The sequence below is a fragment of the Vitis riparia genome, chromosome 10 (assembly GCF_004353265.1).
Source record: "Vitis riparia cultivar Riparia Gloire de Montpellier isolate 1030 chromosome 10, EGFV_Vit.rip_1.0, whole genome shotgun sequence".
NCBI lineage: Eukaryota > Viridiplantae > Streptophyta > Magnoliopsida > Vitales > Vitaceae > Vitis > Vitis riparia.
In genome coordinates, this window is record NC_048440.1 from 6058628 (window position 1) to 6110295 (window position 51668).

At 34.1% G+C, this 51668-nt stretch overlaps 1 protein-coding gene across 1 annotated transcript; it reads left to right on the plus strand.

Moving 5' to 3' along the window:
* Positions 1-16587: 16587 nt before the first annotated feature.
* LOC117923034 (probable LRR receptor-like serine/threonine-protein kinase At1g56130) lies at positions 16588-46306 on the plus strand. Its single transcript, XM_034841293.1, has 8 exons — positions 16588-16857; positions 21120-21303; positions 36572-36643; positions 36843-36914; positions 41643-41714; positions 44614-44685; positions 45620-45713; positions 46070-46306. Exons 1-8 carry the CDS (start codon positions 16731-16733, stop codon positions 46304-46306), a joined length of 930 nt encoding a protein of 309 aa, XP_034697184.1. The 5' UTR covers positions 16588-16730.
* Positions 46307-51668: the final 5362 nt, after the last annotated feature.

The following is a 51668-nucleotide window of genomic DNA, read 5'->3' on the forward strand; positions in this document are numbered from 1 at the left end:
TCAAGCTTGACACAACAAGGCTGTAGAAGAGCATTCCCTAGCATCAACTTTCATTTGTGCAGACCCCTATGAGGACAATCTCAACTGGTACAGATAATTCTGAATTTCCTCTCCAGATCTGATGAGAATTGGTGGCTTAAAGCATGCTGACTATGAGCACCCTAAGAGCAAGGCTCTAGGAGATGCTGAAATTTCTTCATATTTCAGTGTCAGGTACCAATAAAAGGTAACTGGGATCATTGGATACAGGCAGTTGAACATACTCTGATCCCCTCACATGGACACTGAAGCCAGCATTTTCTACTTTCATAATGCTTTGTAGCACCTTTTGAATTATCACTTGCTTTCCTGCCATTAATGAGTTCAAAAGGAGCCATCCCGAAGCTGTAAATATGTCTTAATGTCAACTGACCTATCATTGTGTAGCCTGGTGCACAGTACCTGCATGGCCATCAAACTCAGAGAACATTAAAAGCATGCAGCTTCCAGTTCAGATTTTGAGTGATAACTACATTAGTCAAGCAAACATTACCATGAATTCGCTTACAGTCCTCATTCAAAAAGCTCACAGCTTTAGCTATCTGGTGTAGTCCCCATGCATAATACTCATCCCAACTAGCAGATCTGGAAGATTCCTCTGGCTACCTTGTCCAAGTTCAAAGAATACTTCTCGAAAGTGCCTAGCAACACCTTTAAATGTCCTCTCTATTGAATCATCCCTCAGTTGATCCAGAACTGATATAAGTTCTCTAATATTCTCATTACCTGCATTTGATTCTGCTTGCCTTTTCTGGAATTCTTTTTATTTATTCTGTTCTTTGTTTGTGTCTTTTGGGCTAGTCTTTTGTTTCCATACCCTTAAATCCAACATTCTTCCCATTGCTTCTGAAGTTGCCATGGGGGATGACTGTGTGTCTGAGGGTGGCATTTCTTCTTGCAGCGGTACTGTTGAGGGGGATTTTGAAAGTGACTTGTGGAACTGATCAAGACAATTGGAGTGGCGATAACTAGCCTCACACATGTAAGGTCTACAGCCCTTCTCATATCTCTTTGAGGCTCTTGCATATTCATCAGCCTTGAATGGTGCATTGCCTTCTTCATTCTTTTGCCAGCAGCCTCAATCTTCTCTTCCATGTTCATATTCCAAGGTTCCTTATCCTTAACAAAGGACTCAAGCTACACTTCATAGTAGACTAGAGTTGAGAGGAACCACAGCCAATTCTTGTGGTGACTCAGATGTGCCAAATGCATAATCTGAATGGAAAGTGAGAAGGGCTACCTCACCCTTCTTCATTGTCATTACAGCCCAATCAAGCCCATCAATAAAGAGATCCTCTCCTTCACCACATATTTATATCGCAGCAATCAGTTTCATATCTTCTGCTGCTGACCATAGTTTTCGTTTCTTTCGATCTGGAAGACTGCCACTTGCTGATCCATTTGCATCAAGTCCTTAAGATTCTTGAACAAAAACTGGAATTGTGATGCTTGTCCCTTGCATGGAACCAGACAGCCTTGAATTTTCTGAATGAGCTTTGGATGAATGGCCACTGGTTATATTTATGGTCAATGGAATCTCAACCATTGAGTTGTTTGGGAGACTGGAATCACTGGGTAAACTGGAAGCAATCAGTACCTACGCCGCACTCTCCAGTATGCTGACTCCAAAGCAAGGGAGAAGTTTGGTCTTTGCCAACTTTCAACAGTTCTTGAATGGGGCACAAATTGTTGCCTCTCAACCAGGTTCAAATATCCAGCTGTAGTCCCATCTCCAGCATTCTTTTGTTAACTGCCCAGTCATTCCATCATACTTATCCAATAGGAGCAGTCATATCTTCAACAGAAAGAAAAATACAACAGGCATTGGCTCGGGCAGCTCATATTCCTTTATAACAACAAATTCCACTATCCCTCACAGTAGCTGCAAAAGGCAATGCAGGCATTTTTGACTGCATGTGCTCCAATGCTGGGGCCACGTCCATTCTATTGATGAACATAAGAATCAACCCTCTTGAAATCTACATGTCACTGATCTAGGGTTCTGGACAGATCATTGAGAAGCTTCATAGAATCCTCGAAGAAGAGAAACACCACCTGAACCATAAAATCAGGGCTACTCTCATTTTGCAGCTGCTGAGGTTGTGTGAACTGACCGTACAAGGACCCCTCACCGAACAAGGATGTCGCGACTTAAACCATCTCTGCAACTAAAACACCTGCACGCTTCTGCCTTTGTCTCATGGAGCAACCCATCCAGCAGGCCACTATCACTTGGTGAAAGGTATTCTAACTGAACTACACCGGATGGTGGAGACTGAATAAAAGTATCGACAGACCCAAGTGAAGATGTAGGTGAAAAGGATGGCCTCAGTCACCTAAAACAGTTTTTCCAGGTATTGAAGTGAAGGGAGCTCCAGCTTCACGGACCCAGAAATGGGCTCAGAAGCAGAGAAGTTGCAAAAGAGAACAATAACATTAACTGAGTAAGAATAAACAAACCAAAGGATCCATTAAACGCAGCCCCATTTCATGGGTTGTCAATGGGCTTGCAAATCAAGTGAGAGAGATCATAGGTTCACATAAGAACCAGGGATATGGTTCTCAGATGTTTCACAGCAGAAATGAAACAGAGTCAGGTTGCTCTCTAGCAAACTCAAGAAGAATAGAAGATAGGACAATAACAAGAAATCTATGCAATCCCAAAGATCAACAAAAATCAAACATGCAGTGATGCAGGATATCCACTTCCAGACCATAGAAGCAATACCCATAAATGGCAAAAGAAAAGGAAGAACTACATAATAATGAAGAATAACAGTGAATCCATGGCAATCATTGCTGAGTGTGCTCCCCTCCAGCCTGATCAGCTGAGTTTCCAGCTATCCCGTGCCTCATCTACCAGCCAGAGAACCCTCCTTACCTTCACACTCAAACCAGAGGATTCCGTTCCCGAGTTAGCTTCTCTTGAGTTTTGGGTCAAAATGGCCCATTGAAAAAAAAAAAAAAAAAATTCTAACCACTTTATGCAACTTAGGATCAAATTGAGAGTTTTGGGTCAAAATCATTTTTTTTTTTTAAATTCTAACATATTATCACTTTTTGAAACTTATGTTCAAATTGACTTCTTTGGTACCATGTAAGTGTCATGTCATTAAAAAATATTTTTTTTTCATTATTTTAGTTAAAGTTGCAGTTGGCAACTACGGCTTTATTTTTGAACTAAAGTCGCAATTGTCAACTAAGACTTTAGTTACTTTTTTAAAAAATTTAAAATTTAATTAAAAACTATTAAATTATAATTTGTGATTGAAATTTAAAAAATATACTTAAATAATAAATTATTTATATTTAAACTTAAAAATCTAGTATTACTTCAACAAACATAAATTGATAAATAGAAGATATTATAAATGAATATTTTATTTATTAATAAATTAATAATATTAAAATAATAAATTTATATAACATATAAATAATATATAAAATTGTATAATTTATTAATTTAAATTATTTAATTTGTTGTTTTTTAAGATATTAATTTATTTGTATTATGACAAATTTATCTTTATCGAAATAATAGTATACTCTTAAGTCGTCATATATAGATTTTTTTACAAAATTAGTTAATGAAATTAATTACAAAAAGTCTACTACAAAATGTAATTTTTAATAGTTTAATTAAAGTCACAAAAAATATCCACTAAACATTAATATAGTGGAAAATAAAAAACATATATAATCTCACATGTCTCCACAAGGAGAGAACCTATGAGTAACTGGTACTCTCTTCCTTTTTGGACGCTCCTCTCTAACTGTAGTAGGTACTGCATGTGACACATGAAGAACATTTGTCTGTGATAGGGCTGGAGCTGGAAATAGAGGTGGTGGTGGAGGTAGCAATCTAGGCCGACGTAGGCCCTGCCTACCCCTCGGAATGGCTGACGGTAAATCTAGCTGAGTAGATGTGTCAATCTATACTGATGGTGGGTATGAAGAGGTAGGAGGTTGTAATGGAGGTAGGTCTAAAGAGATAGGGGGTTGTACTGATGGTGGGTCTGAAGAAGTAGGAGCCTGAACTGGAGACAAGTCTAAAGAAATAGGAAGCTGTATTGATGGTGGGTCTAAAGAGGTAAAGGGTTGCACTGATAGTAGGTATGAATAAGTAGGGTGCTGCATTGATGGTACGTCTGAAGAGATGGGTGACTATACTAATCGTGAGGATAAAAAGGTAGGGGGTTGTAATGATGCTGATACTGACGATGTGATGGGCTGACAACTACTATATCTACTTCTCCCTCGAGATGTCGACCGACCTCGAACAAGTGGTGGTCGAGCAACTATCGACTGAGCTGGTGACCTACCTCCTACATGCTCTACATATGGGTTACGATAATCCTCCCGAATAATGCACATAACATTAGTGGTCATACGAATAATATCAATAATACCAGTGCAATAAGCATCACTATCAAAGTCCTCCAATGCATGACCTCCTCGAGATATGATAGATGTCATAGTCTCAATCTATCACATAAAATGATATATAATTATTTGTTGGAATAAATATTATACACAATATGTACATAATATTCAAGTGATACAAACCAATAAGTGGGCAAATAAGGTAATAGCCTGGTATCGCATAGGTCCAAAATCATCCATAGGTGTAATAAAACGACGTGTAATACGACGATACCATGTCATGTATGGAGCATGGTAGTCCATATGAGGCCCTATAGGCTCCGCAGTGACAATGTGGTCCCCCTTAGCCCCAATAATGCCACGTAGTGCTCATGATACAACCTCCAATCAAACTGAGGTCGACCACGTTTTAAATTCCAAAGTTTCAAATTTCAATTCCAACCAACTATTCCAATTCCAAAGTTTCAAATTTCAAACCAACTAACTTCCCTTTTGATTCGAATAATTAACAATTAGTGGGGTGGGGCCCCTTGTCTTATTCAAAAGCCAACAATTATCTAATGGAAAGTTGATAATTGATTAATGAACATCACACATAACTGTGGTATTGTGTTGACTTGTCATAAAATTAAATAATATTATTTTTTTTAAAACAAGATATTATTTTTAAAAATTTTTTTCTGAAAACCGAGATTCTGAGATGGGAAAAAAAAAAGAGAAAGTGCCAAAAACTTTACATAAAATAAGTCAAAAAGAAGATTAGGACTAACCTGATACTTTGTAGCTCAAACGTCTCTCTCAGTGGCCCACTGGTGGGGCTAGGGTTTTGAAGGAAAAAATCACACAGAGAATAGCACGGGGATGGGAAAAGAGAACAACACGGGATGAAAGTTGGTAAAGTAAAAATAAATAGTATAAAAAATTGGTTTTTATGCTGATGTGGATTCAAGGGGGCTATTTTGAACATCACTTTGGGAAGTAACCCACTTTTAATATTATGTTTCAGCAGAAGCCCATTTTGACCCAAAAGTCTCAAATTGACCTCTTTATTGCTAGGAGTCATGTCATAAATATATATATATATATATATATATATATATATTCATAATTTTAGTTAAAACCTCAATTGACAACTGAGAGTTTATTTTTGAACTAAAACCACATTTGCCAACTAAGGCTTAAGTTTTTGAACTAAAGTCGCAATTATCAATTAAGACTTCATTTTTGAACTGAAACCTCAATTGGCAATTGAGACTTTATTTTTGAACTAAAGTCGTAGTTGCCAATTGAGGTTTCATTTTTTAATTGAAGTCTCAATTAGCAACTAAGACTTCATTTTTGAACTAAAGCCTCAATTGCCAATTGAGGTTTCAATTTTATTTTTTTTAATTTAAAATTTAATTAAAAACTATTAAATTATAATTTATTATTGAAATTAAAAATATATACTTTAATAATAAATTATTTATATTTAAATTTAAGAATCTAGTATTACTTCAACAAACATAAATTGATAAATAGAAGAAATTATAAATGAATATTTTATTTATTAATAATTTATATAACATATAAATGATATATAAAATTGTATAATTTATTAATTTAAGATATTTGATTTGTTGTTTTTTAAGATATTAATTTATTTGTATTATGACAAATTTATCTTTAAAGAAATAATAGTATACTCTTAGGCCGCAGTTGCCATATATAGATTTAATGAAAAAATTAGTTAATGAAATTAATTAGCTACAAAATGTAATTTTTAATAGTTTCATCAAAGTCACAAAAAATACCCAATAAACATTTATATAATGGAAAAAAACATATATAATCTCGCATGCCTTCACAATGAGAGAACCTATGTGTAATTGGTACTCTCTTACTTTTTGGTCGCTTCTCTCTAATTGTAGCAAGTACTACATGTGACACATGAAGAATATTTGTTTGTGATGGAGCTGGATTTGGAAATAGAGGTGGTGGTGGATGTAGCAATCTAGGTCGACATAGGCCTCGCCTACCCCTCGGAATGGCTGGGGGTAAATCTAGTTGAGTAAATATGTCAATCTACATAGACATAAGGATAAATATAGATGACTCTGGTGATGGTAGAACTGATATCCTAAACTCAGGTCTTAGTGGGTTAGCTAAGGAAAAATCTAGGTGTAATGAAAATAGATTAACATATGGGGTAGTAGGCATTGAAAGTGGGTTTGAAGAGGTAGGTGGTTGTGCTAATAGTGGATCTGAATAGGTAGGGGGTTGCATTGATGGTGGGTCTGAAGAGGTAGAGGGTTGTAATGGAGGTACGTCTAAAAAGGTAGGAGGTTGTATTGATGGTGGGTCTAAAAAGGTGGGAGGCTAAACTGAAGATAGGTCTAAATAAATAAGGGGTAGTACTAATGGTGGGTTTGAAGAGGTAGGGGGCTACATTGATGGTAGGTTTGAAGAAATGGGTGACTGTACTAATCGTGGGGATAAAAAGGTAGGGGGTTTAATGATATTGACACTGATGAGGTGATGAGTTGACGACTAATATATCTACCTCTCCCTTGAGATGTTGATCTACCTCGAACAAGTGGTAGTCGAGCAACTGTCGACTAAAATGGTGACCTATAGGTGGGATACGATAATCCTCCTGAATTATGCACATAACATCAATAGCAATATGAATAATATCAACAATACCAGTGCGACAAACATCAATATCAGAGTCCTCCAATGCATGACCTCCTTGAGATATGATTGATGTCATGATCTCAATCTATCACATAAAATGATATGTAATTATTTGTTGGAATAAATGCTATACACAATATGTACATAATATTAAAGTGATAAAACTAATAGGTGGGCAGATAAGGCAGTAGTCTGGTACTACATAGGTCCAAAATCATCCATAGGTGTAATAAAACGACTTGTAATACGATGGTACCATGTCATGTACGGAGCATGGTAGTCCATATGAGGCACTATGGGCTCCGTAGTGACAATGTGGTCCTCCTTAGCCTCCTATAATGCCACATAGCTCTCATGATACAACCTCCAATCAAATGGAGCTTGACTGCGCCAATCTATGGAGTGAAGGTTAGAATCTATATAGGATGTCGAAGGAATACCCTGTATGAGTCGAAATTGTCGCAACACACCCTCAAGGACAATGCCACTCAACAATATCAAAAAATATAAGTGGTGACACCATCCGCTAAATATCCTGATCAGCTAAACAAATGTTTGGAAACAATGCTAGTGTATCATATGTGTAAGGCTGCCATAATACTTGACATATTCAAATTTTAATATGTGTTTAATAAAGTTTAAATTATAATATTAATATTAATAATCTTGTTAAAGAATACCAGTATTTAGCTCAAACCTGATCAGATCGTTGTTTATCAAACTCATCTTTATATGTGACCAATACATGATGAGGAGTGTCTATATGAGATAAGGGAACTTTCCACCTACTCCCTAGTGCATCTGGTGGGAGTCTCTTATCTATAGGCACTGGTGCATGGGGAAGTGATTTATTAGGACGACCCATGTGTAATCTCTCCCATGACTATAATTAAAAATGAAACAAAATTATGTTTAAATGCACATAATTATGACAAAATTACATAATTAATAAGACTTGTAGTTATACTCGCAACAACTGTAATGGACCTGTAATAGTTTTTGCACCATCTAAGGTAGCTCGACATGACTTTATAAAGATGTGCTAGTATTGCACTCCCCCAATTATATTGTGTAGCCTCATCAAAATCTCTTAACATGGGTGGAATTGGTAATTGGAGGTAGGTTTCCTTCTTATCTGGTATATAAGTATACTCAAGTTGATGAAAATTTGAAGGATTGAATTTCTATTATATTTATGTTGTATGTATACAAGAACTTTAAATAGACTTTGAATAGAACAGATATGTAACTGTTATCCTACTTAGTTTCCTATACAACGTATGCATTCAAAATTGAAAAGTTGCTGGCTATACTCCTAAACAAGTGAAGTTTGCCGAGATGCTTTGAACTGCTGAAATAAAGGAGTCTTCTATGGATGAATTGGTCTCATTAACCTGTTCTTCCACATGCCCCTTCAATCAAAAGGGTAAGGAATGAACCTTGAGATTGCCATGCAGAAGAAAAAATCTACTAGAAAGCAACGACTTCATAAGTGCATCTACATATTGATCCTTGGTAGAAACAAATTGAACATGAAGTTGACCACGAATAACTTGATCACGAACATAGTGAAAGTCAATTTCAATATGTTTCGTGCGAGCATGAAATAAAGGATTACTTGTCAAATAAATAGCTTCTATGTTGTCGCACCAGAGAATCGAGAATGGACAATTGGAACACGAAGATCGGTTAACAAAGACTTTATCCACTGAATTTGTGCAACAGCATTGGCAAGAGCTTTATATTCGGTTTCTGTGCTACTATGAGCAACAATTTTCTATTGTTTGCAGCTCCACGAAATGAGATTGTTGCCTAAATAAACACAATAAGCACCAACTGAGCTTCTGTCGTCACGATCGGATGCCCAATTTGCATCGCTGAATGTTTGAAGCTTAAGATCAGTAGTTAGTTGGATCAGTAAAGCATGAGAAATGGTGTTCTTCAAATAACGCAATATGCGTTTCATGGCTACCCAATGTGGCTCAATTGGATTTTGCATATACTTGCTAACTTTATAGACTACAACAATAAGGTCAGGCCGAGTAAAAGAAAGATATTGTAGCCCTCCAACTACACTTCGATACAAATGAGGGTCATGAAAAGGTATGCCATCAGATTTTATTACGGGCTATGAAATTGACATTGGTGTAACACAAGGCTTTGCTTTGTCCATTTTACTGCGTATAAGGAGATTAAGAATGTAGCGACATTGAGATAAATACAGACCATGATCACTTTAGATGGCCTCAATGCCAAGGAAGAAACTAAGTTCACCAGTGTCTTTTACTGCAAAGTTGTCTTGCAGCAAGCTTATCACTTTGTTAATGGCATGTATATCTGCACCAGTTATAATTATGTCATTGACATAAATTAAAAAATAAATAAGAGCATGTATATCTGCACCAGTTATAATTATGTCATCAACATAAATTAAAAAATAAATAAGAGTGGAGCCATGGTGATAAACATAGAGTGAATGATCTGCCTAACTTTCTATAAAACCAAGGGCTTGTAGCCGATTAGTCAAGTGAGAAAACCATGCTCATGGTGCTTGAAGAAGACTATAGAGTGACTTTTACAGCTTAAAAACATGTTGCAAAAATTGAGGATAAACAAACCCTGGAGGCTGAGTCATATAAACATCTTCTTGCAAGATGCCATGTAAGAAAGCATTTTGGACATCAATTTGTTGAAGATGCAAACCACGAGAGACTGCTAGTGATAGAACCAACCTTATAGTGGTAGGTTTCACTACAGGGCTGAATGTCTTGCCAAAATCAACACCCTCTTGTTGATGGAATCCTTTGGCGACTAGGCGTGCTTTAAATCGTTCAATACCACCATCTGTTTTTTTTTTTTTTTTTTTTTTTGTACACACATTTGCAGCCAACAAGATTGGCATTAGGAGGTTTATGAAGCAAAATCCAGGTTCCATTAGCTAACAAGGCATCGAACTATTTATTCATAGTTGCCTGCCAATTGTGATGTTCAGCTGCAGTTGAATAGTAGGTTGGTTCTTTTTCTTGTGGTTGGATTGTGGCCATAAGTGCTTTTAGAATGGGATATCGAATATGGGAGTCAGATGCTAATTTTGGCTTGTGAATGTTGTTTTTGCTTCTTGTAATCATGGAGTGTATATTCTAATGCTGCGAGCGAGGTGGAGAAGGTAAGGGAGAAGGTGCTTGACAGTCTTCATGCCGAGGTAGAGTAGCATCCCTAGCAAGAGAACCCAAAACAATATGAAGATCGATGTGAGGACTAGATGTCGAGGCCATATGTAGAGGGCTTGGTGCAGCAAACTGAACATTTGTACTTGTAGAAACAGAGGAGTTAGAAGGTGATAGATTGAGATTTAGTGGGAGGACAACACGAGCATGTTTTGGAGTATGCTCGATAGACTCAGGGATTGTATATGAATAAAGAGATTCGTCAAAAACATGACGCGATACGAAGATTTTTCCTATAGATACATCTAAACACTTGTAACCTCGATGAGCAACACTATACCTAATAAATATGCAGTTTTTGGAACGAAAGTCCATCTTATGTCGATTATATGGACGTAAATAAGGCTAGCAAGCGCAACCAAAGGCACGTAAAAAATTATAATCGGTTTGTGATGATGGACCATTTCATATGGTGATCGATGTTGTAAAATTGGAGTTAACAATCTATTGATAATGAAAACTGTAGTTAAGAAAACATCTTCCCAAAATATTTTTGGTAAATTAGAGTGAGCAAGTAATGCCAAACCAACTTCAACAATTTGTCTGTGACGCCTTTCAATGGAACCAGCTTACTGATGGGTATATGGATAGGTTATTTGATGACTAATTCCCTGATTTTGTAAATGTTTAGTTAGGCTACTATATTCACCACCCCAATCGGATTGGAGAGCCTTAATTTTTTTATCAAATTGGCATTCTACAGTAGCTTGAAAATATATAAAGGTTTGACATGCATCAGATTTGAGTTTCAAGGGAAAAAAACATAAGAATTTAGTAGCATCATCCAGAAAACTTATGTAAAAATGTGCACTAGAGGTTGATAAAATACGAGTTGGACCCCAAACATCTGAATATATTAACTCCAATGGTTTCAAAACAAAAACATGCACATTTTTAAAGGGCATAACATAGCTCTTAGCTAGCTGACATTCATAACAAATAGAAGTATTTTTATTTTGGACTGGTAATAAAATAGCCTTATTGAGAACTAGAAGGGAAGCATGACCGAGACAACAATGCCAGATATTAGTAGACACACAAACACTAGATAGAGCTTATGGCTGAAGACGAGCAAGAGAAGCCGAGAAGTTGTAAAGACCATTACTGAGTGGTCCTCGATGCAAGATCTTCCCCAAGTAATCCTTCATAAGGAAGAAAGAAGCATGAAATTCAAAGAAAACATTATTGTCTATACAAAAACGCTAAATAGAGAAGATTTTTCTGAATATCCAGAACAAGTAAAACTTGATGAAGTACAAAAGACTTGGAAGGAGATGAGAGAGTGGAAGTTCCACTTCGGACTATTTTCAGACCTACATCGTTAGCCACCTGGATATGATCTTGACTGCCATAGTCTTCATTTTGAAGATGAATATTATTTGCATTATTGGTGAGATGATGGGTAACTCCTGTGTCAAGATGCCACTCATTATCAATATGTAAATACTGCTCAACAACCATGGTTTGTGGCTGATTTTTGGGAGTTTGTTGGTCGTGATAAGAAATATTAAAACGGTGATAGCATTTTCTGGCAGTATGTCCTCGTTTGAAGCATACTGACATATAACTGAGTTTGATAGACCCTAATCATGGGAGGTGAAACGACCACAACGTCCTTTGCCATGGTAGCCACCGTGACCACGGTTGGATTGCTGAAAATTTACAGTCATGTGAAAAATAGATTGATTTTGCTGCTGAGATTGCTTGGTGGCAAAGTTTACTGAAGTAGTAGCTTGAAGGGACTGATTATTGTGATTAATTCATGACTCATAGATTAGAAGGAGTGAGTAAAGTTCCTTCAAGGTGGCAGGATCAAATTGAGAAGTAATATTTGAAGCTAAGGAATCATATTCCTGGCTAAGACCCGTAAGCACATAGGTGATTATGTCATAAGGTTTAAGTGGTTGTCCATCAAGAGCAAGTTCATCAGCCATTCACTTGATAGAGGTAAAATATGCATTAGCGGACATAGCGTCTTTTCGAGCATTTGCCAATTGAGTGCGAATCTGAATTGCTTTAGCATGGGAAATTGAAGAAAAGGTTTGCTCCAATGTAAGCCAGACCTCTTGAGAGGTTGTATAAGACATGACTTGAGTAAGAACATCTTCAGTGAGCGAAGCATTAATGGTGGCGAGGATTAAAGAATCCTGACGAAGCCATTGAAGATATTGAGGATTGGGAATTTTAATATTAACACCTATGCTGGGATGAGGAGCATCAATTTCTTGGGGTGGGATTGGGATTGTGCCATCAAGGTAGCCAAAAACAGCTTGACTTGTGAAGTAGAGTAGGGCTTGAGCTTTCCATACAGGATAGTTGGAGGAGTTGAGTTTGATGCTAATAGTAAATGGAAGATTGGATAGGGATATGACAATAGTAGTAGGATCAGTAGAATGATTTGAGGTTGTAGAGGATGAGGAGGCCATTGAGGATTAGAAAGGAGTAGACGTTGGTCTTTTAGTGGCTCTGATACCATACAAAATTATACTCAAGTTGATGAAAATCAGAAGGATTGAATTTCTATTATATTTCTATTATATGTATACAAGAACTTTAAATTGACTTTGAATAGAACAAATCTATAACTGTTATCCTACTTAGTTGCCAATACAACATATGCATTCAAAATTGAAAAGTTGTTAGCTATACTCCTAAACAAGTGGAGTTTGTTGAGGTGCTTTGAACTCCTGAAATAGAGGAGTCTGTTATGGATGAATTGGTCTAATTGACTTGTTCTTCTACATTTGTAAATAATGAACCACCAACTAACAATAAAATATATGCTCTAGCATAGCGCTGTAACGTGACCTCATCCAAAACCTCTGGTGGTAAGTGAGAGAAACGGGTAGTAATAAAACAAACTCTAAGGGATGTTCCACGGATATTAGTCTCTATCAATTGAATACCCAATAACTCCTCACAAAGTGCATGCCAATCGATTTAGCTTTGAACTTCATTTTCCTTAGTTTCCTTCCTTTCAAGAGTAGCTCTAAATTTTTGAAAAAAAAAAAAAATTAGTGTTCTTTCAATTATTACACATTTAAGACTACCCATTAAAAATATGTCCAAACTAGCAACTTACTCATCTTTAGTTGTGGTTGCATGCCATACAACTAGTCATACTAAGAGCTTGGTTGATAATGATTCTAAGAAGTGTTTCTAATTTCTAACACTTAATTTTTTTTTTTTATTATTTAAGTGTTAAAAATGCTAGAAATATTTCATAAAATCACTACCAAACACACTCTACGTATCTCTAAATTGCCCTCTCCTTATACATGTTCTAGTCTCTATTTTAATTGATCTTGAGATGACAAATGACTTTTGGAATTGTCAAGTAAAATAGAAAAAGTTAATTGAATTTAAACCACACAGAATTAAGAAAACAACTAAGTTACCAACTTGATTTTGAAGAAAAATTCTACTATTGTTAACCACCTTTTAAGCTACTTTTTAAATAGTTTAACACACTAATTACCCAACTAATCATGTCCCTTAATTAACTAATCAATTCCCTAATTGAGGGATTGATGTTCATTAATAAGCTAAGCAAACCAATATTAGACTTTTAATTTTATTCAGCATATTACATAAACAATTGTTTCAAGGGCTTTATAATTTCTAATATTTTATATATCGATTTTATATTTTCTATGGCATAATTTTTTATATTAATTTTATAACTTTATACTAACTATTGTATAATTTGAAATTTTCATATATTAATTTATACTTTTGTTAAACATTGAATGGGCTTTAATATTAAATTTATAATTTAATCTTAAAAGTAAAATTAAATAATACATACTAGAATCTCAGTTATGTTTGGTTCCTAAAAAGTATTAAGGAAAGAAAAAATATTAAAAAAAATAATTTTCTCATATTTAATTGTAATATGAAAAATATAAAAAAAAATCAATTATAATTAAAATTATGTAAAATATTTTATTTATTTTTTCATTCCTTTCTATTTTTTCTTCTCAAAATTTTTTTGAAAACCAAACATAGCCGATCAAGAAGACAAAGTGGAAAACGTTATAATTGTTCAATATAGAAAATCTTTTATAAATTAACCAATGTTTGAAATGAAGATATTAATCAATGTCGTAATTACTTTTATTGATTAGTAAAATTATGGTTGATTAATCGAAGATTATGATAGACCATTTGAATGAAGCAAAATCCCAACTCCAACTCCAACTCCAACTCCAAGTAGGAGTATAGAAAATTACAGAATCAATCAAAATTATAGTTAAATGAATTTTATAAGTACCATGAATGAATGAGTGGTTTGAACCAACAAATCACCTAATTTAATAAAGAGGTGGCTGAAAAGTGATTGACCCAATCCAAATGGGTGGCTATGGAAAGTATTGTTATAATAACAATAACAATAATTATGAGAAATTATATTGAAATGGTAGACCACGTAACCATCTTTTTAAGACAAAGAGGCCCACTTCTTGGTTTATATAATCATAATCATTTCATAAATGCAATTATGCAATCATAATCACATCAAAGATTATGATTTGCTCCCTTTTATTGATTCCTCGGCCCCATAGACAAAATTGAAACCCACATTTAAAGTGGCAGTTAATGGATATCCACATTTAAGGAGTATTAATACGTATATAATAAATACCCATATTAAATGTAAACCAAAAAAGTGTCCAAATTTAATATATTTTATATGACAAAATAATTATTTATGAAAAAAAAACTTATTAATTGTTAATTCAATAATTATTTTTGTATGAAATAAAAAATTTATTATGAGAATTTGTTGACATATGAATTGGGTCGTCATGGGAGCGACTTGAGCAATCTATCGATAGTTGACGAGTTCGTGACTAGGACCCTCGTGCCTAGCCCTTTCTTTTTTAGGTTATGGATCCATTTTGACAACTTCTCTTGTCTATATTGTTTCATGGAATAAATGTTGTTGACTTTAGTGACATGATGCGGTTATGAGCTTTCGTAAAGACAATTACTTTTTTATTCTTTGATGTTGACTCTTTCTATCATTATGAAATAGAATTTACCAAGTGTTGAATTCAAATGTTAATATAAATGGATTTTTATAAAAGAAATACCTATTAATGAAATAAGAGATTATTTTTAGTAAGCATTCTTTTTTTTAAAAAAAAAAAAATTCTTGCTTTTTAATTCATTTTTATTCCATAAAAATTTTAAGTGATTTAAATTTGTTTTAATTTCTTGCTTTTTTAAAAATAAAAAATGTTTTTCAACATGAGAAGGTTTATCTTGAACATTATAATTTATTGTATAACAAAATAATAAATTTTTAAAAGAAACATCTGTGGAATTTTAGTCCAATAATCAATTCAAGTAATTATTCATAATTTTTAAAAACTTTAACAAGCATTTAATTTTCGTAAAAAAACAAGAGAAAAAAAAAATCCTTCAGGCAGGAAATCAATTCTAACGTCTCCTTGCATGGTCAAAATAGTAGGCATTATCCATGGACTTTCTTATGATCTTATCTTAGAGGGAAGAACTGATGTGTTTCCTTTCTCCTATAGTTTTTGTCTTTGACAATTAAATAAAAGTCAACTCAACCGTTTGAGATACCACCGGCTCTTTTTGCCCCTGTTTCAATTTTTATAGTAAAAACCTTATCCTAAAATTGTTCTTCTTAGATACTGCGTGACAGCTGGACACGTCACAGTATGAACATCTCGTTGAAAGTGACGCTCACGCGGCCTCAGTTGAAAGTGACGCTCACGCTGCACTTTAAAATCACATGGCGTGGCATTTTAGAAACCAAAACCTTTATTATTTTATTGTAAACATATTCATGATTTGAAATCCTTTTAGTCATCCTGCCTAACATGCCATCATTTTTGTGCGTAACTTTGACCAAAAAATATATATATAGGTGGGATTTGGGTATATTTTTATTTTTATTAAAAAATTAAAATATAATTAATTTTCTAATTTTCTGTTTATGATAAAATATTAAATATCTTATTTTTAAAAATAAAAATAATATAAGCCACCATTGATGCTCAAATGGTGAATCAGCTCATAATTTCACGATCGGAATATATATTTTTTTAATATCTCAGATTTTTAAGAATGATTTCCAGTTGCTGTTATTTTGAAAAGTAAGAAGCAGGAAGGAATCAACGTGTACACTCATCAGCCCTATGTGTCTCTTTCTGTTATAACCTTTTTCTTTTTTACGTCAACTTGCGTCGGTATCTTTAAAAGATACCAAAAAGTCCCAATCTGGTAAGACGACAGTTTCACACTCCTTGCCATAAATCGTTGTCAGTCGGTCATAGCAGTATCTTCTTGAAGTTCTATCTTCAACGTTTCTGTCTGTAATTGACTTAAATCCAATTGAGATAGAGAGAAGAGAGACGCAAATCGTAGAAGATGAATTTCAGGATCCAAAGGGCATCCGCTTCACTTGTTCCTCGCTTCTGCTGCGCCATCTTCCTCTTCATGTCGCTCTTATTTCAGAAATCCACAGCTCAAAATGCTACTCTGGACCCATCTGAAGGTATATCTCTGTCTTCTTCTCCCACACTCTATTTGTTAGCACTTTGATCTTTCAGATCGCCTCCATTTATTTTTTCTTCTGTTTTTATCGAATTTTTGTTGCATTTACCTGGAAATAAACAACCAAGCGGGCACACACCAATTGTTCGATAAAATCGCACAGAGCAAAAAATAAAAAAAATAAAAAAATAGTAATGGGCAGTACAAAACTCACGGCTGAACCATTTCTAGGAACTCAAGAATATAATACACTAACAGATAATAAATTTAATGCAATTTCAATACGTGAAACAAATTATAGTAAATGGAAATGACCATAACAATTGTGTTATATATATATATATATATATATTGCTGCCTTATTTATGTGATAGATGATAAACTAGTAATATATTATTTCATTACTTTATTTTTAGGGAAAGTTGTACTTACAGGCTTTCATATGAAAAATATATGGTTTTGAAAACCATATAACTGAAATATGGGTTTTGGTTGGTAATAAGAAAAATATTATAGGATTCATTCACTATTTACTGTTTATATTTTAATTTCCGAAATTACCCTTAAAGTCTCCTACCGGAAAATTTTTTTTTTTCTCTTGGGGGCGCACAGCAGATCCAAAAAACACGGGGAGCAAAAAAAAAAACAATTTTTTTTGGTTTTCCTTGGGGTTTTGCATGAATTTTCTCGGAAAGCAAACGAGGATGAATTTTCCCTGAGAACGAAGGGGGGTGGGGCGGGGCGGCGGCAGAAAACGATTGCAGGGGGTGGGGGACGGCGGCAGATCCAGAAAACACGGGAGCAAAAAAAAAAAGCAATTTTTTTGGTTTGCAACCATCCCGGAAAACGAATGCCAGGGGGAAGAGGGTGGAGGCGGCGGCAGTTGAAAACACGGGAGCAAAAAAAAAAGCATTTTTTTTTTGTTTGCATGGCTCCCGGAAAACGAATGCGGGGGGGGGGGGGGGGGGGGGGGGGGCGGCGGCGGCGACTGTTGAAAACACGGGAGCAGGCGGCGACGACAAATCCAGAGAACTCATGGAGAAAAAAATGCAATTTTTTTGGTTTTCCTTGGGGGTTTATGTATGGATTTTCTCGGAAATCAAATGAGGGTGAAAAAGAATGCGGGGGGAGATCCAGAAAACACGAGAGCCAAAAAAAAAACGCAATTTTTTTGGTTTGCATGGTTCCCGGAAAATGAACGGGGGAGCGGCGGCGGCGGCAGATACTAAAACTCAGGGAGGAAAAAAAAAAAAGCAAAAAATAATAATAATAATAATATTTCGAGGGTAATTTCGGAAATTAAAATGTGAACAATAAATAATGCATGAAATCTATAATATTTTTTTTATTACTAGACAAAACCCATATTTGAGTTATGTGGGTTTCAAAAATCATATATTTTTCATATGGAAGCATATAAACATAACTTTCCCTTTTTTTTTTTATGTTTTATGTAGTTACAAATATGAAATAGTTAATATTGCCTTATAATAGGCATTTAGGCTATATTTGGTTCCCATAAAATTTGATGGTGTTGGAGTTGGGTGGGTGCCAAGTTAGGGCTGACCAAACCCGATTTAACCAAATAAGAGAGATTAGGGGGAGCAATTTTTGGGAGATGGAACTGTCAGAAATTGCCCAAAAACCACCCCAATAAAAAAAAGAAGCAAGATTCCTCTCTCTCTCTCTCTCATTTTTTATTTTTCTCTGAGAAAAGAAAGACCAAGAGAACTTGGGAAGAAAAGTTGTACGGAAAAGAAGGTGAAAGGCTTTTGTGCAGTGAAACAGAGTGATTCTCAATTTTAGTGTGGTTCCATTCATGATTTGGGGTGAAAAATTGAATGGTGAAACAACTACTTTTTGGATCTTGGGAATTTTAAAAAGGTAATCCAAAGTTTTCCTTATAGAGGGAAAATGTAAGGGAAAAAAAATATAAAGAAAAAGTAGAAGGAAAATAAAAAATAGGTTAAAAGTTAATAAATTATTTTTTTTAACTACTTTGAACTCGTTTTACTTATTTTAACTCATCAATATAAATATTAAATAATTTGAAAATGTATAAGTTTTTAACTAATTTTAATTATATTTAATTTTCTTTGGTACTTTCCATAGAACAACCATAACATGAGAAAATCATTTTTCTTATTTTTTTTTTCTTTTTCTAGTATTTTACGGGAACCAAATATAACCTTAATGTTGTACTTATGTATATTAGAATATTTGGGTATTTTGCAGTATAGTTACAAGTTAGCTAAATAACTGTTAGCTTTTTCTATTTCCGTTTTGTTTGCAAGTAGGTTGTTACAACTTTGTTACCAGCCTTTATTTTAAAAACTTTCTCTATATTACTAAAACATTTTAAGTGAGAATATTCCAAACTTATCAAAGAAATCCTTCTCTTTTCCTTTCTTCTCTCTAGTCAATTTTATGATAATGTATAATATTTCTTCCCCTGTATAATGCATCTATAACTTGACAAAAGCAGATTCTTTCATTTGATGAAAATTCATTCACTTGAAAAATAGTTTGACATATGTCACTTGAAAAACCGCATCATCACCTTATCTCATGCCATTAGAATTCAATGAAAACTCTATTAACTATCGTTAAATAAAAAATAAAATTAAATTAAAAGATAGAATCAAAATTAAAAATAAAAATAAATTTCTTTTCTCATATCTTCATTTTCTTTTTCATGAAAATATTATTTTAGCGTTGTTATTCTTCTAATATTTGTTTATTATTTTTAAGAATTAATTCATTTTTATATTATTTTTAACTTAACTTTCTTTCTTTTGGTTTTCTATAAATTTTAACATTTTTAATTTCTACATTGATATTTAAAAAAAAAATATATTTTAGTGATAAGGTCTTTTTAACTTCAATATGTTTTTTCTAAATATTTTATTTTGTGTAATGATAATGATGAGTTCTATCAATATTCACTTCTAACTCTCATTAAGGTACTCAATTACATTAATAAAAGTTTACTATTTTAATGTAAAAAATTTAGAATCGTATATGTAACATATGTTTTCACTACTAATATGACATGAGATAATAAAAAATAGGCATATTGAAACTTGCATGGTTTAAAGTAGTAGAACTTGAGAGAAAATAAATCAATAGAATTGCAATCTGAAAGAAAAAAATTGAGGAAAAAGAAAAAAAAAAGAATCTTTTTATTAAAAAAAGGTCTTAAAAGAATTAAAATGACATTTATCATTGAATTGCAACCTATGCTCCTCTCAATATCACCTTTCTTAACTAAAAGAATCATGAAACAATTGAATACAAAACAAATATGTATAAAGAAAAAGAAAAAATTGTATGTATATTTAGAATGGTGGATTTTGAGCAAAGACCAATATTTCTTATTATTTTAATTGATTTCTATTTTTTTTTTTTTAATTTGATCCTTGTATTTTCCTATTTCTGTTTTATTTTCATATTTTACTATTAACAAAATGATGGATCTTGAGTAGAAGTAAATATTTTCTACAATTTTATTTTATTTTTATTTTCCCCATTTTTATTTTATTTTCATATTTTATTATTGACATAATGATTCATCTTAGGGAGAAACCAATATATTCTACCATTTTAATTTTATTTTAGTTTTTCTTATTTTTATTTTATTTTTATACCTTACTATTATTAATCTTAATTTTCACATTTATTTATATCATTGATGATAGTTAACCTAATTTTTATGGAATTCTAGTATCAAAAGATAAAGAAATGAGATGTTTTAATATAGGCATTTGGATTATCACTTATCAAATAAAAAAAGAAAAAAAAGAAATATAGGCATTTGGATTATGAGCGGGGTTAGTGTCAAACTATTATTAAACACTTGAGAATTCACAAGGATTTTTTCACTTGAGGCAATATGGACCTTATATCTTATTTAACCAAATGCAGTTTTACTCAAAATAATAATAATAAAAAGCATAATAAACTAAATCACATCAAACAATTAATTGAGATCAAACCCATTGCTTTGAATTTTAAGTAAGAAAATATTAATAATGTATTTTATGCGAGGAAGCAAAATTTAAATTCTAATCTAGACTCTAAAAAGGGAAAAATTTAGATGTAATTTACTTGTATTTAATTTTTTTTTAAATGCAAGGATAAAAAAATGGCACGCAAACTAAATCTAATTATAAAGAAAAAAAAAATTCAAATATGAGCTTATTGAATTTGAATTTTAACAAAGTATTGGATCTTAGATCATGAGTGTTATGATTGGTGAGACAGTGGAAGTGTTGAACTCTTTATTCAAACAATGGAACATGCAATCAACGACCTTCTGGAACATGAGTGGGGAGCCATGTCGTGGATCGGCCATTAACGAGACCCAATTCTATGACGAGGTGAATAAACAAGCTATCATGTGTAATTGTACTTACAATGATAACACCACCTGCCATATCACTCATTTGTACGTATCCATTCTCCTATATCTCTCACTTGGTTTTTAGATCCATATTTTCTCCTTTTTAAGAGATTGATTAGATATTTATCAAATTTATCTAATGAAAATTCGCTTGTTGGTATTGGATCAAAGAGTTGAAATGGTCAAGTCTCATAGGTAATATTATCTTTTAGGAAATGAGCTTCCTATCTATTTCACCCTCATTTTTGTGATGTGGTAGGTGGTGATTGGAGAAAGAAATCTATTTATATTCATTTTATTTTTCTCACCATTTTGTACCTCCCACCCCTACCTATCTAGAGGTAAAAAAAGTGATAAGGAGGAGGAAAACATAGCATTACTTTTCTTTCTTTAGGAAGAAGGTGTTATTCATACAACCTTTTTCACTTCTACATTTACTACCTAATAATGTGACAAATGTTGATTGAAGGTAGAAAAATGTGTTAATTACAATGAAGATAAATATTTTTCAATCTTTAATAACTATATACCAAATAAGTAGGTGGTGACATAAGTAAAACTTTTCCTTTTATAATACTTTTAGTGTTTATGAATTTTATCAAACTCAAATTGTTATATGTATTTTTCATCTATATAATTTTATTATAATTTTTGTATCGTGTTTCTTTACATCTATTGCTTTTGCTCTTTTGCTTAGTGTTTAAGATTTGAACATTAACAAGAATGGTTCGTATATAAATCTTGGGTGATGTTATACATACATCATGAATGTAGATGCTTGTTTGCTCTCCTAGTAGGCTAATGACATAAATATCCTTGATTTTTTTTACAAATATTTAAATAATATGTTGAAAGTTGGAAATCGGAATTTCTTATCATTTGAGAAGAAAGATGAGTACAAACTTATAGATAGAGTACCTTCTAAACTAAAAACAGGAAACTAGAGAATACAATAAAAAAAAGAAAAAAAAAAAACTAACTCCTATAATTCTGCACTAAGGAAAAACACCAACTATAATATTCTACAGCTGTACAGTTGATACATATGATTTGGAAGGGAGTAAATTCCCCGATTTCTTGTTCCTAAATTGATGTAGAACACAATCATCATTAGTTTCTATTTTAAGTTCATCATTAATTTCCTACATCATTAGTTTCTATTTTAGGTTCATCATTAGTTTCCTACATCATTAATTTTTATTGTAAGTTTATCATTAGTTTCCTATATCATTAGTTTCTATTTTAGGTTCATCATTGGTTTCTTATTTTCAGTTTCCTATTTCAGTTATTTCCTTTATTTTTGCATTACAAACATTATTTAAAGACTTAATGTAATTGTTAGAAAGGAGTTCAATATAATTTTTCAGAATTATTCCCTAATTTTGAGATCTATTGTGATCTTTGTGTTTGTTCTTGAGTGTTTTTTTGTTTCGTTTCGAAACAAACCTTTCGTTGCACCATAAATGGAAGGGAATAAATTCCTTGATTTCTTGTTCCTAAAAGTCCACAATTTCTAACACTCTCCTTCAAGCCGGTGTATACATGTTATGCATTCCTAGCTTCCTCACCATGAAATCAAATGTGGTACATGACAACCCCTTTGTGATAACATCTGTATTGCCTTGTAAGTTATTGTCATAGTGAATCCTTGTTGGTTCATTGAGTTCTAATCAAAGTTCTTTGAGTAGACCTCAAATTTATAGAACTTCACAAATCCCTAGTGCCATAGCTCTATATTTTGTCTCCACACTTGATCTATCCACAACATTTTGCTTCTTGCTTCTCCATGTGACTAGATTGCCTCCAATAAACGTGCAGTAACCTATGGTTGATCTTCAATCCTTGATTGACCTAGCCCAGTCAGCATTCATGTAGGCCTTTACATGTAGCTCACCATTCTTCTTGAAGATTGGGCCTTTTTCTAGGGTAGCCTTCAAGTATCTTAATATTCGTAGTACTACTTCTATGTGACATTTTAGGGTTGTGTGCATGAATTGACTTATAATGCTAATAGCATAAGTATCAGGTTAAGTGTAGGAAAGATATAGCAATCTTCCAATCAACCGTTGATATCTTCCTTTGTCAACTGGAACACCTTCTAGCTCCTAATTTATGTCTTGGATCCATAGGAGTCTTGGTTGATTTGCAACCTATTGTGCCGGTTTCCTTAAAGTAATCAAGTGTATACTTTGAGTAACCCAAGATGCTCTCTTTTGACCTTGCCACCTCCATTCCAAGGAAGTACTGAAGATCGCTAAGATCTTTAATTTCAAATTCCTTGACAAGAAGTGATTTCAACCTGTATATTTCTTCTTGATATCACCTTAGACAATTATGTCATCAACATAAACAATAAACAGTTAGTTTCATTAGTGAGGATGGTTTGTAAAATAATATGTGGTCTCCTTGACTTTGACAAAACCTAAGAAGTTTTAGAGATTTGGTAAACCTCTCGAACCAAGCTCTAGGTAATTTTTGAAACCATGTAAGGATTTTTTCAATTTACAAACTTTCTTAAAACCATTGAGCTCCTCAAAACTTGGTGGCAATTTCATGTACACCTCTTCTTCAAGATTCCCATGTAAAAAAGCATTCTTTACATCAAATTGATGTAGATTCCAATCACGATTTGGAGCTTTAGAGAAAAGGACTCTTATGGAGTTCATCTTTACGATCGGCACAAAAGTTTCTTGGTAATCATTATCAAAAGTTTGCATGCATATACCTCTCTATCAATCCATATGCTTGGTACTTAATAGTAAAGACCCATTTACATCCAATGGGTTTCTTGCCACTAGGCAATTCTACAACTTCCTAAGTGTCATTTATATGCAATGCACTCATTTCTTCAAAGTAACTTCTGTCCACCTAAGATCTAATAAAGCTTTGATAGTGTTTGGGATAGATTCTATGGATAGGTTTGTGGTGAAGGCCTTATAAGTTGATTCTAACTAATGTTGGGAAATAAAGTTGGCTAATGGATGTTGGGTGTAAGTTTTAACGCCTTTCCTAATGGCAATGGGAATATCTAGATTGATGTCCAACAAGGAACAAGGTTGTTTAGAGTTTAGAGGAAAAGTTGAAGATGATGAAGCAGAAGAAGAAGAAGGAGAAGAGATATTTTCCATACCTTTCTCTGAAGTTGAAGATTGACCACATGAAAGAGAATTTGGGACTATAATGGGAGGATGATTGTTTCTTTTCCTTCTTGTATAGACCACAACTGTTTTTTCCATATTTTATTACCTTTTTTAGATCTTGGGGTGGTGTCCATCTACTGTTCATGAGTTTTTTCTCCCCTTGATTGGTTATCTTCGTCTTCCCTGGATTTTCATTCTTAATCTGTTCTCTAAAGTTAGTCAATATAGTGGTTGTAGATTCATTCTGGTTAAGACATGGTAGGTTTTCTACTCTCCCTTCCTTCCCCTAAAAACCTGTCTGAGAGTAATAAGATAAACTCTATGAATTTTACATCCTGGTTACAAAGGTTTTCCTAGTGGGAAGGTGAAAACACTTATATCTTTTTTGAGTGGATGAATATCCAACAAAGCCACATTTAAGGGCCCTTGGTTCAAGCTTAAACCAATTTTTCTCATGAACATGGATAAACGTTGCACACCCAAATACTCGAGGAACTAGAGACCCAAAGAGATTGACACTAGGAAAGGCTTGTTTCAAAAGGTTAATGGGAACTTTAAGGTTAAGTGGTTTTGATGGCATATGGTTTATGAAATATGTTGCTGTAAGAATTGCCTCTCCCATAAAACTTAGGAACTTCCTAGAAAACATCAATGCTCTCCCTACTTCTAGAAAGTGTATTTTTTCTCTCAGCCACTCCATTTTGTTGAGGGATGTCTATGCTCGTGGAGAAGTGTACAATCCTATTCTCCACCAAGTAAGGACTTAGGGTAGAATTGAAATAGTCTTTTGTGTTGTCTATCCTAAGAATTTGAATTTGTCTATGGAATTGGGTTTGGATCATATTATGGAAGGCTTTGAAGGTTTGGTTAGTTCCATATTTAGTTTTTAGGAGATATATCCATGTTGGTCGGCTAAAATGATCAATGAAAGTAATGAACCATTTAAAACCATTATAAGTGTTTACTCTTGAAGGACCCTAAATATCACTAGCAAATGGAATTTAAGACTTTTTATTGCTCAATGGGAAAGATACATGACGACTTTTAGCTAACTCACAAACTTGACATTGAAACTTTAAGATGTCGACATTGACAAAGAAATCCATATACAAATTTTTAAGAGATAAGAAACTTGGGTGACCTAATTGGTAGTGTAACAACCAGATCTGCGTCTCATATTCTTCCGATAGCTAGAGACATATCCTAGAGCATTCTCCTTGGTCTTGGAATTGAGATAATGTAGTCCCTCCTCTTCAACATTGCCAATCCTCTTCCCCATAGTCAGGTCTTGAAAAATGCAATGAGAAAGATAAAAAATCATGCGATAGTTTAGAGACTTTGTAAGTTTGCTAATGGAGAAGATTGCAAGACAATTTAGGAACATGAAGTACAAAATCAAGAGTAAGTCCTAGTGTCACTGAAATTGAACCTTTTCTGATAATAGTTGTGAAGGACTCATCAACAACAATAACTTTTCCAAGGTTAGAATTGGATTTATAAGAATGAAAAAAAGTTTTCTCACTTGTCATATGATTTGAAGCCCTTGAATCGATGATCCAAGGTTTGAGCAAAGAAAGATGAAGAATTGGAATTGTTAGACAAGTTTAGAGTTTTCCCTAACATTTGAAAAGAAGTTTCATTTGATCTTTGGTGAAAAAATTCTTGTCAAGTTCAACTGGTAGTTCGGGTTCAAGTGTCTTTGAGGCAATGCCTATGTCTTCTTGTATGGGGCCTTAGTGCTTTGGTCTTTGAGGGGGTTTTTCCATCCAATCTCCAACATGTATCCTTTGTGTGTCTCACCCTATTGTAATAATCACACCATTGGGTATCTTTCTCACTAGTTTTCTTCTATTACCACACCTTTTGATTATCTTGATATTTGATCTTAAGGGTTAAGACATCTTGAGAACCATTGTCCATCATAACATTTTTCCGCCCTTCTTCAACTATCACATAAGTAAAAACATCATTGAGACAAGGAATGGGTTCTATACCCAAGACTCTACCCCGTACCTTATCAAAATTTGATCATAGACCAACCAGGAAGTCAAATACCTGGCCCGTTCCAGCATCTCCACCATAATTGCAGCATCTTCGGGTGCCACTGTCTCAAAATGTTGGAGGAGATCTAATTCCTGACATAACATGATCAGATTGTTGTGGTAGACAATTACAGATTAATCTTGCTGCTTAGTATTGTGAATGGTCATTTTCAATTCTAAGATTTGTGCTGCATTCCCTTTCTTGAAGTAGGTTTTTGTCATGGCATCCCTCACATTTTTAGCTGTTGAAAGGTACAGAAAGGGTTGACCAATCTCAGGTTTCATGGAGTTTAGCAATCAGGAAATTACCATGGAATTTTTGGAGTCCCAAATTTCAAATTTGGATTTGTTTCCTTTGGCCCTTTGACAATCCCAGATCATACTTCATCTTTCCTTGACTCTTTAAAGATACTTTGGCTGATTGAGATCATCCTAGAACATACTTATCTTTCCTCGACTCTTTAAAGATAGTTTGGCTGATTAAGACCAGGAGAAGAAATTTTCTCCATTCAACTTTTCAATGGTAATTTGAAGGGGGATTTTCAAGGCTAGGATTAATTTTGATAGAGGTTTGAGTAAGGGTTGAATTGGACTACTCAGAAACTTCAGACATGTTTGATAAAGAAAAGAGTAAATGGCAATTAAGGCTAAGAAAAAAAAAATCCAAAGAAAACTAGGAAGAATGAATTCCTAAGAAAAAAAAAACAACAATTAAGGTTGTCAAAGAAAGATATCACTAGAAAAAGATTCCAGCTCTGATACCATGAAAGTTGGAAATTAGAATTTTTTATTATTTGAGAAGAAAAATGAGTACAATTTATAGACTACCTTCTAAAATAAAACAGGAAACTCGAGAATATAATCAGGAAATACAATTAGAAAATAGGAAACTAACTCCTATAATTCTTCGCTAAGTTAGGAAAAACATTTACTATAATATTCTATAGTTGTACAGTTGATATATATGATTTGGAAGGGAATAAGTTCCCTGATTTCTTATTCCTAAAAGTCCACATTTTCTAACATATGTCATTTGGTAATGTCATTAGGAAAGATTATAGTTGTATGATTTTGTAATTAAGGAGAGAATCGGGACAATCCTGTAATCAAGGGGATTTGATATAACTAGGTTAGGAAGGTTTCTATTTTTTGTGATAAGAGTTTTTGTATAAATATGTGGGTCTGTTTTGCATAGATTGAAATCAAGGAAGAAATTTATTCTTTTTAACCTTCCAATTCTTTGTATTCTACATGGTATATGAAGCACATGATATTCGGCTTTTGCACTAGACAATGAGACCACATTTTGTTTCTTACTCCTCCAAGTTATCAAATTTCCTCCTACAAATGACACATACCGTCCTTGGCAATTCCTTTCCATTGTCTTGGAATTTTAATTTTCGTTGTAATCTTACTGATACAGAAATTGATCTGCTTCAGAGAATCATGTCCTTCCTTAGTTCAGTGCTTTTCTCTCCTTCTTTGGCAGATTCAAGAGCTTGGTCTTTGTCATCATCAGGCTTGTTTTCAGTGAGATTTTTTTTCTTGGCCTTGTCAAAAGTCTTAAATCCTATCTTGTTCCTTTCCGGCCAAGTTTTTGTGGAGTTCAAAAGCCCCCTCAAATGTTAAGGCCCTCGCTTGGTTAGTAGTACATGAGAAGGTAAACACCAATGACAAGTTGCAATTGAGAAGACCCTGCAAATCCCTTTGTCCTCAATGGTGCATTCTTTGCAAAGGAAATGGAGAATCGATCGACCACCTTTTTTTTCATTGTCCTGTTACCTTTGGACTTTGGCACAAGCTGTTCAATCTAGCAGGGTTGACTTAAAACCCTCCAAGGAGTATTGTGGACATGATGGTTATTGCTTTTAAAGGTTTGGGGAATTCATTAAGAGGCAAGACACTTTGGCAAATCACTCGCCTCACTTTGTTATGGATGGTGTGGCAAGAGAGAAACAATAGGATTTTTGAGGATAAGGGGAGAACGGAAGAGATGTTATGAGACTTGCTTTTTTTCTATTCCTCCCTTTTGGCCTCTTGTACTGTAGCTTTTAGCGGAATTCCTTTTAGTGTTTTGCAACTCAACTGGACTGCGGTTTGAGTTTCAAAAGTTTGAGAGTGTTGGGGTTTTTCTTTGTATTTAGTTTTTGAAAGTTGAGTGTTTTCTTTTTTGTTCAGTTTTTTTTTTTGTGGGAAGGACCTCTCATCCTTCTCTTGTTTCTTATCTTTCGCTTGTATCTCTTCCTTCTTTTATATCTTTTCTTCTTTTAATATATTTTTCTTCGTTTTTGATAAAAAAAAAACAAAAACAAAAAATGACACATACCTTGAGGTAGATTTTCCATCCAATCTGGATCCGACAAAGTCAGAGTTTATGTAACCCTCAATATCTAGATGCCCATGTCTGGAGAACATAATACCTTTGCTTGGAGAGGACTTCAAATAGGCTAGGATACGATTTATTGCACTCACGTGTTGGTCACTTGAATTTTGCATGGATTGACTTACAACACTAACTGCTTATGACAAGTCAGGTTTAGTGTGGGTCTTATATATTAATTTCCCCACTAGTCTCTAATATCTTTCCTTGTTTGTTGGAATCCAATCAGCGTAGATGGATAAACCATAATTTATCTCAATAGGAGTCTTTATAGGTTCGCAAGCGGAGTTACTGGTTTTAGCTAAAAGATCTAATATAGACTTCCATGGTGAGAGGAACAGTCCTTGCTTGGACTGAGAAACCTTAATACCTAAGAAGTATTTTAGAGCACCCAAGTCCTTCATTTAAAATTCCTTGGCCAGATAGCTTTGAAGCTTCTTTATTTTTGTAGAGTTGCTACCTGTAACAATCATGTCATCGACATAAACAATAAGTCAAGTAATGTCATCACCATCTTTCTTATAGAACAGTGTGTGATTTGCCATCGCTTGTTTAAAACCATACTCCATTGAGTAGCTCAACTTGCCAAACCATGCTCATGGTGACCGTTTCAATCCATACAAAAGCCTTTTTTAGTTTGCATACTTTGCCTCCTTTTGGTGTAAACCACGAAGGGTAGTCCATGTACACCTCCTCTAACATATCACGATGGAGAAATGTATTCTTTACATTAAACTGTCTCAATGACCAATCTAGATTGACTGCAAGAGAGAGTATGACTCTAACAATGTTCATCTTGGCCATAAGGGCAAAGGTCTCTTGATAGTCAATTCCGTAAGTTTAGGTGTATCCCTTGGCAAACAGTCTAGCTTTGTACTTGTCAATTATCACATCTTATACTTTATTGAAAACACCCATTTACATCCGACTGTTTTTTTTCCTGAGAAAGCTCGATCATCTCCCAAGTAGAATTCTTCTAGAGAGCCTTCATTTCTTCTCCCATAGCAGACTTCCACTTAGGATCTTCAAGGGCTTCCTGAAAATGACTAGGAATAGACATAGAGGATAACTGGAGAGCAAAAGCAAGGTGAGTTTTAGATAGGTGATAAGAAGAGATAAAATCAGAAATGGGATATACAACATTAGCGGATGATTTTGAGAAACCCAACCTATTAGGTTCTTTACGATCACGAAGAGGATATCTCCTACCTTGTTCACCATCTTGTGGAGTCAAGGTAGCGATTTTAGAAGTTAAATGTGAACATATACCTTAAGATTAGTCTTGGAAGAGTCATCCGATGACATGGAAGTATCGTCAAGAGGAGTATTGAAGCTTGGAGAGGGTATGATAGTAGCATTTTTTTCTTCCTTGTATAACCTCGTTGAAATAGTTTGGTTGGTCTTTCATCCCTTCTTTCCTCAAATGCAAACTCAACAACCATAGGGTTGGGAGTATCAAAAGACTCCCCCTTTCCCAAATTAGTTGAATCCTCCCCTTAACTTGAAATCCATAACCTCTTCTCTTCTAACTATAACCTTTCCTCTTCCTTACTACTAATCTCCCCTTGAAGAGGAACTAGAGACACATTCCTAGAAAAATAAGACCTCCCTTCACAGAATTGAACATTCATGGAGACATAGTATTTGCTTGTAGGAGGATGAAAACATTTATAACCCTTTTGGGAATTAGAGTAACCAAGAAAGACACATTTAAGAGCACGAGGATCAAGCTTATCCCTTTGATGAGAGTGTATATGAACCTAACATACACAACAAAAAATTTTAGGACAAAGATTCAAAGCAGAAGGAATTAAATGAAATCGTGATAACATTCATAAAGGAGTTTGATAATCAATGGCATGAGTAAACATTCAGTTGATGAGAAAGACAATAGTTATGATAGCTTCGCCCCAAAAACGTTTTGGAACACGCATAATAAAGCATAAAGCCTGAGCCACTTCTAGAATGTGGCGGTTTTTACGCTTTGCTATGTCGTTTTGTTATGGTGTGTATGTACACACTGTCTGGTGGAGGATTCCATTTTCTTTGAATAAATTAGTAAGGGATTGATTCACAAACTCACAACCATTGTTAGAGTAAAAAACCTTAACTTGAGTATTAAATTGTGTGGCAATCATTTTGGAAAATTGAGAAATAACATGTAGAACATCATTTCTAGACGTAAGTAAATATACCCAGCTCACCCTAGTGCAATCATTAATAAAAGACACAAACTATTTATGATTCGAAGCGAAAGAAGTAGAAAAAAGACCCAAACATATGTAAAAACACAGGTAAAAAGAATCAAACTTTTATTGAGAAATATTTTGAAAGACACACGGTGATTTTAGCATAAATGCATTGTTCACACCTTAAACTAGAAACTGAAATATTTCAAAACTACTGAGGAAATAAATGTTCCAAATGAGAAAAAGATGGGTGACCTAATCGGCAATGCCATAAAAGAATCTTTTCTCTATTAGACGTGTCTCTTGCTACTTGAAAGACACAATCAGATTTAGATTGTAACTCCTTTGCCCCTTCCAAGTATTGAAGATGATGCGAACCTCAATCGACACACTTTGAAACCCAACAAACAGTATTGGAATAATTGCCCAAGAAAGCTAAAATACAGATTTTTGATAGAACCCTGACCCAACGTTTATAAGTGAAACGCGAACCAAAAAGTATAAGTAACCGACCTTGACCCAATGATTACAATGGAATCACGAGCTGAAGGTATAAATTTTGAACACCACAAGGAAGAATCCCTGATAAGTTCACAGTTCTTGAAGAACCAAAAGAAGAGCAAGGCCTCACATTTTCTGATTGTTTTATTCAATAAAAATTATCCCCTATTACAATGAGTGCATGCTATTTATATGTCATGAAAAAAACTTACTAAATATTAAAACCCTAAATAAAAGTTGATTTAGTCTGAAATTAGCAGATCCAAAATAGGAAAATAGCTAAAAAACGTACTAAATATTAAAACCCTAAATAAAGGTTGATTTGGTCTAAAATTAGTAGATCCAAAATAGGAAAATAGAAAAGAAACGTTCTAAATAATAAAGGCCTAAAATTAAGGTAGATTTGGCCTGAATTTAGAAGCTCTAGAATAGGAAATAATTGATATGCAGCTGGAAAGTCAATTAGTCATTAATCCACGCCATAAATCACGCCCAAGCAAGCCAAATTAGCCCTTAATAGCTTTGATTAAATTTATTACACCTTCATCTCCCTTTGGGCCAAGCTTGGAATGTCCTGTGTTAGAATCAACCAAAATATCTTGAATTAGCCCATTAAGTGCTTATTTGATCTTCTTAGATCTTGCTTTAGTAATAGGCCCAACTGGAACATGCAATGGATCCTTGAATGCTTGTTGATTCTCATCAGAAGACCTCCTTTCTCTTTACCAATGCCAATCGTTATCTTCGTAAGATGGTCTTGAAACACACAGTGAGAGTAGAATGGAAGGTTATAGAACAATTAAGATGTTTGGTAATCTTGCTAATAGAAAGAAGACCATTAAAGAAACTAGACGCAAGTAAAACAAAGGTCATGGAGAGTGTGGGGGAAAGTGAGACATTCCTAGATCTTGAAATTAGTATAGGAGTCCCATTAGCAACTTGAACAAACTTAATAGGTGAGGGCATTAGAGAATCAAGTAAGGAAGAATGACTAGTCATATGATCAGTAGATCTTAAATCAATAACCCAAGTGTTAGACGTAGTAGAATTTAATGTCAAACTAGAATTACTTTCTTGAGTAGATAATCGAGAGATCTAAGAAGCAGAAGCTGGAGGAGTAGCATCGGTAAGAGCAACTTGAGCTGATTTCTTGTTCTTCCTTTCAGCTTATTTAAGCTTGTATCACTTTGGATAACCATGCTTCTTCCAACAAACATCTACTATATGTTTAGTACTATTGTAGTAAGTGTAGAAGCGAGAAGAAGAGTCGGTAGAAGGAGTCAAAGGCGTTGGTCATGTGTTATTCTTATGGACAACCATTGTGGAAGCCTTGCGGTGATCTTTTGTTCCCATGGTGACCTGCCTCTATACTTCACGACAAACTAGTGAATAAGCTTCCTTTAGACTTGATAAAGAAGAGGTAGCCAAAACACAACCGCTAACCTAATCCAAATTGTGATCATGACCTGCAAGAAATATATAAACCCAATCCTCAGTAGTATGCATCCTTTATTTCTCAATATTAGCTACACACATTATATAATTAGGTCTTCGATAATCAAGCTCCATGAATATTGAGTTTAACTCATTATAGTATTCTGCAAGAGGGTGACCACCTTGGTGTGATTGAAAGTATTTCTTCATCAATTCATATACTAGAGATGTGTTAGAGACATCAAGATAGCTCCTCTTGACTGAATCCTATACCTCCTTAGCTGTTCCACACTGCGCAAAGTGTGACATCAGCTAGTCAGTCATGGAATTGATGAGCCAAGAATTGATTAGAGCGTCTTTGGCCATTGCAGGTGCAACCTTCCTTCTTGTGATATATCCCTTCTTCTTTCTACCAACAATATGCATTTCCAAAATTTGAGACCAAACACGATAATTAACACCATCCAACTTAATAAAAATTGTTGGAGAGGTAGTCTTGTGCATGGTCACCATGGATGACTTTTTGCTATTAGAAATACTCATATTTGTTTTTGCAGACATGATATGGTAAAGAAGTGAGTGAAAAAGAATGGAAGAAGTGTCGGTTAGGCAGTAGCAGAAATTCTCTACTTTAGTTTTGATACCAACTTGGTAAATTGTTGAATGAATATTCTCATATATCACAAGGGTATTTATTTAGAGTACACAACTATTTTATGATAGCCAACCATACAAAATAATTGACAACTATACAACATAAATCACTACTCACAATCGGTTTGTACACAGCTATACATTATAGCTGTATGTATAGTTGTACACACGACTGTACATAGTTGTGTAGACAACTTGTACCTAGTTGACTATTTGAAAAACCCATAGATTAGAATCTCGGTATTGCGATTAGAAAGGGAATGAGGGAATGCACTAAATGTCATTTGTATCCACTTTCTCATGTTGTGTCATTCGAAAAGTTGTCTTCGTCCCATGAGAGTTTTCTTGCAAGTTTGAACAATATTCATATTCCTACCACTCTATCCAAGGCTTTATCTAATGAAAATTGGAAACAAACCATGAATACAGAAATTGAAGTCTTCGAGAAGAATAAAATTTGAGAGTTAGTACATTTGCCTGCAGGAAAAAAACCAGTGGGATATAAGTGGGTTTATATTGTTAAGTATAGAATGGATGGGTTATTGGATATGTACAAAGCGAGATTGGTGGATAAAAGGATACACTTTATGGCATGGATTATCTAGAGACATTTGCCTTAGTTGCCAAGATGAACATGCTCAGAATTTTGTTATCATTGAGTGAGATCTACAATGGTTTGACATCAACAATGCATTTTTGAATGGAGACCCGAAAGAAGATATTTATATGGAAGTGACCTAGCCATTAAAAAGGTGTGTAAATTGAAAAAAACTCTATACAAGCAGAAACAATCTCCAAGGGCGTGGTTTGGAAGGCTTGCCAAAGTGATGAAAAACATGGGATACAAACAAAGTCAAGGAGATTATATGTTGTTCATTAAACATTTAGATTTAAGGGGAGTTACAACTCTTTTTGTGTATATAGATGACATCATCATGATGAGAAATGATGAAAAGGAGAGACAAACTTTGAGGCAATGCTTGACCAAGGAAGTTGAAATTAAAGAGTTAGGAAGGTTGAAATACTTCATAGGAATCAAAGTTGCACACTTTATGTAGGGTATTTTTATTTCTTAGTAGAAATATGTAATGGACCTTCTCAAGGAAATAAGGAAGTTGGTGTGTGGGCTGGTAAACAGACCAATAAATCCTAATTGTAAGCTTGGAAAGACTAAGGAAGATGTTGTGGATAGAGATATGTACCAATGTTTGGTAGGGAGACTCGCTTATCTCTGCCACACAAGACCAAATATAACATATGCTGTGAGTGTGGTTAGCCAGTTCATGGACAGTCTAAAAGAGGTTCATCTGCAAGCTGCTAATTGAGTACTATAGTATCTTAATGGGTCTTGAGGAAAGGACATTCTATTTAAACAAACTTCGAGGCTAATACTTGAAACATATATAGACACAAATTATGTTGGAGTTGTGGTTGACAGAAGATCAATCACCTAGTATTGCACCTCTCTTAGTGGGAATCTGGTGACATAGAGAAGTAAAAAACAAAGTTTGGTAGCTAGATCTAGTGTAGAAACCCAATTTCATACAATGGCTCAAGGATTTTGTGAACTACTATGGTTGAAGATCATTTTAGAAGATTTGAAGATTAAATGGGATGACCCGATAAGACTTTACTACGACAACAAGTCTGCAATCAATATTGCACATAATCCAGTGCAACATGATTGAACAAAGCACATAGAGATAAATAAACATTTTATTAAGGAGGAACTAGGTAGTGGATTGATTTATACTTCTTATAAATCAATTTATAGATATAATCACCAAAGGTTTAAGCAGTACAATGTTTCAAGCAAGTGTATCCAACCTAGGAATGGAAAACATCTATTTACTAACTAAAGGGGTTTGGAAAAATGCAATTAGTAAAGATTATAGTTGTATAATTTTGTAATTAAGGAAAAAATTAGGACAATCCTCTAATCAAGGGGATCTGATATAACTAGGCTAAGAAGGTTTCTATTTTTTGTGCTAAGAATTTTTATATAAACATATGGGTCTATACAGATTGAAATCAATGAAAAAATTTATTCTTTTTTACTTTCCAATTCTTTGTATTCGATAGGAATTATGAAAGGGTTTAGTGCTACACTTTATAATGTAAACCATTTTCCATAAATTTTGGAATTTTTTATTTTCTTTTCTTAAATTCATGGATCAAAACATGTAGTTAAACTCTTGACACATTAAAAGAAAAAATTCAAATTATAATCATGTTCTCCATGTGATGACATCTTGGGTGAAAATTTGATAACACAATTGAGTTAAATACTGAAAGTTTTTGTAATGAGTGTGTTCAATAGCATGTTATACAAATGACTGAAAATAGGATGGAAAAATTAAGCTAGGGCTTATTAACCTATTACACTTAATGGGTCTTCTTCATATGAGTTTAGACTATTAAATCAAAGTCACAAACTTGCTTCTATTTCATTGACATAATAATAAATTTATATTTTTTTTAAGTTTCTTTAAATACAATTAAGGAATAAAACATATTCATTACTAATGAATTTACCTTTTTAAAGTTTATTTAAGTACAAATTAAGGACTAAAATATTGTCATGGCTAAACTAAACTTATATTTCTTTGTTTTGTCTTTTAAATCAAAGTTTTGATTTTTCATTTTAGAAACAAAAAGCAAAAAAAAGTTAAGTTTCTTATTTTATTGTGGACAACTTCGTTAAGTTTACTATTTCATTGCAACATTATATTTTGAATCAATTTAAAATGTATTGCATGCACCCTAATATTTGAAAGATTTATTGATCGAGATTGGATGGCAAAAATCATTTAGTCAAGTTTATCTTGTTAGCACACTTGTCTAGGATTCTAGCAGAGAAACTCTAAGGTCCTTAAAAGGATTAGAAAACCTTTAGTTGGGAGAAGTTTGAAATACAAATCTGCACTCTAATTTCTAATTGTGACTATGATATTATTTTCTTCTTTTTTTTAGGAAAGTACTATCTCTAAACAAAACGGGAGAAATTCCAGAGGAGCTCACTACTTTGACTTATCTCATGGTTTTGTAAGAATTTTTCTTTGTCTTGCTTTGTGCTTAGGCTTTTCTACTTAATGTGCAAAAAGTTTCAAATGAAACACATTTCCCATTTGAACATGTGAAATGGATAATTTTAGATAATAAATATTCAAAAAAAATTATTTATTTATTTATTTCATTAAGATGAATATATTTTTTTTGTTAATTTCTTTTGAACTCTTTGCAGGAGACTTGATAAAAATTACTTCACAGGTCCTTTGCCTTCATTTATTGCAAATTTATCTCAGATGCAATACTTGTAAGTGTTCTTACATGGTTGTTTATTCTTTTTTCCATTTTTGTGATGGATTTCTTATTAAAAAGGAAACTTGGCCCTGTAAAGTTTAAACTTGGATAAAATTTGTAGGATCCTTCAATTAAGGAGCAAAAGTTGGGGGTTGGTTAACTATAACATTTAAAATTATGGTTTTTTTTATTGAAACATATCTAATGCAGTTTAGCATACACTAATTATTTTTATTTCTTATCCTAACATAGATGGGCATTTATGTGTGTGGACATCATGTTTTCTAATCTTTTCCATAACTTGTTTCTTTTCTTCTTATTTCCAATGGCTATTTTTGAAGCCCATTTTCATAATAGTTTCATGTTATTTTGGTTTCCTATCAATGAACCCAATTTTACCATATGAAGCACGTACTTCATTTCTTAAAAGTGTTATTGTTTTTCACTCAATATTTCTCCTTCACAAGTTCTAAATAGGGAGAGTTCCTTGGTTGGAGAAATCTTAGTAGAGAATGAGATGGGTGAATGTGAGGACCTTGGGAACAAAAAGAAAATCATAATTTTTCCTCTTTGGGAGGTCCTGTGTTAACTTAGAAGATTATTTTTCACTTAAAATCCCATTATTCCCATAACATTACAATTTTAAAGCTTATTCAAAAGGTTAATGGCACCAACTGAATTCCAATAGAATAAAATCCTTTGTCTATATTACAATTTTGTTTCTCAGTTTCCATAAGTTCTAGTGGCAAAAAGTGTTGCAATGAAATATTCTTTCCCAGGCACAAATTGCTTAGTCAGAAAAAATTGTTCCCTTTATATTGAGAGAATTTGCTACCTTAAAATAACAACCCATTAATGAACAAAGATGACTTTGTAGACAGTTAGCTCATGTTCAATTTGGGTCCTAGGAATTTTGCTTGGCAACAAGAAGCCTTTTTGCAAAATAGAGATTGAAAAGGCATACAACCATATAAACCAAAGACTTTTCGTTATCAATTTTGGATAAAATGGGATTTGGTCACAAATGGGTAAGGTGGATCAGATGGTGCATTTCTACTATGAAATTCTCCGTTCTAGTAAACGGGATCTTGTTTGGTTTCTTTGAGAGCTCAATAGGTTTGAGAGGCAAGGAGACCCTCTCTCTTTTACCTTTTCATATTGGCAAATGGAGGCTTTTAGTTAGATTATGAGGAGAGCTAGAGAAGGGGGCTACATCTCAAGATTCAAAGTGGGAGGAAGAGGTGGGGAGGGGGAGGGGAGGGGGATGGAATATCATATTTTTGTTTGTCGACAATACCCTTGTTCTTTGTGACAATGATCAAGAGCATTTGGAGCATCTAAGTTGACCTTCATGTGGTTCGAGGCAATATCTAGTTTAAAAATAAACATGGTGAAAGGTGAGTTGAGTCATATAAAAGAAGGTACAAATGTGGGGGGTTTAGCTTTAGTGTTGGGTTGGAAGGTAGGGAATTTACCCACCGAATATTTAGGCCTTCTTTTGGTAGCTCCCCATAAATTTGGGAGGGCATAGGAATCGGTGGAGAAGAAATTTCAGAGAAAGCTCACCTTGTGGAAGAGGCAATACCTTCCAAAAGGAGGGAGATTCATATTGATCAAGAACATGTTGTTAAACTTGCCTATTTATTTTGTGTCTTTTTGCCATTCCCAAAAAGGTGAGCTTTATGTTCGAGCAAATCTTGAGAAATTTCCTTTGAGGTAGAGGAGTGTTTAAGCAAAAAGCCTTATTTGGTTAACTGGTTTACTATTTGCTTGGATAAAATGAATTGAGGTCTTGGCATTAGAAATTTTCATATCCTTAACAAAGTTTTACTTAGCAAATGAAGTTGAGATTCACTACTAAAAGGGAGACCCTTTGGAAATAGGTCATAACTAGAAAGTTTGCAGCTAATGAGGGGCGTTAATGTTCATGTGTGATTAGGGAAGGTTATTGGGTGAGTTTTTGAAAGGTTGTTAGATTTAGGTGGGAGGCCTTTAAAAGCAGAACTTGTTTCCCTTAATAGTAGAAGGGTAAAATTCTAGAAAGATGGTGTGTTGAAAGTTCCTTGGAGGAGTTTTTTCCATATATTTTCTATAGCTGTTATGAAAGACTTTTAGTTGGTAGAGATGTGGGGGTAGGTTAGGGAGTGGGGTAGTGGAGTCTTCACTTTTGTAAATAGTTCCATGATTGGGAATTTGAAGGAGTGGATGCCTTTTTTTACGAACTATAAACAAACTTAATTAGAAGGCTGAGAAGGATAGCTTTGGATGAAAGAAATTCAAGAGTGGTATGCTTCCTTAACCCAGGTAAGTAGTGAGCCTTTCTCCTTAAGAATAGTTTAGAATCCATGGATGCTAATGAAAGTGGGTTCTTTACTTAGGAAGTTGTCTATGGAATGATCTTAATGCTTGATCAACTTAGAAGGAGGCATTGGCGCATTTCGATTAGATGTTACATGTCTTAAAGGGAAGAAAAGTTGGCTAATCATATGCTCCTTTATTGTTCCAAAGAGAGAATATTGTGGCAGTTGTTTTCTTCTTTGTTTGGAGTGGCATGAGTGTTGCACTCTTCTGTAAGAGCTCTTCTAAGTTGGCATGAATCTTTTGTGGAAAAGTGGATAAAAGCTTGGAGAGCTACTCTTTTGTTTGTTTTGGATGTTATGGAATGAAAGAAACCTGAGGGCTTTTAGAGATATGGAACAATTGGAACAAATTATCAAATCTTCCTATATGTGTATCTTCTTGGATTGAGCTAGAGTATACATAGATGATCCTTCTATGGCTATGATAGGCCTTATGGATTGGTTTAAGTTCAATTAATAAAAGGGTGGTTGTGTTTCGTTTCCTCTCTTCCTTTTTGCTTGCATGCTGACACATTTTGCTTGCATTATGTGTACTTTGATGCGTCATTTTTCAACTGCTTTTTGTACATCTCTTCACTTTTTCCTATTGAAATATAAAGAAGAAGAAACCATACTTTTCCTCAAGGTGAAACCTTGAAAATTCTCTTGCGACTTCTTTAGCACCTCCTAGTTATTAAGAGATGGGAATACATGGAAGTTTTGAATCTACTGATATGGAAATTAAGCGATTTTCTCTATTTCCTACTGCTAACTAGAAGGTTGGGAAGATTGGGGTTGCTCCTAGATGACATATGAACAAAATAATTTGAGTTCGCTGCTTGAAACTCCTTGATTATTCTATAGATTTCATGTACCATGCAATGTTGTTCCGTTTTTTTTCTTGTTTGTGGTTATGGCTCCATTTACTTCATCCTATTTTACAACATAGATTTGTATCCAAAAACATAGTAAATAAGAAACTAATGGTAATGGAAATGATTTAATTTTAAGGCAATATCAAAACAAGCTTCTACATTTGGGATGTCCTTGGAAATTGGTAAAAGGAAAAAGAGCAAGATTCTTAACCTCTTGTTTGGGTATGCTAGAAAATACAAGTCATTAAGTACATACCCTAGATAGTTGTCTAGAAACATTTAAGACTGTTTAAGTGCTTAGGAAATTCATGTTGCAATAAACCAGTTGGCTTACTTTCATCCATCCACTCAAATCACTAACAAACACATGAACTTTTTTTTTCAACCATGGACCAACCTTCCTTTTTAACCTAAGACACACTCACATGCAAAGACCTTTTTTTATTTATTTATTTCTTTTTGATAATTACCTCTACACTAAAGTACAAATGCCATGTTGCAAGTGTTATGTCAGTGGAAGCTTTAATATCATGTATTCCCATAATAACAAAAAGATAGAAAATAGTTCACACACAAATGTATAGTGTTTTAACATTGTTTGACCAACTATGCTTATATCTAATCCATTATGTTGTATGGAAATCACAAGACAAAGAAAAAGAACATACAACTTTTGAGCTTGAAATGATCTCATGTTTCTCTACTCTTAATATCTATATCTCGAACGACATGCTTTATCGGGTGTTTCCTACTCTTCCTTACATTTCTATCCACCTTTTATAGTCTTTTCAAGACTATCACTATTTGTGGATATATTTTTTCGGATGAGAAACAACAATGTGATATATTAAATAAGGATTAAAAGGTACAAATGAAGGATGAGAAATCCTCCCAAAACAAAGAACTAAACAATTAGGACCCCTAAGATACTAAATAAACCTATATACCCTAAGGAAAGTACACAACCTCTCCTTACTAACTCACACCTTTGGACTTACGCATTGACAACCAATCAAGTTGAATCACATTAAGGGGAATGCTCTTAAAAGTTGTGTTGCAAGAGGCCCAAAATGAAGTAAGGAAATGAATGGTATCCCAAAGTACCTCTGAAGAACTCGTTGTATCCTAAAAAACTCTGGCATTTCTTTCTTGCTACACAATCCAAATCAAAGCCAGTTCCTTATTCTATAAGGAAATCTACTTAGGGAAATATCAACGTATGAAATATTCTATACAATATTCTTTTACCCAAAGGAATATGTACTAAATAGGAATTTGAAACACTTTCTAACAACTAGTTTTTCCTATCCCTATGACAAGAATTCTCCTATTTTAGTATTTTTGTTACTATGTACATGTTGAACATATTGACACCTTGATGTTTCCACTTGATATATAATTCTAACACTTCGTATTTTTCTTATAGTATGCTTTTTAAATTAATAATTAAGGCTTCCCAAATATTGATACAATGTTCTAATATTTGTTTCTTGGTTCTTTGGACGGTTTTTGTTCTTATATGAATAGGTCATTGGGCCATAATGGGTTATCTGGGAGCATTCCAAAGGAGCTTGGAAATCTTAAAGATCTAATAATGTTGTAAGTTATGTTTTTTTTCATATATATTTCTATTTTTATTATCTTTTAATGAAATTTAATTACTTTGTGTAACTAAAAGAAGAATTATTGAAGAAAATTGTGAGAATTTTCTTTCATATTATTTACTCTACAGAAATATACATTTATAGGGAAATAGGAGATTACCAACAGCCTGGTAGTTCCTTAAAAAACTCTGTCAGATCCCACAAGAGAGGAAACTATCTTCTATTTATAGAAAATAGTCTACAACTATTTACAGCTAGCAGATCTCTAATTACAGTCTGTAATATCTTCTAATTTCATCCTACAATCATCCATAAACCCGGAATTCCACACTCCCCCTCAAGCTGGGCAATGAATGTTAATCATTCCCAGCTTGGAGAGAAGTATGTCAAATTGGGTTCTAGGAACAACCTTTGTCATTATATCTGCAATCTGTTGTCGTGCAGGGATGTTGTCCACTTCTATGATCTTTTGCTCTATCTTCTCTTTGATGAAGTGACGATCAATCTTAACATGTTTGGTTCGATCGTGATGGACTGGATTTTTTGCGATGCTGATTGCTGCTTGATTGTCACACATCAACTTCATAGGTTTGTGAGGAGCAAGCTGGAGTTCTTCAAGCAGCCTTTTTAACCATATCCCTTCACAAATTCCATGGGCCATGGCACAAACTTCTGCTTCTGCACTGCTCTGTGCCATAACCGATTGCTTCTTACTCCTCCAAGTAACTAGATTGCCCCAGACATAGGTACAATAATCTGAAGTAGACCTTCTATCTGTTAAGAAACCAGCCCAGTCTGCATCTAAGAAGATCTCCATGTCACAACTTGCCACTCTTTTGAAGAATAATCCTTTACCTAGAGTCATCTTTAAGTAGCGTAGTATCCTATATATGGCTTTTTGATGTTCTTCGGTGGGATTGTTCATAAATTGACTAACCATACTTACTGCAAAGCTGATGTCAGGTCTTGTGTGTGATAAGTAGATTAACCTTCCAACTAGTCTTTGATATCTTCCCTTGTCAATAGCAGCCATATCTTCTTTTGAGCCTATTTTGTTGAATGGATCCATAGGAGTATTAGAGGGTTTGCATCCAAGCATTCCTGTTTCCTTTAACAAGTCAAGAGTATACTTTCGTTGTGATACAAAGATAACCTTGCTTGACCTTGCTACCTCCATGCTAAGAAAATACCTCAAAGTTCCTAGATCTTTAATCTCAAATTCTTTACTTAGAACTGTTTTAAGTTGGGAAATTTCCTCTTCGTCATTCCCGATAACAATTATATCATCAACATAGACTATAAGAACTGTAATCTTACCACCAGGCGATCTCTTAATGAAAAGAGTGTGATCAGATTTCCCTTGTGAAAATTCCTCTCCTTTTATCACCTTAGTAAACCTCTCGAACCAAGCTCTTGGGGATTGCTTAAGCCCATAGAGTGATTTCTGAAGTTTGCAGACTAGGTCGTTGCTACTGGAGAGTTTTAAGCCTGGAGGAATCTCCATGTAGACTTCTTCTTCAAGATCGCCATTGAGAAATGCGTTTTTTACGTCTAGTTGATGCAAATTCCAATCAAGGTTGGCTGCTAAGGATAGCAAGACTCGGATTGTATTTAACTTTGCAACTGGTGCAAAAGTTTCTTGAAAATCAATCCCATAGGTTTGTGTAAATCCTTTGGCTACCAACCTTGCCTTGTACCGGTCTATCCTCCCATCTGTCCTGTATTTGACATTGAAGACCCACTTACAACCCACGGGGCGTTTTCCTTGTGGTAATTTCGTAATCTTCCAAGTGTCATTCTTCTGCAGTGCTTGTATTTCTTCATTCACTGCCTTTCTCCACTCAGGATGCTGTAAGGCCTCTTGTATGCAGTTTGGGAGAGCAATACTCTCCAGATTTGTGATGAGAGCTCGAAGATTAGGAGATAGCTTCTCATAGGACACAAATTTTGAGATGGGATGTTGAGTACAAGATCTTACTCCCTTTCTATGGGCCACGGGCCTATTGAGATCATCCATAGAGTCAATGTCATCAGTAATAACAGGAGAATCAATATTACCTTGAATGACTCCGGTGGGATTTGATTTTGGGTCATCAATTTGATAAGGCACAGGAGGAAGCTTAGGATGTAGGTCCACCGGTTTAGGGTTCTTCTGACGCCTTGAGTAAACTTGAAGTTCTTTGCCAATGAACTCCTTGTCTCCTTGAATCTAACATGACTCTGATGGTGGTCCATTCGGTGCCATAGATGGTTCACTGGAAAAATTAGGTTTTGGCACCCCAAAGTCAGGCACGGGCACATCCCAAAACTGATATTCTGCTTGCTAATTGACTGGATTCCCCCCCTGAATATGAGTTTTGGTGTAAAAAGGTGCATTCTCAAGAAAGGTCACATCCATAGTGTTATAGGTTTTCCGAGTGGAAGGACAATAGCACTTATACCCCTTTTGATAAGAGGAATAACCAATAAAGATACACTTGACAGACTTGGGATCATGTTTACTTCACTGATGCAGAGGGAGATGAACATATGCAGAACATCCAAAGACCTTGAGAGGTATATCAGTTATAATCCGATTTAGAGGAAAGTTTTTGGAAAGGGTTTGGCATGGAGTATCAAATTTCAAGACTCTAGAAGGCATCCTATTTATTAGGTATGTAGCATTTAAAACAGCCTCTCCCCAGAATTGTTTTGGGATATGAGTGGTAAACCTAATAGATCAGGCTACCTCTAGAAGGTGTCGATTTTTTCTCTCGGCTATCCCATTCTGTTGTGGGGTATCAATGCAGGAACTTTGGTGAATAATCCCATTTTCTAGAAGATAATTTCCGAGTATAACATTAAAGTACTCCCTAGCATTGTCTGTTCTAAATACTTGGATCTTATATGAATAGGTCATTGGGCCATAATGGGTTATCTGGGAGCATTCCAAAGGAGCTTGGAAATCTTAAAGATCTAATAATGTTGTAAGTTATGTTTTTTTTCATATATATTTCTATTTTTATTATCTTTTAATGAAATTTAATTACTTTGTGTAACTAAAAGAAGAATTATTGAAGAAAATTGTGAGAATTTTCTTTCATATTATTTACTCTGCAGAAATATATATATTTATAGGGAAATAGGAGATTACCAACAGCCTGGTAATTCCTTAAAAAACTCTGTCAGATCCCACAAGAGAGGAAACTATCTTCTATCTATAGAAAATAATTTACAACTATTTACAGCTAGCAAATCTCTAATTACAGCCTGTAATATCTTCTAATTTCATCTTACAATCATCCATAAACCCGGAATTCCACAATTATATTCAAGAAAATGAACATGCAATATTCAAAAGTTAGGGTCTAATGCATTCAAATTCTAATGGGCATTAGTGAGTTGAGATAAGCCCTAGTAGAATTTACTCATATATTTTTGTTGGGTGGTAGGGGTTGGAAACAAGCGAAAAGAACCCATGAAAGAAAGAGAAAATAAGAATATTTTATTGCAACTAAACTCGACTTTTGGGATATAGTAAACTTATTAAAAGTTTTATGGTCAAATTGTAGTTATTATATTCTCATAATATGTCCTACATATTTTTTCTTTCTTCTTTGTGCTACTTATTTATTGTATTCTAGGAGAAATCCCATGTATAAGAAAAGCTGAAGACTAGACTTTGTTATTGTTAGAGGTAGTTGAGAGTTGTAGTTATTGCATAGTTGCAGGATGAAGATAGTAAACATCTCATGGATACTATATAAAGTTCATGTTGACCAGGAAGACAACCAATGGGATCTCTTGTGGAGACTATAAAAGGTTCACCGAGCATCTTATGGACTATATGAGATTCTCTTTGTAATATTTCTTCTGCTATGGTTCTGTTTTAATCATTTGAACAATAAACAATTGTGGCAGTCGAGATACTGTGATAGAAATGTTGATTGCTGACAAGTATATTCAATTCCAGATTTCAGATTTGATTCTAGTTGACCCTTTTTTTGAGGGATTGGTTATTTCAATTTCCATATGCAAGGAGCATATTTGTAGCTACCATATTTAGCTCCTTGACTATGGGAATTTGATTATTATTATGGCTGAAAAATAGGAACAGATTATAGGGATTTGTTTTAGATTCTTCCTGGTATAGCTATTTAATTCTTGTATAGCTTTTTCTTCTCTCTTATAAATATTTTACAATCTGTGAAGTAAATATACAAAAAAATTCTCTCCAAATCAGGATGTTATCAAATCCATTTTTTTTTATCATTAGGTCTGAACTTTTACTATTGATCTATTCCCTTTTACCTTCTATCCTTGTTGTTTGAATTTGCCACTGAAAAATCCATGTCTGAATTGGTGACAAAGGTTTCTAGTTCTAGTGCACCACCAGTTATTCCTTCTACCATGACAATTCAACATGATAATGTGCATGTCCAGATGACTTCTAACAAACTTGATGGAATGAACTACTCTGGATGGTCCCAGTTTGTGAAGTTGTATGTTACAGGAAAGGGGAAATTGAGATATTTGATTGGAGGGAAGAGACAACCAGCTATTTCTGATTCTTTTTCTCTACTTGGCTGGAGGAGAATGCCATGTTGATGTCATGGCTTCTTAATTGAATGACTTCAGATATTAGTGCCACTTTCCTTTGACTTCTTACCGTTCATGCTATTTACGATGATGTGGCTCAAACATATTTTGATGATAGTGATGCTTGTCAAATTTATGAACTTAGGCACAGGGCATGTGAGACTGGACAACAAGGGAAGCCATTGACCATCTTTTTTTCTACTCTTCAAGCCATTCAGCTAGAGCTTGATTTTCTCCCGCCATGTCATATGGAGTATGTCATGGGTACAACAAAACTAAAGAAGAAAATGGAGAATGAGAGGGTCTACAATTTTTTGGCTGGGCTTGATGAGTTTTAATCAAATAAGAGTTCAAATTTTAGGTAGGATCCTCTTCCCAGTCTTCGTGGTGCATATGCTTATGTTTAGAGTGAGGAGCTTCGTTAAGCTAATATGCTTGCAGGTGTCTCATAGGAGAGTTCATCCTTAAATATTGCTTATGTTCCAACTGCATCAGTTATCTCTAACTTTAGAAAGTTGGAAGCAAGGAGTCTTTACTTTGTACACATTGCAATAAGATAGGACATGCTTGGGATACATGTTTCAAGTTGAAAGGATATCTAGAATGGTTTCATAAAAAAGGATTTAATTCAGATTCCACAGCACATAACATGTCTTTTGATACATAATCACATCCCTTGGCCCAACCACAATATTCTCAAGCCCAATAAGATCAAATCAATGAAAATGCTAAAAGGTTATCCCATAAAGATTCTTCCTTAACTTAGCCAATACAAGTAAGTTTGGATTTGCCTTTAGCACCTCTAGTCATGATTGTTATGAGTCATCTTGAATTTCAAAATCCTTCAATTTCAAACCCCTCTCAAGTCCTTGTCTAAAACACATCTTATTCCAACTTGTCTTCATATCCCCCTTAAAGTGTTTGGTTCTATTTGTTATGTTCATATTTACAAACAAAATAGGAATACACTTGATCCAAGGGCACTCAAGTGCATTCTTTTTAGGATATTCTACCTCTACAAAGGGATACATGCTACCACCCACCTTTAGAAAAGATGTTTGTTTCCATGGATCTTACTTTTGTTGAAGATCCAATGACTATTCAGGAGGAGGTTTAGATGCTTCTCTTAAGACAGAAGTCTTAGGATGTGCCGCCACTACCTTGTACTAGTGTATCATCATCTAAAACTATTGCACCCACTTTAAGAGGATTTCTTGAGCCATACAAATTAGTATATTCAAGAAGGGAGAAGACTCAACCACCTCTTGATCACCCAATGACCGATTAGATGCTCCTATAACAAGTAATCTTAAGGTAATTCCTTCTCCTAAGCTCTCTATTGATACTTCCATTGAAAAGTCAACTCAATTAATTGTTGAGAATTAAACTTGTTATCCTTTTAGAGAGCAAAAACCACCATCTTGTTATGGTTTTGCAAATTGTATTGTAAAATACCTTATCTCTCATCATATGTCTTCACATCATTTATCTCCATCTTATAAAATATTTGCAAACTAGTTATCCTCTATGTTTGTTCCTAATTACTTACAGGACACTCTTGACAATCCAAAGTGGAAAGTTGCAATGGTTGAAGAAATGAAAGCATTACAAAAAAATGATACATGGGAACTAGTTGAGCTACCAAAGGGAAAGAAGACAATTGGTTGCAAGTGGCTATTCACAATGAAACATAAGGTAGATGGTTTTGTGGAGAGGTTCAAAGCAAGACTAGTAGCTAAAGGTTATACATAGACGTATGAGGTAGATTATTAGGAAATTTTTTCATCAATGACAAGGGTAAATACCATTCAGGTCCTTTTATCCTTGGTTGTTAACATAGATAAGCCTCTTCAATAGTTTGATGTGAAGAATGCATTTCTTCATGAAGATTTAGAAGTATACATGGACTTTCCTCTTGGCTTTGCTAACCTAATAAAAAGGGGTAAGGTATGTAGATTAAGGAAGTCCTTGTATAGAGCTTGGTTTTGTAGATTTACTCAAGCTATGAAAAAGTATGGATATCATCAAGGCCGGTCTGATTACACTCTATTTCTCAACCATGCATTCGAAGGGAACATTATTGCCTTGATCATGTATGTGGATGATATTGTGGTGACAGGTAATGATAGTGAGGAGAATTGTAAACTAAAAACATATTTGGCTTCAAAATATGAGATCAAAGACCTTGGCATTCTACGATATTTTCTAGATATTGAAGTTGCTAGGTTGAAGTTGGGGATCTTTGATTCTATTTTCGACTTACTTGATGAAACTGGAATGTTGGCTTGTAAACCTGTTGATACTCCCATTGAATTAAATCATAAATTAGGTGAAAGTTTATAGGATACACTAGTAGACAAAGAGTGATACCAAAGATTAGTTGGGAAATTAATGTACTTGGCTCATACTCGCCTCGATATAGATTTTGCAATGAGTGTGGTAAGCTAGTTCATGCATGCTCCTTTTGAAATACACATGTTGGTTATACACAGAATTCTCAGGTATTTAAAATCTACTCCTAGTAAAGGTTTGATATTTTGTAAACATGGCCATTTGGAAGTAGAAGGATGTAGAGATGCTGATTGGGCATGATCTGTAGTGGGCAAAAGATCAACTTCAGGATATTGCACATTTGTGAGAAGTAATTTAGTCAAATGGTGTAGCAAGAAACAATCTGTTGTGGCTAGATAAAGTGGTGAAGTAGAATTTAGAGTTATGACTCATGGTATATGTAAGATGTTATGGTTGAAGTCCTTATTAAAGGAGTTGGGCTTTAATTTTGAGGGTCCAATGAAGAGTTCCTGTAATGACAAAGCTGCCATTAGTATTGCCCACAATCTAGTTGAGCATGATCTTACCTAACATGTTGAAGTGGATAGACACTTTATCAAGGAAAAGTTGACTCAAGGATTAATTTGTACTCCTTTTGTAAAGACCGAGAATTAGCTTGCATATATTTTAACAAAAGGAGTATCAAAAGGTACTTTCAAGTAATACTTGACAAGCTAGGCATTCAAGACATCTAGCTCTAACGTGAGGGGGAGTGTTGATTGTTGACAAGTATATTCAAAGATCTCCACATTTAAGATTTGATTCTAGTTGACTCTTTCTTTTAGGGATTAATTATTTCAATTTCCATAAGCAAGGAGCGTATTTGTAGCTATCATATTTAGCTCCTTGATTATAAGAATTTGATTATTATTATTATGGCTGCAAGATGGGAACAGATTATAGGGATTTGTTTTAGATTATTTCTCGTATAGCTTTTTAATCCTTGTATAGCTTTTTCTTCTCTCTTATAAATATTGTACAATTTGTGAATTAAGTATACAAAAAATTTCTCTCCAAATCAGTAAGAATGTTACCACTTAATATTTTTATCTATGATGAGTTATTTGCTTCTATAGCTCATTTAGGAACTTTAAGTCTAATAATTCTTTACTGGTTCAACACGTAAAATTCATCAAATGAATGCAAAATATACTTTTTGAAATAACCCCTTAAAGGAAGAACTTCTTATATAGCAACCTTGGACTTCTTTCTCTTGGTCTCCTTGTTTGACTAATAATATTGCTAATCTTTTAGCAAAGAGTGGAGCAATGCATCAGGTTCTTTTTGTATAGGATTTTTTATGCCCTTGAGGAGTATTGAGTTGCTTTTCCTTCTATAGTTTCATGTGGTGCTCTAGTGATGTATGGCTACCCTTACTCTTTTAGAGAAGTTTTCTGTATCTCTTCTTTTGATCAGTTTTGTGTAGTTTGGAAGGATTCTTCTTCTTTCATTCATACCTTTAAATTCATATCAATGAATATGTTTGTTTTTGATAAAAAAAAATGTAGAAGATTTATGAACACTTCCAAGAAAATAAATTTAGTAAGTTTCTTCATCAGCATAAACCCTCTCTTAGGTGAATAAAATGGTGTTATGTTGCTTGTTTGTTAGTTTATGAACGATTTAATCTTTGTAAACAACAATCTAGAGATTTTTAATGAGTTTAAGAAAGCACTGACTCATTAGATTGAAATGATCTGCATGAGGTTCATGGTTTACTGCCTTAGCATGGAAGTGAAGCAACTAGTTTTAAGGATTTTCGTTTTCTAGCAACATAATGTAGAAGTCCTTAATAAAGGTAAGATGAGCATCGCAAGTTGGTCAACACAGTTATGGAATTTGTTGTGGAAAGATTGGTTCAGGTTCATTGTTAAAAATTAGGAAGTATCATCCATATTAAGAATATTTTAGATTATTTTATTCTTTAGAATATTTTGGAATATTTTATTTAATGAATTATTTCTTGTAAATAGGTTATTCCCTTAAACGGATTTAGACCATTGTATTTATAAATATGATTATATGTACATGGTAGCAATATGAATTAGAAATTCATTCTCAATTCATTTTTGTGTTCATGGTATCCAAACCACCCTAAACCTTGGGACGGACTTTATAGTGTTTTGGCTGACTGCTCACAAAATAAATAAAAAAATAAAAATAAAAATTCAGCATTTATCTGGTCTTTTACCAGATTTTTGGTTCTTTTCTCAATCTGGTTGTGTACCAGATTCTTTTCTTTTTCTATTCCTTAAACGATTTTGCTATAATGTCTAGAGTATTTTCTGATGAAACCTCAGGGGACTCCTCCAACATTTAGACTTCTCAGAATGGTCAGATTTCATCGATTGGAGCTGCTGAAGGTCCAATCTTGCAGATCATTACTTATCAATTGAATGGACTGAATTTCTTATTGTGGTCACAATCTGTGAAGCTGTTCATTAGAGGAAGGGGTAAGATCGACTATTTGAATGGTACAAAAAAAGCCCCAAAATTTGATGATCCTACGTACCATGTTTGGGATGTAGAGAATTCTATGATTTTATCATGGCTCGTTAACTTTATGGAATCGAAGATCGGCCAAACATATATGTATCTCAAAACTGCCAAACTACCATGGAATGTAGTGAGCAAGACATACTCAGATTTGGGCAATTCCTCTCAAGTTTATGATTTGAAAACGAATATAAAAATACATTACAGGGGAATATGTTTGTAACAAGTTATTACAATATGTTGAAAAGGTTGTGGGAGGAACTTGGCCTGTTCTATGACCTTGAATGGTCATGTGCTGAAGACAGTGCTCAATATCAAAGGATTGTGAAGGACTGTCTTATGGAATTTTTAGCTGGTCTAAAACGTGGATTTGGATGAAGTGAGAGGTTGTGTTCTAGCAAGAGAGCCACTGCCCTCAATCAGTAAAATTATTGAGGGGAAAAAAACTCACCAACAGTGAGAATTTAACACTTAATGCTACTGCATCAACAAATAAAATTATTGCAGCAACATACAATCAAAGGCCTGCAACCTAAATTCAGCA

Excerpts from the sequence above, each read along its gene's own strand:
- LOC117923034 (XM_034841293.1), top strand. The coding sequence starts at position 16,731 with ATGAATTTCAGGATCCAAAGGGCATCCGCTTCACTTGTTCCTCGCTTC. Across the intron at positions 36,644-36,842 it reads TTGACTTATCTCATGGTTTT|GAGACTTGATAAAAATTACT; the intron begins GTAAGAATTTTT and ends AACTCTTTGCAG. Across the intron at positions 44,686-45,619 it reads CTTAAAGATCTAATAATGTT|TCGAGATACTGTGATAGAAA; the intron begins GTAAGTTATGTT and ends CAATTGTGGCAG.